This window comes from Phoxinus phoxinus, assembly GCF_949152265.1.
Source record: "Phoxinus phoxinus genome assembly, chromosome: 8".
NCBI classification, from domain to species: Eukaryota; Metazoa; Chordata; class Actinopteri; order Cypriniformes; family Leuciscidae; genus Phoxinus; species Phoxinus phoxinus.
Window position 1 is genome coordinate 8,755,908 of NC_136883.1, and position 72,089 is coordinate 8,827,996.

Consider the following 72,089-nt stretch of genomic DNA (forward strand, 5'->3'; position numbering starts at 1 on the left):
AAAATGCTTCCATAAAGTGTTCTACATAAGCATGCAACTCTGAAAGTGTGTGATGTCAACATGGAAGTCACATTATTTCCATGACGAAGCTTAAAGGATAATTCCGGTATTTAACACCTTGAGTCTATATTGTAGTTTGTTTTGGATGAACAAGAGTGGTGGACAACATTTTTTTGACAATGGTTCCTCTCTCGAGTTTTTGACTATAATAGAATTGGCCATGGACCCATTTAACATTGGAGTCAATGGGCATGTCCGAAAATGTCATTAAAACAACCTTTAACATTAGTTCCCTATCAGTCGGTCACTACTACGTAGGTCGTGACCGACCAATAGGAATCTCGCTAGAGAGCCGATCTACTTCGAGTGAAACTAAACGAGCCAATACACATTGGCGTGCAATCATTTGCATCAGCTGCGCAGCCTCGCAGCGCGGGTATATAACGAGCAGCTGGTGATTGCACTGTAGCTTTTTGCTTCGGAGCCAACCGATGCTGTTTAATCTATCTAATATTGAGTGATCAAACAACGAGCAAGCTCTTCAGGAAGATCTCTCGTGTCTGGTGCGGGCGATACAGCGCGGCAGCGGGGTCGACTTTATTTTCTCTTTTATTTTTGTGTTACTAAGCAAAAAAAAAAAAGCTGTTTTCACAGCTGGTAACGGTGTGCCAAGAGCGTTAAATAGCCGTTCTTACGGCTGGTAAGACCGCCGTGAAGAGAGACAGCGCACGACAGGTTGCACATTCCTGTCTGTGTCCGCTGCGACCGTTCCCCTGCGTGCTTCAGTACCAAGAAGAGCATTCACCTGAAAGAGCTTACATGGGTGTGAGTTGCGTCTTTCTAAAGATGACATTCCACCCGTGTGTTTCTGGTTGCGGTCGTTTCCTGTCCTCACTGACGGCCACGATCACTCTCTCGCATGCCTGGGAAACATGTGAGACTGTGTTCGTGGGTGGTTCATGTTTTCACGGGAACATGACCACGTCGGCACGCCGGTTGACTCTGCTTTCTCCGGAAAGCTTGAGTCCCCACTGTTGTTGGCCAGCCGCTGCTTGTGTGTGAAAGCACAGCTGCAGGTCTGCTCGACACTCTGGGACACCAGCGTGTCGTGTGCCGTCGAGCTGCCGGGCTGCAGCGCGGGTTGTCACGGCAACCCAGCGCTCGCTCGGCGCTCTAGGTGCGCGGTCCCCATGTCTATTCTCCGTTGTAGCGCCCTCCCTGGTGGCCACCAGGAGAGGTCTACTTCAGTAGAATAGCTTGGGTGATCCTGAGAGCTGAGGGCTTCTCCTTCGGGGAACCAACCCCCTAGGGCCCCTCCCTCTCTAGCGCATCACAAGCTGTGCAGCTTCTGGATGAGATTGCTGGTCCTTCAAAAAAAAAAAAAAAAAAGATGGAGGAACCTAGCGTTTCATTCAAGGCTCCAGCTGAGGGCAGATGTCGATTGCTACATCGGAGAGAGGGGCTGTTTCGTTCTGGAAATGAGGATGATGTTAAGTTCCCACTGTAATAGTGTGTGTGCTTATGCTGAATCAGATTCAGAGCGGACAGCCATGCTTTCCCGGGTCTTTCTCGGACGTGCATTGAAAACTTAGCAGTATGGAGCTATATTGGTGCCAAAAATATGGAACGCCAAAAGTGCCAAATTCTGCATAAAGTTTTCACCTCTCTCACTACCCTCGATGGTGGGGTGGTTGTGCCTCTGGCAGGCCACCTCTACCCTGCATGCGAGGCCAAGGCACTCTTATTGCACGAGGGTAGTTCTGAGCCGGGGTTGAGCTGCGCTTGTCGACTGACCGTGTTCAAGTCACAGTGCTGGCCCTCGATCAGACGATGTCCACCTTGGTGGTCCAGAAACCCCCCTGGCTGCCCTTGTAGAGGTGCGAGAGCTCGTCAAAGTACGCTTTCTCGATGCTCCATCTCATAAGGTGGCCTTTTCAGCGACACTGTTGAGAACTGGCCCAGCAGTTCTCCACAGTCAGCAGCAGACTGAAGCGGTTCCCCTGACGTACCACCAGAGTACCTCGTGGGCTGCCCCTCAGTCTACTCGTCGCCAAGGGTGTCATCCCCTGCAAAAAAGAGAAAACTCCGGCACAGCCTGCTCTACTGTGTCCGCTGCAGGAGGATGACACCACCCGTCTCAACCACTGTTTAAGTGGTCGGTGAAACAATCACTGGAGACGGGTGACCCGGAGATGGATGGAGCTGCTCTCTCCCAGTGCTGGGAAACTAATCTTTTGAGTTAAAATTCTGTTCCACCACTGGAGTCACAGTGGTTCCCAAATTCTCAAAAAAAAAAAAAAAAAAGAGCAGATCCTCTATCTCTGGGTCTGAAGAGGGTCTGGAGAGTAGTGGGAGGAGAAAATCCTCACCACCCTCATCCGCCTCTTCTGTCGCCAGCGGGCAGCGCAGTGTGTGGTTCGAGAACGCAACCAAGCCTCCTCCTGCACCTCCTGCCTCGTGGAACCAGGTAAGTGCTGCACAGCACACTTAGACCACGCTACGGACCGCCTCCCCAAGAGAGCCTCCCGGGCCGCGTCCCTGTGTTCCACCTCGCTGCCCCACTCCGGGTACGCCTACGGTCCCTTTGGTCCCGCTTGTACGGTCTCTGCGAGCCTGGTTAGCGCTCCCCAGTCCGTCTCGCTGGCTCATTCGGACCATCAGGCTCGGCTATGCGATTCAGTTCGCCCGGCATCCCCCCAAGTTTCGGGCCATCCACTCCACTACAGTGAGAGCAGCCGATGCCCATGTCTTGCGTGCGGAGATCGCAGTCCTACTGGCGAAGGACGCGATAGAGCCGGTCCCTCCAGCCGATATGAGGTCAGGACACTACAGTCCCTACTTCATTGTACCCAAGAAAGGTGGTGGGTTACGACCGATCTTGGATCTGCGAGTTTTGAATTGGAGCCTCCACAAGCTACCGTTTAAAATGCTCACGCAGAGACGCATTTTCGGATGCATCCGTCCCCAAGATTGGTTTGCAGCGATCGACCTGAAGGACGCGTACTTTCATGTCTCGATTCTTCCTCGACACAGGCCGTTTCTGCGCTTTGCGTTCGAGGGTCGAGCATATCAGTACAAGGTCCTGCCCTTCGGGCTGTCCCTGTCTCCCCGTGTCTTCACGAAAGTCACGGAGGGGGCCCTTGTTCCCATGAGAGAACAGGGCGTTCGCCTCCTCAACTATCTCGACGACTGGCTCATACTAGCACACTCTCGAGATCAGTTATGCGAACACAGGGACCTCGTGCTCAGGCACCTCAGCCAGTGGGCCTTCAGGTCAACTGGGAAAAGAGCAAACTCGCCCCCGTGCAGAGGATCTCTTTTCTCGGTATGGAGTTGGATTCGGTCGCACAGACAGCGCGCCTCACAGAGCAGCGCGCTCAGTCGGTGCTGAACTGCTTGAACACGTTCAAAGGCAGGACGGCGGTCCCACTGAAACTTTTTCAGAGGCTCCTGGGGCATATGGCAGCGGCAGCAGCGGTAACCCCGCTCGGGCTGCTTCATATGAGACCGCTTCAGCACTGGCTTCACGGCCGAGTCCCGAGATGGGCGTGGCATCACGGCACTCACCGGGTGGCAATCACACCGGCGTGCCGCCAGACCTTCAGCCCGTGGTCAGATCCCTCGTTCCTACGGGCAGGAGTGCCCTTGGAACAGGTGTCCAGGCATGCTGTGGTATTCACAGATGCCTCTGCCACCGGCTGGGGCGCCACGTACAACGGGCATGCAGTGTCAGGGGTGTGGACGGCTCCCCAACTGCATTGGCATATTAACTGCCTCGAGTTGCTAGCAGTACATCTCGCTCTGAGCCGCCTAAAGAGGCCGCTACAGGACAGAGACGTGCTGGTCCGTACGGACAACACAGCGACCGTTGCGTACATCAACCGACAAGGTGGTCTACGCTCCCGTCGCATGTCGCAACTCGCCCGCCATCTCCTCCTCTGGAGTCAGAAGCATCTGAGGTCGCTTCGAGCCATGTATGTCCCCGGAGTGCTCAACCGTGTGGCCGACGAGCTATCACGAGCTGTGCTCCCGGGAGAATGGCGACTCCACCCCCAGGCGGTTCAGCTGATTTGGAGAGAGTTCGGGGAGGCTCAGGTAGACCTGTTTGCCTCCTCAGAAACCACCCACTGCCAGCTGTTTTACTCCCTGACCGAGGGAACACTCGGCACGGACGCACTGGCACACAGCTGGCCCCGGGGCCCCCGCAAATATGCGTTTCCCCCAGTGAGCCTACTTGCACAGACTTTGTGCAAAGTCAGGGAGGACGAGGAGCAGGTCCTTCTGGTGGCTCCCTATTGGCCCACCCGGACTTGGTTCCCGGAACTCATGCTCCTCGTGACAGTCCCTCCCTGGCCCATTCCTCTGAGGAAGGATCTTCTGACTCAGAGACGGGGCACCCTGTGGCACCCGCGTCCAGACCTCTGGAAACTCCATGTCTGGTCCCTGGACGGGATGCGGAGGTTCTAGGTGACTTACCCCCAGAGGTACTTAACACCATCACTTCTGCAAGGGCGCCGTCCACGAGACGTGTGTACGCCCTGAAGTGGAACCTGTTCGTCGAGTGGTGCTCTTCTCGCCGAGAAGACCCCCGAAGATGTTCGATAGGGTCCGTGCTTTCCTTCTTGCAGCAAGGGTTGGAGCGAAGGCTGTCTCCCTCCACCCTCAAAGTACATGCTGCTGCTATTTCAGCTTATTACGACCACATAGATGGCAAAACAGTTGGAAGGCACGACCTGGTCGTCAGGTTCCTTAGGGGGGCGAGACGATTAAATCCTCCTCGACCCCCCTCCATACCCTCTTGGGACCTTTCCCTGGTGCTTCGAGCACTTCAGGATGCTCCCTTTGAGCCGTTGCAATCAGCAGACTTGAAGCTTCTCTCCATGAAGACTTTGCTGCTGGTTGCACTGGCTTCGGTCAAGAGGGTAGGGGACCTGCAGGCATTTTCGGTCGACGAATCGTGCCTAGAGTTCGGGCCGGGTGACAACCATGTTGTACTGAGACCCCGGCCTGGCTATGTGCCCAAGGTTCCTACCACTCCCTTCAGGGACCAGGTAGTGAACCTGCAAGCGCTGCCCCTGGAGGAGGCAGACCCAGCCCTGGCTTTGCTCTGTCCCGTTCGCGCTCTGCGTATGTACGTGGACAGAACTCAAAGCGTCAGGACCTCAGACCAGCTCTTTGTCTGTTACGGAGGCCAGCAGAAGGGAAAGGCTGTCTCCAAGCAGAGGATGGCCCACTGGATAGTGGATGCCATCGCCTTGGCTTACCAAGTTCAAGGCGTGCCCTGCCCGCTCGGGTTGCATGCACACTCTACGAGAGGCGTTGCATCCTCCTGGGCGCTGGCACGTGGCTCCTCGCTAACAGATGTCTGTAGAGCTGCGGGCTGGGCGACACCTAACACGTTCGCTAGATACTATAGCCTACGTGTAGAGCCGGTCTCCTCCCGTGTTCTCACCCTAGACGGGTAGAAGCACTGAGAGGCCCGGCTCTGTCGGCTTGCTGCACCCTACTGTGCACCCTTATTCTCCAGTGTGAAAAACCTGTGAGTCCTCCAAACACCCTCGGGCCGGACATGGCGGAGCGTCCGGTGCCAGGCCTGTATCCGCTGAATCCTTGAGAACCGGATATAGGCTGGGTCCCATATGTGTGACCCTACGGGGATCCCATATGTGTATATTCTCCACGGCTGCTCCTAAACGGAAGCCCGTGTCTTTCCCTTGGGCTAAGTCACCCATTACTCATATGCTGTACAACCCTCGGGTTAGTCCATATGTTATCTCCACTTAACTCCTTGAGAATGTGGCTTCCGCAGCGTTCCCTTCCTTCAGTTCGGGCACGCTTTCCCAGTGTTATCCAATAATATCACTGTATGGGTTATCACGGAACAACAGTGACAGGTTCACTCTGTGTAAGCCGCCTCCTATCGTCCTTCCAGGCAAGAAGGTGTAGAGGCTTGCACAGGGCGCTGGATGGGGTGCAGCAGCTGTGGCGCTTTGGTAGGGATTCCTATTGGTCGGTCACGACCTACGTAGTAGTGACCGACTGATAGGGAACGTCTCGGTTACGTATGTAACCCTCGTTCCCTGAAGGAGGGAACGGAGACGTAGGTCCCGTCGCCACATCTGCTGCCGCCCGCCGGGGCAGCCAGCTTATCGGCTTGGCTCCTCAGCAAAAAACTACAGTGCAATCACCAGCTGCTCGTTATATACCCGCGCTGCGAGGCTGCGCAGCTGATGCAAATGATTGCACGCCAATGTGTATTGGCTCGTTTAGTTTCACTCGAAGTAGATCGGCTCTCTAGCGAGATTCCTATTGGTCGGTCACGACCTACGTCTCCGTTCCCTCCTTCAGGGAACGAGGGTTACATACGTAACCGAGACGTTTTCAAAACTGTGCAACTCACCGAGTGATTAGTGATGAAAGTTGATGTTCCAGAAACAAAGAGTGTTGTGAAATACAGTTTCTGTCGTGTTTTATTCGTCATTTTGTAAAATCCCATTGAATTCTGTTGAAGGACTGAGTGCTCGTTAATATAAATGCGCTACCGGAAACGGAAAGGGGGCTGTTTACATTTGGTCGATGTAGTCTTTTTGCTCGCTTCCGTTTCTCATAAGGCTTAGCGAGCAGAGCAACTGTGCTCCGGGAGAGTAAGCGAAATAAACAAACAAAACCTTCATTAATTGTTACTTGTAATATGAAGTTGAACTCGACTGTGACCGTGAGTGTCCCGCGAGACATAAACATCAGTTATCGCCATCAAGTGGTCGGGAGTGTGCTAACGCTTCAGATTCAAATATCGAGCGGAAGTTACACAGTTGTGAAGTGTCTGAAAAAATAGTTCCACTATAGCAAAATAAACGGATTGGAATCATATATTGCGACGATATATTGTTTATAATCATCAACGAACACCACTAACCACTCGGTGAGTTTAACAGTTTTGTAAACGAACATTATTGGCTGTTTTAATGACATTTTCGGACATGCCCATTGACTCCAATGTTAAATGGGTCCATGGCCGATTCTATTATAGTCAAAAACTCGAGAGAGGAACCATTGTCAAAAAAATGTTGTCCACCACTCTTGTTCATCCAAAACAAACTACAATATAGACTCAAGGTGTTAAATACCGGAATTATCCTTTAATGGGTGCTGCCATATTAGTTTGCCCTGCAATTTAGAGAATTAGATCTGTTAGATTTAGATCACGTAAATTCAACCATTCCTCCCGAAATATATGAAAGTAAGTGGGCGGGGGAAATGGGAGAAGAATAGAGTAAACATTCTAGTTACCTACACAATGTGTATCTGATGAATAAAACGTCTATTCTATATATATCTGAAAGGATTGTTATTGCTGCTTCCATAGACATTAGTGTGTATTGTACAAACTATAAATGTATTGTTTTGCTAGTACTTGTGTGTATTTAAATGTCTGAAACCTAAAATAAACATTATGTGGTTGAAAACACTGAATAGTTGTGATATATGACAAGCGCTGAGCGTGTCCGTCACTGGCTCAGACGCAAGAAACCGTGAATTTAGCAGTTGATCATGTGATGCACTGCAAATTATAATCACACAGGTGTGATCTTACGCTCCAGGGACCAACCAAGACTGATCACACCGGTGTAATCGTACATCAAAGGGTTAATATAAATGTATATAATAAAAATGATATCTTAAACACTTTGACAGTCTCAATAGTTTATTTAATGTGTTGACTAAGTGAAGTACGGCAGCAGAAATTACTTTTTAAAAGCATATTTAAAAATCAAAAGATTGACTTCCTAATTCCTATGTCTAATTTTGCAGTTAGCATTGTATGTATCATTTAGCTTGACTTGATTTGAAGCACAATAAAAATATTGATCACAAGTGATATTTACCTTATTTTTTTCTTAATTTCTCCATACAACATGAATGTCATATTTCCTGTTAAGCATACTCTTCACTAATACTTATTTCACCTTAGCAAGCACACTTTTATTTAAAAAATAATTATAAGGGACAAAATTGTTTGTTGTGGTGAAAATTATGCCACAACTTGGAGACTAGTAGTTTTTAAAAAATCGATGTCACTTTCACACAATGATTGATTTTTATTTTACAGTTTGTTTACATTATCATACCTTTAAACATGTGCTCATTCAATTATGAATCATTAATTTTCATAGTTTAATAGATTGAATGTCTGGGTCAAGGGTAAAATGGCATTTGAAGATAAATTAGTAGCAAAATTAAATGATAAAGGGATGATCAAGGGATGATCAAAAGTTATAATGTGACCTTCATCTGACTTTTTTTTAAATAAAAATGTGAAGGTCATACAGAGGTAATTCTCTGGTAATTCAACAATGCAAAATACAAAGAAAATTTTGGTTTGGTCAAATCTAGAGATTCAGCTATGACCAACTATTGACATTCTGTATTCATTGTTGTCAATACAGAGCTCTGTTGCCCTCTGCTTTTATTTGCTGTTGTGTTGACTAATTGCTGAGTTTATTTGCCTCAGTAATCTCTCTCGTCTCTATAGAGTGAATCTTGCCTGTCTGTTCTCTAAAGGGGCCTGTGAACAGTTTTATATTTTCATGCAGCCACCTGGTTTTGCGCTTAGCTACAGACAGCACTGGCACAAATGTGGGCACTCTGACTTCCTGGACCTCATATGGCAGGCCAATCCTCATACACGCATCTTAAAAAAACCTCCATTCAGATATTAATTAAAGTGTCCTTGTGTGTTTGACTGTACTGGGCTTTCCAACACACCAGGAGGGCACTGGTCTCTTCTATCTGCATTCTGCACACATACGGGCACACACACTTGGTATGCTTGCAGCAGGCTCAACAGATGGAGTTTAGTGATTGTAAAGCAGAAGAATATGATAATAAAACCCACAGACAGACCGGATAATGCCGCGGCAACACAAGAGGAGAAAAATCATCTCCAAATATTAGAACAAGCATGTGGCGTGAGAAAGGGAAAGAAGAGCAGAAGAGAGTCTTGTGCTAGAGCCCAATGCATCTGCCCCATGTTCTTTATCTTATATTAAATGAGTCACAATGCCTAAATACTGTACTGTCCTGACCTCATAAAACAGTTCTGTTGTGTTTCCACAAGCTCTTGATCAGACTATTCTGTCCAAATAATTAGTGGTTAGATTCTGTCATGCCATGAACACATAATCAAACTGACCTGTACGACTAAATTGTTGATCATACTGTTATTTCATATCTTGGATATATGACCAGACTGTCTGTAACACATAATCAGACATGATTTGACTGTTTTGTCTGAATTAACTTGTGTTCAAACTTTTTGGTAAAACTTTATTTTGATGGTCCCTTTTTAATATTATGTTGACTGAGTAGCTTTGCAACTACATGCAACTAACTCTCATTATAATATTAGTAGACAGACTGCTTAACTCTTTATTGTGGTGGTCCTCCAACAGACATTCTACTGACTATAAGTATCTTTGCAACTACATATCAACTCATTCTAACACTAACCCTACCAGTCTACTAATACTCTATAACACTCCAATGAGAGTTAGTAGACATGTAGGTGCAACGTTACTTATAGTCAACAGAATGTGGGACCATCAAGATAAATGAAAACCAATTTTTTTTCAGAATTACCTCATTATTAGCTATTCTTTCACATCATAAACTCATGATCAGACTGTTCTGTCAACCACAAAATCGATTCATGATCAGATCTATGTATAAAAAACACTATCAAACTGGTGATCAGACTGTCCTGTTTGAATGAATTTATTTTCAGACTGTTTTGTCCGAATTAAAAATCAGACTGTTTCACAACATAAATCCATAATCAAACTGTTATGTCAAGTAACAACTTTAAGATATGTTCTGTCTGATTCATGTTGTCATACAGTTGTACTGTTCTTATGATTATAGTTTATTAGACCTTCAACTTGTTCTTTCATGGTAATGCACACACAATCTGACTGTTCTTTCTGAATGAACACATGATATCAGCTCAATAGAACAAAATTTTAAAATGATTGATGCCCATTAGTTGATATCCACGTTAAACTCTATATAGAAGCAAATTATTCAGATGTTTTTGCACTGCACAAAATACTTATTCTGCAGATTACTGTTTGGAGTCTGTCTTGCCAGGTGCATGCTCTCAAATGTCCAGAGCAAGCAAATTGTGACTACTATTTGCAAAGTTAATATTTATGCAGTAAAGACTCAGAGCAGATGTCAGATCTCACCCTTTATATTTCTTTTCAAAGTTATTTCTCTTCTGTCTGTAAGAGCAGAAGAATAATGAATGAATGCAGGGAACATTACTGCAGCGTGCAGCTGCGGCTGATTGATTACGGAAGTGTGGAGCTCTGCGTACAATCACTAATGACATTATAATGCCGCTTCCAGGAACAATAGAAGAGATGGAGAAATGTGACAATTATGCTGGATGAATGTGAAATATTTTTAGATATGCCGAACATTTGTAAAGCGGATATTGCATTAGCATTTTTATCTGTATGGACTTTTTGGTTGTACATTTAGGCTCATTTGCACAGACCCATCATGTGCTTAATGCAGTTCTGATTTTGCTCAAAAGGGTTTGAAGGTCAACAGAAAAGACAAAAGCAACACACTGATTGCATCTTACTCTTTTTCTTTCTAAAGTTCTGTCCCCCTAAAATCCAGTGATAACTCTTTGCCCACATCATGTGTGTTTTCCAAACTGTTTTCTTCACCTTAATTTGTGTAATAGAATAAAGCCTAAAGTATACTTAGGTCGTCCGTGTTCTACGGCGGTCCATGTGGCCTGATTTTTGTCATCAGGAGGTCCTACAGATGTGTCTGTGAACACCGTCCACGTGCAGCCCAATTTTTGTGTCCACGCGGGCGGTACGCGTAAACAACTGTGCATATATAAGTGACTTAAGCGCTTGAAAACAAAGTTTACTAGATAGTGAGCACACGCCGAACGCCTTTTAATGCGCTCACAGCCAAAGGAGTATTATTTGAAAGGAGACGGAGCAGAACACGGAAAATGAAGAATACCCGGGCCTTAATCCAATGCATCAAACTATTAGCATGCGGAGAGTTGTATCGATCAAAGCAAGAAGGCAGACAGCAAGGCCAATAGATGGGCAGGAGGAGAGATGCAGGAGGCAGGCAGACAGACAGACAGAGAGTGTGTGTGATTCTGTATGACTGTGGGCAGTCTACTCAGAGGGTTTATGGGAGTCTCTCTATATTGTCCGTCTCTTGCTTGGTTGGTTGTGTGATTCAGCAACTGTGGGAGAGAGAATAAAGCCTCCAGCACATCAAAGATGTCTCTCTGTCTCTCTCTCTCTCTCTCTCTCAGTCCGATCCGGTTATCTCTCTCTCTGACAGATATGTCAGATTGCCCTTCAGATTGGGTAATGAATCTACTTTATCAAAGCCCTTTATGGCCACTTGCCTCTTGCCAAATCTACTGCTGTAGAGAGAGAAAGATTTGGCTGCCAGTACTCCAAACTCCATCCTCCTGTTTACAGCATTTGTTTATTTTTCCATTTCTATGTCCTTTTCAATCATATACTGTACACCAACAAAAGACCAAAAGAAGAAAAGGTGTTGATATTGATTTTCGACATGTACAACAGCTAAAGTTTGGGAACAAGTATAAATTATTTCTTTATATACTTTGTTTAATTGTAAATACCATGGTGCATGGTTATAGCAATCGTTCGTCAAATAAAGTTGCAAATAAAGTATTTAGATACTTAAAGTAAATGTGAATTCCTGTTTGCAACCCATATTATGTACTTTAAAAAATGTAGGAAGGACGTATCCTTTGTGAATTGATTGAATTGTGAAAAGTGGCAGTTACAATACATACCAGAATAGATCCAGATTGAATTTGAGTTTGCTAAAACAATGTCCAAATAGTTATTTGTCTTCTTTACGGGCATTTTGTCCTGCACTGACACAGGGTGCACTTTTCAGCACGTCACTCTCCACTTCTTCCGATCCAAGAGGATCTACCCTGGGGGCAGTGTTGACTTGTTTCATATCTTCTTTGATCGGGCCATCCATCTCTTGAGGAGCAATGCTCGTTTGGCAACTGATTCTTCTTCGCTCCGTAACAAAGGAGATGCACTTCGCTCATCTTCTCTATGATTGGGGCTTTGCCCAGGACTTTCGCGTTCGCACGTCTCCTCGTTCATGCCCTGGTCCAATCGGATCAGCCCAAGCGACCATCGGAGCATACACATCTCCAAGAGTAGGGGGCCTGCTGGTGTTTGTTGGATGCAGGTTAACACTCCGATAGGTAGTGTGTGACTTGCAGCACAACTGTCTTGTAGATCTTTGCCCTGAGATGAGTGAGCATTCAACGATTGAATAGGACTCCTGTGACTTGGCCCCACTTTTTCAGGCAGCGTTGACATGGTATGACAAGGTATTTGAAGCAGTCCACTTTCTTCAGGTCCTGACCATCTACGATTATGGTGCCTACGGTTTGTGGACCGCATTCAATATACTCTGTGAGATTACTTGGCTACTACTTTGTGAGATTAAGCCTCAGTTGAGGGTTTGATTGAGGGTCTGGCACTCTTCGTTGGCAAGTAGAACATCGTCAGCTTACAAGAGCATCCATGGGTGTGGCAACTGGATGTTCGCAGTAGCCATGCATAGGATGAATAGAATTGGCGAGAAGGCCGACCCTTGGTGAACTCCAACGCTAAAGCTGAAAGCTGACGAAATTCCCACAGGGCAGCGCTGGTAGTATCCTGGTAGAGGAGTTGGGGCCCTCGGACTGGGAGTTGGGGCCTCAGGGACCTGGTGTGATCAAAGGGCACTCCAGATCAGTTCATGGGGGACCCGGTCAAACGCCTTCTCCAATCCAGGAATGGCATGTGGACTTTCTTGTTTTTCTCTCAATGTTTCTCCACGAGTAGCTGAGCAGCGTGTATAGCATCAGATTCTGCATCCCTTGGCAAAGCCGCATTGATTTAGGGAGGTGCTGGTGGTGGTGCCCGTCGAGAATCCTTTCAAAGATCTTCATTGTATGGCACAGGAGACGGAAGGGTCTGTAGTTGGTACATTCCCTCACATCACCCTTTCCCTTCCAGATTGGCACAGTGAAACTGGTCATCCAGGCTTGGGGTGGCTAAATAGTCTATTTGGTTAATATAAAATAGTCTGCTCATCTTGAGTGACAACAACATAAAAGGAAAGTATTTTTAGAGGAAGAGCAAGTTATAAAAATGAGAGTACATAATGTGAAAACAAAATACTTCTTTTGAAATATATTTTATAGGAATGTGTGATTCATTCTAGTGAACAAGTTAATTTGGGACAGTCGTTTAAATGCTCTCCAAATTATACAGTTCACTAGAATGAAAAAAATAAAAACTTTGTCTACTGTTTTATGAATGTATAATTTATATATGTATTCCCCCTATTTTGCTGTCTTAATGTGAGGAATATTTCACATATGTTTTGCCATATGGAGTTCTGGAGATAATCATCATTAGAATGGATGACAATCTCTGATCGTTTCTTTTATACGGTTTATATGTCTTTGAATTGAAATGTTCATGTCAGCAAGGTACCTTACAGTTCTCACAACGCAGATGACAGAAAAAAATACTCACAAAGGCAATGGTTTTCTTACATTTGGCACTAATTGAATGTTATTTTTGGTTACTTTTTACCTCAGGGTTCAGAACACATACATTTTTAAATACATTGACATAAATAAATGTTGCTTATTATCCACAACATCATTCATTTTCTTTCAGCTGTTTGAACACGGGTAGCTCAATACTGAACTATTAATTGTGACCAATGGGGAGTACTCAACCTCATGACTGACACCTGGGGGGAGGTGGGCCATATGGCCTCTGGGCACACGGTTAAGGCACACACTGGCAGAGCCAATGCAGAGCACAGCACTGGCATTGGCTGATCATGCCACAGACTGGCTTTGAGGAGAGGTCTTTACACACATACACAGGCATATTTTTTCTGCTAATTAACCTGCTGTATTCTCTCATTAAAGTGTGCGCTCTAACGGAGGGAGGGTTGAGAGGTTTTGTGACAACTGCTGTCCCTGCGAGAACAGATTTTTGAAACACTTCCTCATTCTGCACCCTCCCTCGATCCTCCTGTCACATTTCCCCCTACGCTCCTCCATTTCTATCTCTCTCACACCCTGAAGTTGTCAAGTAATTAATTTTCTCCATATACCATATTAGCGAAGACCTGCAAATAAGCTTTAATTAAGGTTAAAAGGAAGTGACAGGAAATGATAGATTGTAAAGTGGCTTAACCATATTGAGGCTTGCAAATAGTTTTCATTTCACGATTCCCAATATAGATACCACAGGAAAAATAATAGTTTACTATTAATAATAATTAAATAATTAAATGGCTGGGATGTTGGTTTCAATTATTTGCTTTCAACATTCAAGTAAACAGTCAGTAATAAAGAACATAGTCTCTGGTCTTCATTTTACCTTGTTGATATTGTTGCTTCATTAGTATTAAGGATATAGCAGTAAGTCTGTTAGGCTGCATTTATAACTATTAGCCTATAAGCCAGACAAAACTCGGGTAGGCCTCCTGAGTTGAGTCAGAACTGAAGAACTGGTACTTTTGACACCTCTCCTAAAAGTAGTGCATGAACGCTTGCTGACCTCACAGAGAATCATTTTGCTATGAGAGGTCTGTCTGATTGCTGAAATAATTCTATCTTCAGGGCCTCAGGGGGTCTAGAATGATGGACAACCAGACCAAAAGGGAAAGGAATTCCCATTAAAACACACTGCTATCCTGTTGTCTCTCATTGTCCATCTGACTAATACTGCCCCACAAAATCTTACATACCTGTATGGTAGCATAACTCAAATGAAATCTCAAGTGCCTAATTTAAAATGCTCTACGTGTCCTTTCACACAAAATATGTCGACATTAGCATATTGCTACGCTAAAAATACAATATAAGCATAAAATGTGCATAGCCGACAGAAATGTTTAGTAAAATCTAATCAATAATTCTATCTAAAAATATGTTGTGTATATGTGTATTTATATTCTACATTTCTTTGACTTTTTCCATCATCGTGGGTAGATTTGTTTTTTTGTTTTTGTTTTTTAGCTCATATAAATGCATTGGGCTTTTCCTACTCTGTGAAGCATACTTGATATTCTGACTTGGACTTAGGCCACGAATTGGCACCTTAAAAAATTAGATGACCAATAGTTATGCCACCTACCTTTTGAAACAGTCTTCACAATTGTTGTGTGCACGTGATGCCTTCAAATGCGCTCTAGTTAGGCAGCTAACTAGGTTTTGGAAGAGAGATTAAATTACCATTTAGAGACTTCAGACCCTTTCTATATACCATATTTTCCGGACTATAAGTCACACTTTTTTTCATTGTTTGACTGGTCCTGCGACTTATAGTCAGGTGCGACTTATATATAAAAATGTATTCATACTGACTGAGATGAACCAAGAGAAAACATTACCGTCTACAGCCGCGAGAGGGCGCTCTAGTTGGCGGAGTTGTTCAGAAGCGACACCGAGGAAGAATTCAGTGGATTCAGTGTTGTGGAATGAGATTGCGAAAGCTTGGTGAACTTGCTTACCGGTAACTTGTTGGACTCGCTGGCTTATGTTAATTTAGCCTATTCAGCCTCCCAGGTATATTTTCTTTATGCTATTGTGGAGCTGAATAACTGTTAATGTGTTACGTTAACATACCGGACACCTATTCAGCCTTTTGTTCTGTGTGCTATTGTGTAGTTGAATAATTTTGTGAAATACATTTCTAAATAAATGCGACTTATAGTCCAGTGCGACTTATATATGTTTTTTTCCTGTTCATGACGCATTTTTTGACTGATGCGACTTATACTCCAGAAAATACGGTAATAGGTGTGCTAGCAAGTGCCAACATTTTAGATCCACTTCATCTACTGTAGACAATCTATGCCAAAATATGACACTTCTCGCCAATCCTAAATGGAAACCCAATTGGGTAAATTCTCCTGTAAAACAAAGAACAATGGTAACACTATTTTGTTTGTCCACTTTAGACATTCAATTTACTATAAGTAACTTTGCAACTACATGCCAACTAACTCTCATTTAGAATAGTAGTACATTTTCTGCTTAATATTTGCTACCACTTTATTTTAAAAGACATTCAGCTGATTAAGGTACTCTGTAAGTAACTTATTCTACTTACCCGAACCTTAACACCTGCAAATCTACTACAGTCTACTAATACTCTAATGAGTGTAAGTAGTTGCAAAGTTAATTATAGAATGTCTATAGTGGCCATCAAAATAAAATGTAACCAGAATAATCAGTGGTTCTTTGTAACATCTACTGTACGGGGCGTCTGTACTTTTAGTCATTTATCCTAATCGGTTATGTTTAATTCATTGCTTGAACTGGTTCACAAACCAGTCTAAATAGTTAATAAGCAAATTAAAGAATAACTCTGAACCTTACTATGGCTAGCACCTATACCTGACATTCAGCAAACATAATTTAGAACTACTGGGCATTACATCATTTAATTAATATTCATAAGCTCCCCCCACATACACCTTTCAGACTTTTTCACACCTGATAGAAATGTTCTTAAAAATAACTATACCATTATTTTTAGTAGCATAGAGATATATGGCCTTTTTTTTTTAGAAGAATGAGGTGAAACACCCATTGAGGTTTGTTTTCACAACTATTCTGAATTTTCCATTGAGCCACACACCCCCGTATATCTAATTCTTCACTAGGGGAGCCGAAGCGGTACGGTATTGCTTTTATTATTTTTTTTAGAAGCACTTCCTGGTGGGAATGGCGCAATGTGGCGGTTGCTCATTTTGTTGTTCACCACACTGGGAGTTATGGATGAGGAAGCGCTCTCACAGCATATGCTAACGCCACTTTTCTTTCCATCGCATGTCAGATGCCTCAGAGACACACCAGCTTCGCTTTGCTTGGAGACGGTGCCGCTCTACCAGCTTCCTCTTTGTCTCAATGTTTCATCAAACAGACATGGTTCTGTCAGCCGAGGTTTCCATATTTCTCACCCTCTCAGATGTTTCCTTGGCTTTGGCAGAGGAGCAGACAGATTGCAGGGTATGATTTGTGTTGAAAATGGATACGGTGACGAGGAAGAGGAGGAGGGGAGCAGATGGTGATGATGAGGAAGAGTGATTCATGATAACATGGGCCTGCAGTGGGGTCTTCTCCTGCCACTGCCGGTGCCTGCAGCTCCTGCTGTCTCTGGGAACACTGGCAGGCTGGCTGGGGGCATCATCTATCATATATTTTCATCTTCCTTTCATTTTTTTCGGTACTTCACACATCCCCCATTCTCAAAGACTCCAGCCCTTGCCGTGATCCATGCCCCCTCATTCATCAGCATCTTCTCTGGCTGCTTCTCTGGGCTCTGACAGATCTCCATTAGTATAGTGAGACCTGGCAAAGAGCCGAACGGGCCCTACAGGCACTTCCTCTGTTCATGGAGTCCACTATCCCTCTGCACGGGGAGGGGTGGAAGTTTTCTTCCCCCTTTCTTCTGATTTCTTTTAGCCTTGTGTGTTTTCGTGTGTGTGTCTTGATGAAGTTTCTTTCCACCCTGTGGTAACAGTGAGGTTAGCGTTACATCACTCTGATCCCTCCTCGCAACGGGCTCTTTACAAATGCTTAAAGGAATAGTTCACCCAAAAATGAAAGTTCTGTCATGATTTAGTCACTTTTATGTTGTTCCAAACAGTATGTGAATTATTCAACGACTTTCAGGGAGGTCGACTTTTAAACCAGTTTCTGTCAGTAATTTTCAGGGCACAATCTGTTGAGGTTTGTCTTATGCAACCTTATTGTCTTTTGGCACCTCTAGCACAGTGAGCCAAACGCCTTTTTAAACAAGACAAATTTTTTTTTCTTTTTTTTTTCACAGGATATTCTACCATTTAATAGTTTTGGGGGCAATAAAATAAAGGTTTGAAAGCAGTCTCCTATACTCACCAGGGCTGCATTTGTTTGATCAAAAATGCAGTACAAAAACAGTATTATTGTGAAATATTATTACAATTTAAAATAACTGTTTTCTATTTGACTATATTTTTAAAACATTTTATTCACCAGCAGCCCTCCCTCCAGTTTTCAGTGTCACATGATCCTTTCTGAAGGATTGTGTGACACCGAAGCCTGGAGTAATTATGAAAGTAACTTTATATTCTAATATTACAGTTTTACTATATTTTTGGTCAAATAAATCAAGCCTTGGTGAGCATAAGATACTTCTTTCAAAACCATTCAATTATTCCAACATTTGAACAGTAGTGTACCAATTTGAAAAACTTTTTTAATCATGTCTAAGCAAGCATCTAACAGTCACTTGCAACAGCTTGATGCAGGTTTTCCCACTGAGGTTGCAGGCTGTTTTATTAATCTGAGTGTTGAATGGTGTTAAGACCCTCCACATCTGTGAGTGGCAGTTAATCAAACTAGCAGGGTTAGTGTTAGTGCTTCTATTCCGACCCCCCACCTCATACACCTGTGCTGCCTACAGCGAGGCAGCATCGGCCCAGTGAGCTGAGAAGCAGAGATAGAGAGAGTGATCTTATCGTATAGCAGAGATTTGTGCATCCTTAAAAAGTATTCAAATGTGTTACATTTTTCAAAAACGAAGAATGCAAGTCTTACATTTCTTACAAATTGTTGGCAGCAGTCTTGAATTTAACGGAAAAGCAAGAGACTCCCGGAATCTAAGATATAAACTAAGACAGTATCAACAAAAGTATGTCAATGGGGTTGAGGCAAATATTCTGTGCCGCATACAGTATATCCGAACGAAATGGCACATTGCACCAGAGCTAACCGGTTCCTAGTGTCAGGGTATCTTGTAAATTCTTGTATGATGTGATGTTTTCTTATTTAATGATGTAAAGATCCCACGGAATTGCTTGATGAGCACAGTTGTCCATTAATTATGGATTGTCCATCACTTCAGTCACTTGCAGTTCTACATGGAATCTTTGACTGCAGAAAACTGTATAGATTTCCTCACAATTGGAAAGTTCTGCACATCTCCCACCCCTTGTGCATATGCTTGGTAAAGTCAGTAAAGTGTGTTGCTTGATCTGAAATACTGTATTTTACTAGTGAAACATGATATTCACTGAGAAAAACAATTTTATTTTGAAAAGTGGCCATTATACACGAGGTTGGAACCAGAAAGAAAGTTAGTTTGCTAAAATAATGTCTAAACTAAACTATGTTTAAACTGGCTATTGTTTAACCAGCCCGATTCATGAAAGTGCATATCTATACCACAAATTATATTTCTCGTGCTATTTACACGGCAAAAAAAGTTTTTGCTTATGCAATTGCGTATTGCATATACGCAGGTTTTGCGTGCATATGATACAAACTTTATGGCGTGTAATATGCCCTCACTCCCCACCCCTAATTCTACCCAAGGGTTTTCAGTGTGTAGCATATGCACGCCAAAAAAAAAACATTTTTGGCGTATAAATGGCACGAGAAATAACATTTGTGGTATAGATATGCACTTTCATAAGATCGTGTTGGTTTAACATAGCCTGTGTGGGTGATGTCAGATAATATAGAAAATAATTTCAGAGGAAGAGTTGGTGTGTGCTGATTTTGAGAATCAAGCTACACTACAACGCTTTAAATGAACAAAAAATACATATGTTTTTGATTCACTAAAAAAAGAACCAGTTCATATGAGTCGTTTGTTCATGCATCAAGACTGGGCAGGCAGCCGCAGTATGTTTCCGATTCACTGAAAGAAGAGTCACTTGTTTCTGATTTTGAATTATTGCATAATTATGTTTAGTTTTACATGCAGCCTGTGAAAACAATTCAATATAGCACCGTATCTTGCCATTATTTACAAATTTAATTTCTTTATCTGTTGCACTGAGGATTCAGCATTGGTGGCATTCAGCAGTGGGGAGCACTGCTTTTGAAAAGCAGTTAAAGAAACACTTATACTGATATATATAATTCTTGAACTGCACATGTAATATACAGTACACTTCTCAGAATTTATGATTGTTCATAGGAAGAACATTTCTGTTGAAGTTTTATACAGGAAACATATGTTACAAAATCCCTGTTTCATAAATAAAATTGGGTCAATGTTGATTTCATGTTGACTGTAGATATTTTAGTCAATTTTAACCAATTACAGCATCATCTCAGCTCCACTTAAAACATTTTAACATGTTTATATAAATTCAGCAGAATTCCACAGATTATCCCCCAAACAGCAGTTCATTATGCATTACATAAAACTGTAGTAGTGAGTGAACTCTAACCTCACTCTGATAAACAACCCGGCAGTCAGCAAGCAGACAAATCCATTAGCTCACTCACTTCCATGGCCAGGACACAGGACGCTAATGGCTTATTACTGAAATAAATGTGGTTATTCCCTTTTCTATTAGTGCAGTACAAGCGTACCCTCTCTGACACACTAGATTAATGTGTGTGTTAAAGCAGCACAATTAGATAAAGGCTCCGTCCTCCAGCCTCCGCTACAGAGGCAGTCAGCTAATATCTGTGCTGTGTAGTGGCATGTTTTCCCCGTTTCCTGTAAAAAAGACATATCTGGTTCCTAAATAGATTTTACCCTGCCAAATGACTCTACCAGAAAGCAATTACTGCAGGTTTGCGTCGGTTGATTATCCATGAGTCACTTTGAGCATTTTAGCGTACTATATTTAACCTGTCTTTTCCACTGGTCTTTACAAGCCCACAGTTCGTTCGAAGAGGGGGCAGGCAGTATGAATGGGCACCCAATTACCTATTACTTACCTGGTCTTAAAGTGACATGAAAATTGCAGAGCCTGTCCAATGCTCTATTGTAGATTGAGTGGCCTAATCCAGATGTAGTCGCTCAGTCACCCTCAGGAGCTTTCAACCACACACGTCAAATCTGCCTTTTCTCCAAACATTTCCTCTTGTGTCGTTTTAACGATTTCCCTGCCATTGACAGATTTTACAACGCTTCTCCGACATTAGCTGTGTTTCCATCCAAAGTTCCATCCAAAATATATAAGTTGATGTAGTAGGAGAAGCCACTGTAAATAAAAATTTTCGTATATACTGCGCGCAGATTAAACGCAATGGTCATGTTAAAGGTGCTGTAGGACATCTGGGAAAATGCTAGCTTTAGCCTGATAGCAGTAAAAGCGTACGTCCCACCTTCCCTGAAAATCGCCGTCCAAAGCGACACCTCCTGAAAGCATGAACTCTCTAATCAAATTTGTTTAGCTAGCAAAATCTGTCAGTGTGTAATAATATTTCTTGCATGACAGGGTTTCCACGATGAGTGTCTGCTTGGCTCTGATGAAGATATATAGATCGTAGATGCTTTGCCAGTGCCACTTGTTGTCGGTTCAGAAGGAAAGTTAGGTTCTTGCTGCTTGCCTGCCATTCTCGCTCTGTCTGCACATCGTATGCGAGCCCGCTGATGACTTATGCAAACACACATTGACTGATAGGGAACACATGCTATAGGACCGTTCGGACCGAATGCAACGATTGAACGAACATTTTATGGTCCTACGTCTTCCACGGACAACATATATTAATAAAAATACATTTAGACCGCTTAACAGAGGTAATTATGCCAAACCACTTTGACGACAGACTTTCAGGCATTTAAGAATGATCGAAACAGCATTTTAGATGCATTTAGATGTCTTTTTTGATGCGCATTGAGGAATTTGGTAAATGTGTTTCCATCGTAGTTTATGTGCATGTTTTCTAGGCAATCTCAGTTTTAATCAGACTTAAATTTGTTTTTTATGCACATTTTTTTTTATTTATGCGCATCTTGCAATTTTCATCTAGCGATATTTTTTATGCAATATTCAAAATGCTCATAAAAATAGGTGGCCATTAGCTGCGTTTACATGGACCGTTATAATTGGATTGGACTAAAAAAAACATGTAAACACCTTAATCGATCTGATTGAGCTTGATCCGATTGGAATTTTGATCGGATTGAAAGGGGTGGTTTATTCCTTTTGTAATCCGATCGAGAGAACATACACTTGATCGGATTGAAAACCGAAACTGTGCATGTGGAATAACGTTGAAATAGCGTAATGGCGTATGAAGCTCGGAATGAGCTGTTCTTCCTGTTGAATAAAGTGTCATCTAAATGAGTGTCCCGTTATTCTAAAATTCTCATTTTATTCAGCGTCTGTGAAGTGGAGCAGGACATCGTCCCACCAGTCCTTGTTTCAGACTCTCATCCACATATACTGGTTTTGGGCACTGGGTTTTACTGCGTGATAAATATAAGCAAAAGGTTCATATGCTCATTGTTTCCAAATCATGACTAGAGACGGATATATGCTGTTTAAAACAAATAAAATAACCAATAGAGGAGAATAGTTATGAGCAGTTATGTTCGTGCAGTGTGCGCATGTCAAAAAACTATTCCGATTAGAAGCTTGTGACATATAAACGTGCACATCAACCGATTACTTTATTTATAGTTCATGTAAACACCGTGTTCGGATTCATCAATTGGATTAATTTCATTCAGATTGAACCAAAAGGTGTCCATGTAAACATAGCTACTGACGGAATTTTCCGGCTTTCCGTATTTTTACTGTTACGTGGTAGGGGGTGCTATTACACATCTTCTGAGAGAGTGGATAATCTCTGGATCAAAACACAGGCAAAAAAGGAGCAGAAACAAACGGCAAACGCATTGCTTATGCTTGTTGAGTCTTTGGGGGAAAGAAAAAAAAAATCTCAGCTTTTTTTCTTCAAAATGTCGAAACTTACCCAGATTCATGTGTTGATAAAAAAAGACTGCATGAAGCTAGAATAAAACAGTTTTTTTTTTTTTTTAAAGCAGAGGCTCTGTTCTTTCTTTTGATAGCCTATATTGCATGTTCAGATATTCATGCAACAAAATATTATGAGGGCCATTCAATTGTGGAAATTGGATAATAAGAGATAAGTTAATAAGATAATAATAAACGTTGTTGTTGAAACTACATCCCAAAACCTGATTCATGCATTAAGGCATCAACTTCTTTAAAGGGTAACTAAACCCCTGGTCAGAGCCTGACTCCACCCACTGGCAATATTTGAAAAATGCTGGAAAAGTGGGCAGACCCCAGCGGAGATACAGGGGACGAACCGAGGGCTGGGCTGAGCGGGGGGGCGTGCACCTGAGACCCGCAGTGACGGAGTGATTGACAGCTGCTGTCAGACTCGCTAAGATGCAGAGTGACTGGAGTGACGCAAGTAGCTTTGCAACAGAGCGGTCATTTGAAGTCGATGACTTTTCTTCCCCACCTTCACCTGAAGTGGAGGAATTGTCTGTGGACACAGGGCCATATCAATTGGAGCCGCTGGCTCAAACTGCCGTCTTAACTCCCGCATCGCGATCAGCATCCGACGATGCTAGCGAAGCAGCCGCGCAAGAGAGAATGGGGCCAGTATCTGAGTGGATTATTATTACTATTAACCTACGTTAAGTATATTTTGCCGCTATGTGAAAAAAATATCCAGCAAAATGCGTCGGCGCGTTTGTCGACACCAAATATAGGCTTATCACTCACATCAAGACCCTGTTGGTGGATTCCATGCAGGAAGAGCAGCGTTTGGCACACAAGTGCATGCAACCACTGGCGCCTGATTTCCAAGTCTGGTGGAAAGTTATGCAGTCCAGCAGTGCTGTTGCAACCAGCTACACTACACCTACGCACCAGCCTAACCACTGTACTAAACACGGATAAAGATAATGCTAAAAATCTACACTATCCTAAATGATGCAATACTATGCTAGTACTAGTACTAACTAACTATGCTTCTAACCATACTAACAACTATGCGAATTAACTACTTAGGATACACAAAATAAACAACTATATAAATGCTATGCTAACTAGATGATAATATACGCTACCCTGGTCGTTTTCAATACTCGTAATTCCAACTCCTGACTCGCTACAGTGGTTTTGACGGAACCAGATGCTTCTATACCAGGGGCTGCCAAGGGCGTGGTGAGCTCGCACCAAGGGCGTGACAGAGTACCGTCACAGAGTTCCCCTACTTCAGGAGATTCCGTTTAACCTGAAGAGGGCAACACTCGTTTTTTACATCATATATTTTAAAATGAAAACACTTTATACCCAAATGTAAAAAAATTTACTCGAATCAATGAACAGTGTAGGGAAGTGGGTTTTGACGGCCCACTTCCTGGATGTGGTATGGTCCAAGATGGAAAAAATAAAAATTATGGCCCAACTCGCAAATGCACTATGGTGCAATATGATGTTTTATTTATATAGAGGTGCACCTTATTTACAAGCGAGTCCCAAAACTGTACAAAATAATGAACTCTTTCACCGGCAAAAATATATTAAATAAACAAAAATAAGCAAAAATGTAAACGCGTATCCACAATACAAGGTTTCACAGAGTAAAAAATATTACTTTGATTTGTTCGTGGCACCACAACTGCACACTCACGCATCAGTCTACCGAGAGAGACCCTGAATGAACATTCAGTCACTCTTTTATACTGTTGGCTCCTCCCCTATTGGAGCCAACCATTTACACAACCAGGGGGAATATGGAATTTAACGGTGCTCAAGTACTACATATACTCACACCAATATTCAACATCAAACATAAATAAACCCATAAAATACATACCAACATCATGTAATATTCTTATATATAATGACATAGACTAACTATAAACACAACAACATTTCTCTTTACAAACAGCATTTATGAAGCCCCATTCTTACAGATCATTAACTAAAAAAAGTTGTTTTAGGGTTCAGTTACCCTTTAACAAGTAAAATAACATAAATCTCTTCCAATCATTATTACTTTCGGACATTTCATCTAAACTGATTTGAGTTTATTCTATATGAGATCTGATAAACCAACGCATTCTCATCCTAGGGCGTCATATACTGACACTTTTGACATTTCGTCTACATCCAACGCACATGGCACCCTTTAGCGTCAATATGACACGCACAGAGCTTTGTTCGGTTATGGTTGGGTTTAGGTCTGGGGCAGGGTTAGGGTTAGACCGCTAGGAGGCGACTTCTGGCCCATATCTATCTGCGTCTCATATTGACGCTAAAGGGTGCCATGTGCGTTGGATGTAGACGATATGTCAAAAGCGTCAGTATATGACGCCTTGGGATGAGATCGGGCTGGATAAACGGATAAGAAAATGACTGATTTTAAAAGTTAAGGACAATTAATACAGTAAAGTAAATAATGTGAGAGGGATTATCTGTTTGTGTGTCAAATGGCAGGGTTAATTTTTATTTTGCTTGGTGTGAAAAAAATGTACACACTTCACCTTTAAAAGTGTGTAAAACACTTCAACTAAATCAGTCATCGCACTTGGTAAATGGTCAACAAGCCACATGTTTTTGTTTTTAATTGTTGGTTGTATTAAAGTTAGTCACAGTGTTCTTGTCACGGGCTGGTTGTAGCAGAGATGAAACTGGATCTAAATGCAGTAGTCTTTATTGATACCAAACTCTAACAGAAGTATTCAGGTTTCTCTGGAATTAAAAAACTAGAACAGAGCAACCTTTAAATAGTGACGACGACAGGCAACTGAACAGGATTAAACACAGGGCTTAAATACTCTGAAAACTAAGGGAGAAACTAACTAGACAACCTGAACCAAGGACTCGAATCAAATCTGTAAGCAACTAAACTAATTAACAAACTGAAAGTAAATCACAATGAAAACTCAATGAAAAACAGACACGCCATAAATCCACAAGGTTGGGAGGGTGGGCGCCCTGGAGGCTGACGAGGGGGTGACTTAGGCCCCATTTACACTTACATGGTTATTTTGAAAAACTGAGACATGTCCCTTCGTTTGTGCCCATCGTTTACTCGCAAATGGAAAATTCGCCTCTGAAAACAATTATTTCTAAAAACTCCGGCCAGGGTGGAGATTTTGGGAAACTTCGTTTGCACGTTTGCATGTAAACTGAGAAAAACTGAGTTTTAGGCAGCCGACGTCACAGTATGTGACTATTTTCGCGATTCTGATAACGTGGGCTTGAAATTCTCATTACACTGCCACCTACAGGTATGGCATGCTCTTGACGACATATACACGGGTTTGTGTAAACGAACACTTTTCTGAAAACTGACAGGTGTGCACAATGTTATTTTTGAAAACGGAGAGGGGTGAAATGTCCGTTTATGAAAATAGCAGTCCACGTGTAAATGTAGCCTTAGTAGAACAGGAAGCCTCCGGGGAGGCGCCGGCAGCTCAGGGATGGCCTCCATGGGAGAGTCTCAAATACGCAGTTTGAAATAGCTGGTGTTTCTGACGTCACAAGCTACCAATCACTTCATTGTGTGATCGTCAACGAGTGGATCTCTGAAATGGTTTGAGTGAGTGGAGGTGGGGCTAATTAGCATATTTATAGAACCGTGTATTATATTTAAATATAGTTATATTTAAGCTAGTTTAAGGCATGAATAAATTATTTTAAGGAAAACATGTTTAAAGATGTTTTTAGTAATCAAATATGATTTTTTAGGGATAAAATGATTGAATACAGCTGCTTTAATGCAGCATAAAGAAATGCACATACAGTATTCACTTCTCAGAAGTTATGATTGTTCATACTTTTGCAAGGAAGAATATTTCTGTTGAAGTTTTATACAGTGAACATATGTTACAAAATACATGTTTCATAAAAAAAAGACTGTTCCACAGTTTCCCTGTGAAGTGTGGGAGTTTTGATTGAGGAAGAATAAAAACGTGGTTCTCCACATTCGCACCTATTTTGAAAAAAAAAAACAGTACTTTACAACACTGCATACTAATTAGTTCTCTCAACCTTTCTCTGATTCAGCTGTTTTCTAGAAACGAGGGCACGTTTAATTAGCTAGAAAGCAGACAGGTTTGTGTGGGTGTAATATTGTTAGAACATTCTGATTGTTCATATTTCTAATTTTAATTCACTTTTATTTTTTTCTGATGGTTTCTGTGATTTATGAGTATATTTAACTGGTCCTTTAATTATAACTGCAGCCCAGGTTTTTTTGCAATGCAGGGGTTGTGATGAATTAATTAAATTCACATTCAATGAAATTCATTATAACTTAAGGAGCATGTTTCAGTTAGCCCCTGCAGGTATCACAATTGTTCTCAATTGACACTAACAGAAAAGTTGCTGATTATTTTGGGTTATTATTTAAGGTGAATGACACCCCCCAAAGCAAATGACAATGAGATTAATAGGAATAGACAAACATGTTGGGAATGTAATCAAGCAGTTTGATTGGGTATTAGTAGGGTATTTCACACTATATGCAAGAATTGTACCTTAATATAACAGCTTCAAAATCATTTCGATGGTAAAACAACTCGTAGTAGGGCGAATTATCCCGATAGCAAAGCCTGGGGGGACTCCGCAGGAAAAAACAGCAATGCAAGTTTGAGAGGTGGCGCCCCGACAAATCTCGTGAGAATCACGACTTGAAACAAAAATAGGATAAGAATGAGCATCAAACTGAAATAACCCGCATACATGGGGTGTTCGAGGCGTACATACAATACAGACTGCCCACAGTTCAACAGGGCGCACGCAGCTCTTAAAGGGACCACGACTTATGTCCACTCGTTACAGCTTCCATCCTACTGAACAGGTACCAGTATACAGGGGGAGTGAATCAGGCCGTGAGTGCAGAGACTGCTCTGCGCGAGTGGTATTTACGACAGTAGCGTTTTTATTCACGACACACCGACTCTAGGGATCGCTGTTTGACAAAAACGGAAAAAATGCATAGTGTGCTTTTAAGAGGCAGAATCCACAAATACCTTAAGTGGTTGAAGTGCAATATAGAACGCTCAATGCTATCGATCCTGTGTGACACGTTTGCATATTCAGGCAGACGACATAAAGCCTTGTTTGCATGTGCTAGTGGTAAGAGTGACAGCGCCACAAAACGCTAATCCAGGCCTGTTAGCACTTAAAGATTTCTCTATCAATTTCCCTCCCTGTGACCTTGTGGATTAGGTTTCAAGGTCACAGCAATATTGATCTGGGCTCAGGTCAGCTCAATGGGCAGGTAGAGCTTAGGTTAGCAGAGAGGTCTCTGATGGAGCGGATTTGTCCCTCATGCAGATCGATAGGACGTGGTTGACGGTGGGCAATCACAGGATAATCATTGTGTTTAGCATTAGCACAGCATTAGAGACATGTTTACCTTTCTGTATAGGGGTCATGAAATGAGAAAACTAATTGTCCTTGATATTTTGACATATTTGACTCTTTAAAAACATCCTGCAAGTTACATAGCTTAAACGTCCTATTCAGAGGATTTCTTTAACCATGCTGCAAAAATGAGTCATTTGTATATTGTAGAATTTGTTTACACAAGTAAATACATTTGCATTTGACCACCTCGAGAGTGAGACATCAATGAATACTTTCACATCATCGCATTAGTTTCTTCCCACTGGTGTTCAGCCTATGGATAAATGTTTTCAAAACACTTATGTGCAGTAGCAAGGGTGTGTTGATACTTTTTCCTATGCAATGACGTTATCCAATCATAACAGTGGCAATTTACTGACAAGGGTTAAAGGAGCCATCCCAATTCAACAATTCATCTGTGTTCATCTGTGTTCCCTTCCCCTCAGGTTAAGAGTCTGGGTCATCCTGGGGTGCGTTTCCCGTACAACTATATAGCTCACTGCTTAACTACCATAGTACGATGCATCGTTGGAGAAATCAACTAGCTAGTCACGAGTGTTTCCCGAAACCGAATGTCGTAAAGTATCGTTCAACCACGTTGGTTTATGACGTCTCGCACGTGGTGGACTAATAACTTTTTTTAATTAATCTGTTTGAGATCGAATTAACGCTAGATTTCGTCATATAAGTTACAGACATGGCATCTGAAGACCATTTCAAATTTTTATCAGTTACTTTGCTTTATTACCAGACTCAATATTTGGCTCGTTCTTACATAGTTGAACACGTTCGCACATGCGCAGTCTTCAAAAACGGTGCTTTAAATCTCTTGACAAACTAAAAGACGTAAATTACATTTGTATGTATTCTAAATAAAAAATACGGGTTGTACTGAATGTCAGCTTGCTTATTTTGCTAAAGATAAGGATTTATTCAGTCTACATCTCATGTAAACTAGAAACTATGCTTCTAACCCGTTGCAACCACACAAGTTTGCGATGCTGTTTGCGAACGTTCGTTGGAACGATGGTTTCGGGAAACACCAAATCGTTGAACTATGCTGATAACGGCGGAACTTGCGATCATAGTTGGCTAACGATGCTTTCGGGAAACGCACCCCTGGATAGCACTCTGTCATTTCAGTCCCACATTAATAACATCACTCGGTCAGCATATTTCCACTTACGTAATATTTCTCGTTTACGTCCATCTCTCTCCCCCAACAGTGCTGAAATTCTGGTTCACACCCTGGTCACCTCCCGCTTAGATTATTGCAACTCTCTTCTTTATGGTCTACCTGACAAATCCATCCATAAACTACAACTGGTCCAAAATTCTGCTGCCCGTATTATTACCAGAACCCCATCCATCAGTCACATAACACCTGTCCTGCAGCAACTTCATTGGCTTCCTTTCAAATACCTCACATTTAAAGCTATTAATAATCTTGCCCCTGAGTATCTCATTGAGCTTCTCCATATCAAGATTCCCGCCCGTTCGCTCAGGTCCTCCTCCTCCATTCAGCTCATCCTCCCTCATGCCCGTCTGGTTACCATGGGGTTTAGGGCTTTCAGTCATTCAGCCCCACATCTCTGGAACTCTCTGCCCCAGTACATTCAACACTCCACGTCCATAACCATTTTCAAAACTCAATTAAAAACTCATCTTTTTAGACAAGCATATTCTCTTTAGTTTTTAATTTTTAATTCTTTTTTGCTGTTGTTGTTGTTTTACTATGTTATGATCATGTTTGTTCTCGCTGATTCAATGTTCAATGCATTGAGTGTTTTATTGTTGATTTTGTAAGGTGACCTTGAGTGTTGAGAAAGGCGCCTATAAATAAAATGCATTATTATTATTATTATTATCCCTTAAAAACGTATCAGGCTTTGTCAAGTTTGCCAAAAAAGAAAGTCATTTTAGAAGAGGAGCAATACATTTCCACTGTAATAATATGATATGTAAATTAAATGATCAATGCGTTATGACAACATATGTTTTATCATTACTTTAACTCATCAAAATAATGTAACCAATTTCAACTTCATTTTTAAATTATACAAGATTCAAGGCAGGATTTAAAAATAAAATTAGTTGAAATGACTTGTACAGCGAGTTTGATTATACTTAAAAATGTAAGGCAGCAACTGAACTTGTTTTTAAATTGAATTAGGGGAAATATTTTTACATTATTGATGAATAATTATTATTATTATTTATTTATTTTTAATGTGCAACAATGAATTGTCCACAATAAGACCAGAAATGTATAGTCAGTTATGAGTTCATGCTGACTTTGTTGACTGTTGACATCTTGACTATACATTTTGATTTGCTTATCATCTTAAAATCATTTAAACATTGATCATGTTAAATGTGGCATAGTCAGAAAAATGTGTGTGTGTGTGCGTGTTAGCCATGCATCCGGAGTGTTTCCCTGCCTTGCGGAAAAGTGGTTTGGAAAATGGATGGATGGATGGATTAATTTTTACCGAATTCTGATGCCAAATGGCCTACGTACCAAATGTTCTTGTGGTAAAGTGTCCTAAGTAAAGAACTTTGATGTCAAATGTCTCTTCAGATTTCATTCAGTCAGTTTGAAATCAGACTAAGCTCTGCTCTTGAGCCTTTGTGCAGGTCAGCCAAAGCTCAGGCCTTTGTAGAGAGTGAGCAAACTTGCTGCATCAACTGAACCTCGGACTATTAAAGGGTGGGAAACAAGTATAGCTAGAGGGCTTAAGGCACAAGTTCATTGTCAGTTCTGTTTTTTTTTTTATGTGTATCATCTCTGTGTTTTATCCTGGTCCTGGGTTTAGGCCAGAGCACCTGTACATAAAAATATGTTTTATTGCAGTAATTTTTCTAAATTAAGGTTTGGATTCTGCAACACTGTTAATTTAAAAAGGGTTTACTGTCCTTTATTTCCTTTTGTAATTCACATTTACTATTTCATGTTTAAAAAGGTTTTAAATTGATATGAAAAAAAAAAAAAAAAAAAAAAGTTTTTTTCAAGTCATTTCTTTCATTTCGTTTGATTCAGCAGAATATTGGTAACACTTTACAATAAGGGTGCACTAATAAGCTTAACTAAAGCACAGATAATACTGAATTAATGTCTTACTAATGATTATCTAAGCTATTAATGATTGCCTCATTAGCAACTAATGAAGAGTCTGTCTGGTTAATATATTAGTTAATATATGAATTGTTATTAATTAAATATGTAAGTGTGTATTAATTCTATACTACCTTATTTTATTAACTAATAGTGTTCATTAATTTGTTAATTACCACAATGAGCCAAAGCCTTATATTTCAACTTCCAGATAATACAGGTAAACTAATATGCATTAATACATTATTAATTACAGCATTAGTAAGTGTGTCAATTACTACAATGTTTTTGGAAACCAGTGTTTAATAAACAGCTTTTATAAACTCTAGTGATGGTCATTACTGATTAATTAATCATTAGCTAGCAATCATTATGTTGTGACTTTACTTGTTGAGGCACATCATTATTAACTCATCATCTAGTAATTGTAGTAATTGACACACTACTAATGTTGTAATTAATAATGTATTAATGCATATTAGGCTCATTGTGGTAATTAACAAATTAATGAACACTATTAGTTAACAAAATAAGTGATTATGGAATTAATCCACAATTACATATTTAATTAATAACCATCCATATATTAATTAATATATTAACCAGACAGACTCTTCATTAGTTGCTAATGAGGCAATCATTAATGAATAGCTTAGATAATCATTAGTAATACATTAATTCAGTATTATCTCTGCATTAGTTAAGCATGAATTAATGCTTATTAGTGCACCCTTATTGTAAAGTTTTACCATATAATTAAAATGTTACATGTTAATAGCCAAATTTCCCAACACATCTAAGCGACATTGTAACTGACCCTTGGTTTCCAAAAGACGTGACAGAAAGTTTCTGCATGGCGGGTGCATTCTCTTTTTCATGAGCGTCATAAGCATCACTTTATACTTTAAGTCGTTGAAGCACTGTGAAACTACACAAATAAATAACAAAAATAATGAATACAATGAATACACAGGCTACAAAAATACATGAAATAAATACATACTTACGAATATGTACACAAAAAAGAATATGTTCATGAAATGAATAAGAAAACCTGAATCAATCAACAAACAGAGCTCAATGACCGACAACACCATGCAATTAACAAACACATCTCACTCAGCAAAGAACACACACAAATATTAACACTGCACACCTTCTCCACTTGCCAAAGGGGTTCAAATCAAAATTAAAGCGTAGCTAAGCCATAAAACAACTTTTTTAAGTTAATGATCTGTAAGACTGGGGCTCATGCTGATCATTGATTCACGTATTATTATTTTTTTACATTTGGGTATAAAGTGTTTTAATTCTACAATGTATGGTGTAAAAACATCTGAGTGCTGCCCTCTTCAGGTTGAACGGTGGCTACTGCAGTTGAAATTTCCTATTGGATGTTGTGGTACTGCTTGATGTAAGCAGGCACCAGCTTACATCAACTACCATACGCGACTCCCACTTTTAAAGTAGGTACGCAACATTGTGTGAAAAAATGTAAAGTGACCCACATAAATTTAGGCGGTCATTTACAGACATTGATCACATTTCGAATAAGAAAAAAATTACAATGCAAGACCAAATTATGAGAAACAGATACGATTAATTCATTGCTAGCTGGGTCTTCAGGCTATGCAGTCTGTTACATTACCCCACCTCCAGATCTGAGTTGTATGTTCATTTGTCACATCACATCCCCATAAGCTGAGCTATGAAGTCTGTACTGAAACAGAAATGATTAGTTCTCGAGTCTTCGGGTCTTTTGTTCATCAAGTGACCGCCCCATATGGTATATGCAGTCTGTACCAGATACAGAAATTATTAGATCACCTCTCAAGTCTTCAGGATTGAGTCTTTAGTTATCAAAGTGATTTTTCCCCATCATACGGATACAGTTTAAAAAATGACCAACTATTTATTACCACATTCAATGTTATGGAAAGGAACCATCATGACAGAAATAAAAAAAATATATATTGTAATTTACGTAACTGTAAGAGTTAAAGATATGACTATGTGCGTGTTTGTAAAATTTTGGGAATTATTAACTAATTTCTGTTTACAATAATGGCTACGACCCAGACCCGAAAGAATCGGGAGGTGAACTTATCATTTCTCTTACCGGTACAGACTGCATAGCTTAGCCTATTGGCCTAAACGAACGATACGATTATAGTGTCTCCTAAATTGCTTTACAAAAAACATCTCTGTAACTCTGTCATATGATGTTTTAGAGAGAGACAGAAAAAAATTGCAGAGATAGATCATTAAAATAGGCTGAATTTGATGTGCCTGAGGTGTTGGAACATTTTTGACATTCAACTAAGAAAAGATAAACCAGCATAAGAGAAATATCAGACATCAGCTGTCCACCCTGCAGATGTGTGAATTAATGCAAAACCCCCAGAGAGTTAGTTTTAGTTTGATCCCTGTACCATTAGTTAGCAAGTCTCAAGTCTAAGAAAGAATGTAGGTAAAGCTGCAGAATCCTCATTGAAAAACTCATCTTGATTCATGAGTATATTTGTCCATGTGTTGTGGTACTCGCTTTCCTTCTGCATATATTGCCTGGTTTATGCTGTGTTTGTTTTTGTGAACTGAATACATATGTCATATGATGATCTGTTTGTATCCTCATATGGTAGACATCAAGGCACCTCAAAAAATTATGCGATACGATTCGATTCAATTCAGGGCTATATCGATCGATTTATCAATATTTAGATATTATGTGCCAAGTGTACACAACCAGTTACGTTTATTAACTCACAAATGCATCCAAAAATATATAACATGAAAGTTTAATTAAACTCTTTGTCCCAATTGGGACAATTCCAAGTTGTTTGTTACAAGTTAAAAACAAACAAGATATATGAAAATGAACAAGAACGGAGTTATCTGTTTTTGCAAATGAACTCTATAAAAGAAGAACTCTATAACTCCGTTCTTGTTCATTTTCATATATAATATTATTTGATTTATTGTCCATTGGAATACCAATCAAACTGCAGCTGGATTGTTTTGATTAATTAATAATAACTACAAAAATACAGGTAACTAACTTGTTAATCTTTGTAACGTTAATCTCCTCAGCTGACATAGATGCCTGTAAAACTTTGTTGTTGTGATTAACGTAGACGCAATTCAGGGAGCTTTTCCCTCACCACTAATGTGCTGTTTTAGCAAGATTCCGTGAAAAAGTTTCAGCTTTTATTTACCTTTTATTTCTTTTTAATAAGAAGATATAACGGGTTCATCAAGTTCGTTGAAACCCATCCTCGATCACTTTTAGTCAGCTTTGACGAAACTCCTCTCAGCTAGCGCATCTTTTCAAAGTGACTAGCAGCCTTGTCACCTGACCTGAATACTGCGCACTGATTCGCTAAAACAGACTTTTCGGGTTGTGTTCACAAACAACAAGGGTACTTGTCGTTTCTGCTGTAAAACATGAACTCGCGATGCCTTGACAGTGGAAAATATCGGCTATTGTGATAAAGGGTTCATTCAATCTTGTCTGGCGTCTATTTCAGCTGAGAAAAGTTACGTGAGGATGTGGAGAGTGTCAAAATAAAGGTATTTTATGTATTGTTACACTAAAGCATAGCGTCAGTTCTGGCAGGTCACGTTAGTCAAGCTCGCATCAGCTGACTCTCAGCTGACTACCTATAGGAATACGACGCCTATCACTGTATACATATTTCAGCTCCTTCAGTATTATCAGCAGCTTTCACGTTTCTCAGGATCTAATTACCCTCCTCCATCCCCAATTCCTCCTCTTATCCAGTCAGGATTTGGGATTCTGATTCCCCTTGAATCAGAATAAATTCTCAAATTATGTTGTACTTAACAATCTTGAATTAATGATATCTGCAATACATTCATGTTGGTTCTGTTCGGTTTACCCTAAGGGGGGTTATTGTTTTTCTCCCTGCTCTTATCCATGCTAGGCTGCAAGGATGCGCAGGGAGTTCTCGCCCAGAACAGAAGCAAGCCTTAATCCAAACTATATGCTGATTGTCAATCGTATTTGACGATAGTGGTCCTGACAGTACTACTACATCCGGCCATATTCTGGAGTGTGCATGTATTGTTGTTCGTCTACTTTTTTTTTTAATGTTAATTGTACAATCTTTTTATGTACCACTCCTTCTTGCAATAAAAAAGATCACACATACTTGTAGACAGATAAAGACTGTCACTCAAGTATGCAAAAAACCTGTCGACTATAACTGCGCATATAAACTTACCGTAAAGATACTTACAAGTTTTTGAAGTTTGAAAGCTCTAGTCCGCTATTACTGTTATTGCATGGAAAAGAACAACCGGCATAGTCTTCAGAATCTCTCCTTTTGTCTTCCACAGAAGAAAGGGGGAAAAAAGTAATACAGGTTTGGAATGACATGAGGGTGAGTAAATTACTTTTTTTCTATAGCATTTAGTCAAAACTGAAGCAGAGGTTTTCTGAGCACATCTGAGAGGATGAAAGCAGCAGGAGGGTCCTGAAATGACAGAGCAGAGCATCCCAGCAGAGAGACACATCTCTGCTCATTTGACCAGTGATTTACTCACACACAACACAGAACTAATGCTCTTCAACATCAGTGGAGGAGATGAAAGACAGCGAACTTTAGACACACAGAGAGATATCAGACTGTGAATGAAAAGAGATTGCTCTCAGAGTTTCAGTACTCTCTCTCTCTCTCTCTCTCTCTCTCTCTCTCTCTGTCACACACACACAATTTTATATGTGGTGCATGGGGACTCTCCATAGACGTAATGATTTGTATAATGTACAAACTGTATATTGTATCCCCTTACACGAACCCTACCCCTAAACCTATTAGCCTGGTTCTACCAGACTCTCGTACATTTTATTTGTACAGAGAGTCTGGCCTCTCTCCATTGACAAGCGTTAACTTCCTTGAAGGCGGTACTCTGTTGTTGTTTAAGTGTAAAACTTTTGGATCTGCCCAGAGCCACTCTGGATCTACCATAACCAATCGCTAACGTTTGGTGTTCACGTATGACGACTCAAACTAGCGCACAACCACTCAACGTCATCGTTCTCAGCCACTTCCTCTGTTCGCTGATTGTAAAAAATTGGTAAAAAATTGACTTGGAGAAAACCCAAGAATACACCACAATCCCAGACGTAGTACTGAAGGAAAATGAAAATTGAGCGGAAGCACGTAGGAGGGCGGTGTCACAGTGTCTGGTGGTTGCCTGGGTTAAACAATAGAGGTCCTCAGTTTTCACGGTGTCTAGGCATTCTCACTACAATTCCCATCATCCTGTCTGTCACTGATTGTTCATTGTGTTCAGCTGTTTCTCGTCACCTCGTTTAGCACTTGTGTATATATACCCTGTCAGTTTCAGTGTTTGTCACGGAGTCCTTGTTATATGTCCCACCCCTTCTGGATGTCTGTTTCTTGCCCGGTCTTGTTTCGTTTTCGTTTATGGATTGCTTATATGGTTTTGACCCCTACCTGGACTGGTTGTGAGTACGGATTACCCATTAAAGAATACTGCATTTGGATCTTCGTGTCTTGTGTGTGTGTCGTGACAGGCGGAACCTATACCCATCACAGAAAACTCATATTAATAAACTATTCATTAGTTTTTCCAGTACTTTCTAGTTTTAAATCATTATGTTTTAATAAGCTTTTGTTTTAACTAACATACACTTACATGTAAAGAGCTTGATAATAGTTTTAACAGTAGTATTTTATGTGATACTAAAGTTAATATATTTTAAATACTAAATAGCTTTATCATTACAAATGTGTAATAACAAATATTTGAATACATGTCATACAAGTTTCAATAGAAATTACATTTACAAGTATATTAGTTTATCATAAATGCTTAGCAGTACATTCAGCTGTACACTTTAACCATATTTTAAAGACAACAGAAGTAGCCAATTATGAAATTACATATAAAGATGTGCTTGAATCCTGCTTAAAGGGTTAGTTCACCCCAAAATAAAAATGATATAATTAATTACTCACCCTAATGTCATTCCAAACCCGTAAGAATTTTGTTCATCTTCGGAACACAAATGAAGATATTTTTTATGAAATCTGAGAGGTTTTTTTTGTCCCTCCATTGACCGCCTACGCAACCACTTTCAAGCCCCAGAAAGGAAGCAAAGACATCATAAATGTAATCCATGTGACTCCAATGGTTTTACCTCAATTTTATGAAGCGACACGAGGGCTTTGTATGCGCAAAAACAAACTATTTACTTTATTTAAAAAAAAATAATCTCCAACGCATGTTCACAAGAGCTCCGCGACGCATGCATGTTGTGTTGACCTGAGGACAGACGTTGCATGAACGTGCTTTGGAGATTAATATTTTGTAAATAAAGTGGTAAATTATTATTATTTGTATTTTGTGCAAACCAAGATGAATGAATGTGTCTTACAGTTTTGGAACAATATGAGGGTGAGAAATAAATGATAACATTTTCTTTTTAAGAAAAGAAAATGTTTTCCCCGAAATTATTTCCATTATAAGACTTTTTTATGTTAATGTGTGCTTCTTTTTCTCACTATGGGTATTTATTAAAACTTTTATTCAAAACATTCTGACATCAGAACACATGAACACGTGACCATTCAATATTTCCAATTTGCTATTAAGAACATGGCCCATTCACAGGACGTAGGAGAAGAGGATTTAATTCCAAAGAGTAAAAATTATAAAGGAAAATATCAGCCATGCTGTCTGTTTCTACTTCAGACAAAAAATAAATAAAAAAAGGTAAAATAAAAAGGTAATTGGGATTTAAAATCTCCCAAAATTTATATCACAATGTGACTTTTTTTCCTCATAATTGCACCTCTCAGCTGCAACTTTATTTCTCACAGTGTGACATTTTAAACGTCAAACTTTAATCTCACATTTACCTTTTTTTGAGGCGGAAATGGGTTTTCATAGTTTTTAGCTGTGAATAGCTTTTGAAAAACCTTAACAACTTGAGTGGCACACTTCACCACAGATTTTATTTTTATTTTTTTATCTATCTTATGTAATTCAGGCTTTGCAAAGATGCCGTTATGAAAGGATGAGGCCATTATACTATATTTGACTTGACAGTAAAGCTGCTGCTTGTTTGTAAGTCTCATTCAGATGTGAAGAGGCACATAAAAGGCACAGAAGCAATAAAAAAAAACCTTACCAATAATATTAATGGAACTTGATTTGGTCCCTTTAAATATCTTTAATGTGTCATTAGTCTCTCAATTTCCGAGTAGACACTGTATTTAAACTCTCCCCTCTTTGAATGAGCTGTGAATTACAGATTTTTATGATGGTCATTATGTTTGTTTCAGCTACATTAACAGTGTGCTATATTGCTAAAGCAGCATGCTACTATGAGCAGTCATTACCAGCTGAACATATGGCTGGTAATATGATTAATCTTTGCTTCAAGAGAAAGGGGATTGTTACATGTTTCTGAGATTAAAACATAGAGAAACATATGCATTTATTTAAAAGTGGTGCCATATGGACATTTCTTTTTTAAGCCATTTCAGAGTAGATGCATAAATATTAATATCAGGGGGTTAAAGTTGAGCACAAAGGGTATCGTCAAAAGGCTGAGCATATCAATGTAGTGGTTTTAACTAATCAAATTTTAATACTATACGTTTGAAATAACCAACCAAGATGGCGGCGTGTTCCGATGCAGCGACTCAGTGATCAGCAAAAAGACGTATACTTACTTTACACTTACTTTAATTTGATTTATTTTTAGTAGGCTATATTGTGCTTTTACTCACAATAATGCAGAGCTAGTCAGACAACCTGAGGCTCCGCGGATCATTATACCGACCGGAAGGAGACGCGGGCGGCGCCATGAGAGAAAGCAAAAGTGTGGATGACGGCCCGGCCCGAGTGTTCCATGTAGACCAACGTTTTCCTGGCCAATGTCCGCTCATTAACAAAAAAAAAATGTATGAAGTAATGCTGTGGATAAACACACAGAGGACAATGAGGGACTATTGTGCTTTGATTCTTACTGAGATGTGGCTGAATGCGCAAATCCCCGATGAACTAGCCGGATGCTGTACCGCACCGATTTTAACGTATTTTTGTAAACATAAAGATTTATTTTGGATTCGATTAATCGCGATTAATCGTTTACAGCCCTATCGCTGAAGAAATCAACTAGCTAGTCACGACTGTTTCCTGAAACCGCATTGTCGCAAATTGGTCGTTCAACCACGTTGGTTAATGATGTCACGCACGCGGTGGAAATATAACTTATTTTAATTAATCTATTTGAGATCTAATTAATGCTAGATGTTTTGCTATAAATTAGGACACGGCATCGGATAACTATTTCTCATTTTTCTCAGTTATTTTGATTTATTTCCAGATTCAATCTCGTTCTTAAGTTCTAGACCACATTCGCACATGAGCACTCTTCAAAAACGGTGCTTTAAATCTCTTGACAAACTAAACGACATAAATTACATTTGTATGTATTCCAAAGAAAAGATACAGATTGTACTGCATGTCAGCTTGCTTATTTTTGCTCAAGATAAGGATTTGTTGAGTCCACATGTCATGCAAACAAGAAACTATGCTTTTAACCACAGGTCGAGAGCTGTTGTTCCAACTACACAACTTTACGATGCTGTTTCCGAATGTTCGTTAGAATTATGGTTTCGGGAAACACTGACTCGTTGAACTATGCTGATAATGATGGAACCTGAAACGCACCCCTGGATGAATGGCCAATCACATAACAATTCATTAAAAGTCTGAAATTCATGCACCAATATCATGACCACCTTAAAATTACAAGATAATTTTCTGCATTTCACACAGTTTGCATTTAAAAAATCATACTTGCAAATCACAAAAGCATGCAAAACATGTTCCAAACCGGGTTCTCATTTACATTTTTGACCACATCCATAGCTTGAGCTTGAAGGAAGGTGGTCAGAGACTTCTAAATATGTAGATATGCGAACAGGTAAGTAACCTCTGATCCCCTTCACTTACTGTACTGTAATACTAATATTGGTGACAACAAAACAGACCATAGCTAGTTTACATTAATGCCACTGCGACAACACTTATTTGCATTGGGTTTTGAATTGCATTCTGACTAAGGGTGTGAATCTGAACAGCAAATTGATTGAATTTGCGATTCAATGGTTTTCGATTAGATTCAAAACCGATTTCAATTATTTTGAAAGAACACCTGAAAGAATAAAAGAACAATGCTATGAATATGTTCAAGTGTGCTATACTTATCAGTATGTATTTAACTGTAACACACTCTATAGTGCTACATTTTCTCTTGGTCTTCTGCAGATACAGTATTGTTATTTTCTGTTTCGGTCTTGAGCAAGAGACTGCATCAGTTCACAATAAATTCATTTTTACAGAATATTTCACATTCACTGTTTAAAAAACCAGAGGTCATTATTGGTCTCTGTACTATTGTGAATGTCCCTGGGTTGTTTTCATTAAGAACAATGTGACGCTCCTCTGGGCCTGCAACTTATTAATGGACCACATGCAATTTATGTTCTATTATATGTGGTGACAGATCTCTTTTATTTGTATTCCATTCATTCTCGTTTTATTTCTGTGGCCTATTGTACTGTGGTAGATGTGCAACTGCAGTGTTTCGAAGAAGAAAATAAGATGTTTTGTTCAGGCATTACAGTACATTTGCAAGCTCGTTTATTTTTGAATATCGTCAGTGTAACAATGTTTCAGATCAACTCATGACTTGTAAGGAATTGTAATAATTTAAGCAAAACGTCTACACTGTAAAGACCTTTTCTAAAAGATCTGAAGCAGGATTTTTGCGTCTTCATATTACAATGAATAGACGGTCTTTTGTTTTTTTTTAACCTATTTTTGATCTTTTATTTGTTAATGTTACGATACGTGTGTGTATGTGTGTTATGTGTGTGACCATAATGAACAGTCAGCTATCTGTACGATTCTTTTGTGCTATCAGACTTTGCACCTCTCTGTGGGATCGATTCTGAGCCGCGTAGGTCAGAAGCCATGAATGGGACGTGTAGAAGATGCTATCGGTGTAAAGTGGATCTCTGACAGGCTCTTTAATCACGACCCAGGAAAAAAAGCAGCCAAGCACGATTCTCTCATATACGAACCCTTGACCCTTGTGTTACATTGCTGTCCTGCTGTACATGCAAGCACAACTCTATTTTATTGGCTAAATTGGATTCTCTGAGGGTAATGAAGACAAAAGTGTCTGTCATCAGCTTGAACTGCTGACTAATTAATATATGTGTGCTTGGGGTGGTGGTAAATTAAAATTGTATAATTGTTGCTTTTATACATTGAAGTATTTCATGATTAATTTCATAAATCAGAAAGAATGTGAGCATGGACACTATTAAATAGCAGGAGTTAATGGAAGAAACAAATGATGCTTGTGTCAGAGAAACATCTCAAATATAAACAGGAGGGCTGGTCGAGCAGGCTTGGTTGTGCAGTGTCCTATCTAACACGTCCATCCTGGCAGAGTCTGAGACCCATCTGTTTTAATGAAAAGCACACACATGTGAACACACAGATACACACACTTTTGTAAACGGCAAAGGTCAGATGAGTTTCCAGTGTGAAATATTTGCTCTCCGTTGTGAGAAAATAGAGCTAATATTTGCCTGTCAGTTTTCACCTGTCAACTCAGAGTGTGAACACAACCAAAGCCCAAAAATAAATATTTGCTGTTAATTGAAAACATGACCATAGATGTAAAAATCTTTTTACCAGCTGATTAGTAGTCTTAAGTGTTTGCAGAAGTTTGTGTCCGATCCCACTTCTAACTAAAGATGTGAAACGTAAGGAATTTGATTATTCAAATTCTTTAACAATAGTTCAACCAAAAATTTACATTTATTTACTCACCACATGTTTCAAAACATTTGATCAGTGGTTCCCAAACATTTTCTGTCGGGCCCCCCATTTGTAGAGATTCACCCACATAAAGACATGACCTTATTGCAAAATATTTGAAATATTGTAATTAATACAGTACTACAACTTTTCAAGTTTAACAGGCTTCTCTGTGTTTGGGATGTGAAGTCTCTAAGTGGTGTCAGAAATAGCATGAGGCATCAATTTACTGTTGAAATTTGTCATGCTGCATCCAGTGTAGACAGCATAACTGAATGGGTTGTATTTGCTTTTGTCGTGCCACTCTTCTCTGGTGTAGACTCGTTGTTTTGGTAGTTGAGGTTTTGAAGTAGATACATCGTTTGCTTTATGTTTCCTTTCACAAACTTGTCCATGCTTATATTGAAGAACCATGCATCATTCATTTATATTTTTACACTTCTTCTGCAATACTCAATTCTGATTATTCAATTGTGCCATCTAGTAGTCTGTTATTCCATGACTACAACTGATAAGGTATGTAAAATTAATATTTTGCGTTCAATGGACCCTTCGCAGGGATCTTGATTGACAGGTGATCTGACCAATCATACTTCGCCATCCGCCATTTTATCCGACAAAGCAGTCAGGAGAGTTAGTAGATTAACAATGGAGGATTTGAACTTGAAAAACAGAGTGTACTGACGCCTTTCCACGGTTAAAACAACATTCCTTCTTATGTTCATTCATGTTTATTTGATGCTATAAATTAACTAGAAGAGATGATCGGCTCACGAGCAACTTTAACTGATGCTCTACAGCGATCTGTCAGACACATTAAAGAGCCACACAACTGTATTTATTGTTTAAATTTCTTTTAAAAAAATGACCAAATTTGTAAGGGGAGACTTTGTTTAATATGTTTAATACCAAAAGTAACTGAAAAGTAACCTGGTCTGTCCTGTCTGTCAGCGTGTTCTCAGTGTCCTCTCTGCTCCGCGATGTATTTTTCACTGCGTGAGAACATGGTGTGGCGTGAGAGCGGCGTAGCTTGTCGGACATAGCGACAGTAACTAAGGGGGGCGGGTCTTTGCGAACGGTCAATTAGTTACTGATATGGCAAATAGTCACACAATAAGCAGGATAATTTTGCAGTGGGGGTTTTACTTCCCTGAAGAGGATTATTTTGCAAAACAGTCTACCGGTTGTACACTTTCCCGTGCCCGCCTTTTTATAACCTCCCAGTTTGGGAAACATTGATCCAGATAGTAATGTCAAAAAATGTAGGCTTACTGCCTAACTGACTGAATCGTTGCTAGAAAAGTTCAAGGAAAAAGTAAAAGGATTAATATTGCATGGGCAAAAGAATCATTCCTAAAAATACTGTTAAATGGCGACTTGCAGGTAAGTATAGAATTACTTTCAAGACTACCACGGGTACAAATGGAAGCAAATTCTGAACCGGAAAGGTCATTATCAGTGCATGAATTGTACTCAGTACAGTACAAGTCATTGCTAATGGTCTTGCCCCAGGAATTGATGGGATCCCTATGGACTTTTATAAATCAGTTTGAAGTGCAATAGGGGCTAACCTGCTGGCAGTACCCAATGAAAGCCTTGCTGAAGGGCAGCTACCAATGAACTGCAGGACGGCTGTTTTTACATTATTGGCAAAAGGGGGATCTAAGTAAATCATGGAGACCTGTTGCTGTGCTCTGAGCTGATTTCAACGCCTTCTACAAAAGCTAAAAAGATGGTGAAGAAGATAGCATCTTCAAATGGATATTTTATGCACATCTCTGGTCGTCTTGGCACCAAGAATAGGATGCATGTGGTCCACAGACAAAAGAAAGTCACGCCGGTTTAGAACAACTTTTTTGTTTTTTTTGTACTATTTAATGTGGCTTAAAATTATAGATGAGTTTCATCCAGACCACATCAGCATGCATTTTGGGTTAAAGTTAAAGAAGATGAAGATGGTCACAGTAATTGAAGTAATGGAACATTTTCATCAGTGAGAGTAAATTGGGGAAAAGGAGAAAGCTTTGGGTTACTGATAGATGAATTGAACATTAGAGTTGTTTAAATTGGGAAAGCAGTGTTGGTACATTTAGGTAATGATTCTAGTGGTAAAACTAACTGAGAAGGAATATTAGAGATGGATGTCAGGGTAGGACATTGGTAGTGGCTTCTACCTCGTTTGTCTTCTAAAAACACTCATTAAACAGATTGATTGGTTCAGCCCTATGGTGCAAATGGCAGTACTAGAACCTCCTGTGGATATTTCAGGGAAAGTACAAACAGCGATTGTTGATTTTTGGGGGGATCAATACATTGGTTACCACTGTAGGGATTAGTTAGGAGATCTTTTGAAAGTTATGTTTTAGACATAGGGGCACCATATAATGTAATACAAAAAATATATATATATATATTTTTTCATTGTATTAGCTATTGTCGTGTGTTTTAGAACAGCCAATTAAAATATTTTTTGTTTGGATGGACCGACCAATGAGGTTTATTTTTATGTTTTATTACCAATGAGAGATAAGTAGCGCATTTTTTTGTTTTCCGGATTTCGCACGTGGTTGGAGCTCACGCTCTCTTTAATCGGCAGATTCAGATATCTCCAGAATTTTTTAGTATTTATTTTATCTAATTGGAAAACATTTTTTATTAGAATTAAACACATATGTGTCCAGAGACGAGGAGAAGTTAAGTTGATGTGAAAGAGACTAAAACAGTTAAATTGATTTATAATGTGTGACAGTTGCCGAGAAGCAGCCTTGTTAATGCATAGCGTGTTCACATATCAAATATGTTGTTTATTGAAGAAACGGAGATCTATAATTAGAATTCATTTTTGCAAGAGGGCAAAATGCCAATCTCTAGCCTATTACTAGCCAATACTACGGTGGCTGAGAGAGCTCAACGCGCTGCAACTGAAGAAAACACATGCACATAGAAAAAACACCCGCAAATTAAGAAAATATCTTCCTCAGTTTCACAACACGTGTGCTCCAAATACTCACAAAACAACCAAATACAGAAACACGCTGCAAAAGTTCACAACACAACCCAGCCGGGTCCGTCACTTATTGGGTTCCCCGGAAACATTTCCGTTGTGTTCTGTTCTATTTGCAGCACTTTTCTGTATTTGTTTGTGTTGTGAGTATTTGGAGCACACATGTTTTGTGAAACTGATGAAGATGTTTTCTTAATTTGCAGGTGTTTTTCTATTTGCATGTGTTTTCTTCAGTTGCAGTGCGTTGAGCTCTCGCGGCCACCGTACTATACCAATCTCCAAACAAGCAGCCTTTTAAAGAGTGAATCGCCCTTAACGTTATCTCTTCAATATAGTCACAATGCAAAGGGAATAATAATAGGAACATGAAACATAAATTGAGTAAAGAAAAATCTCATTATAGCTAAAAGAAAATAGTATTAACAGAAAAACTTGATTTAAAAGAACACAAACAAGCAGCCACTTAAAGAGTGAATCGCCCTTACCATCGATCGCCCCCACCTGCTCAGACTCGACGCTCACACGGGTTGCCAGATTGAGGACACGCAACAGGAACGAGCGTAATTGACAATGGAAGGCGAGAAGACTTACACACAGCAAGTTGATTTATGATGAGTTGATATCATGTTTTAATATGCTCCCGTTCCCATATAGATTTTAAGATGGGTGCTGAAGCTTTTTAGGTCGAGTAGAATCTGCGATCTCTGACTCCGTATAATATGCTGTGTTTTCCACCAACTGGCAACCTGTGGTGCCATTAATAAAGATTACCAGGAGCCAAGTGATACCCTGCCTCTTCAATGCAGTCACAATGCAAAGGGACAGACCAGGAAATTATGTTGACTCATGATGACATCACAACAATTAAAGGCATATGAAAATGAACAATTTTGTGTTCATTCTACTTCACAATAAATACATGTAACAGTAGCCTATACTTTCTGTACCTGTTACATAAACACTCATTACATCTAAAAAGACTACTAATAATGATGTGACTATGTTCAGCATCCTCAGCAGTAAGTCATGAGGACACAAATGACACCTTGTCCTGAGAAGAACCCAGCTATATCTTTCTCTTTGGGATTTTAAGTATTTGGATTGTCATATTGACGACACATTATATAAATATGTAAGATATTCTGTAGTGATATAAACTGCAGTATTAGGAGTTCAGTTAAGGTTGTGTGCAGCCGCACACACGCACTCACACACAGACACACACACAATCCTCTCAGTGAGTGAGGTTTAATGCAAATGAATAATGACCTTACTGTTGGGTTACAGAAAATGTGCAGATGTGAAACTGCATCAATAAATCCAGTATAGCTGACATCAGCTTTATTTCATGTGTTTTTTTCTGTTTCTCTAATTCCAAATACTGAAAGGTTGTTGTGTAGCCTATACATTTTTAATGCTTTGCACTCATTGTTTTTTTCTCTTTCTGTCTTTCCGTTGATCGGTCATGTACGTGGCTGCCATGTGCTCCAGAGATGCTGTCGCCATGACGACATAATCAAACTATCTGCTGATTGAATCTGACTCTCTCCCGGATGATTAAATCTGCTCCGAGGGACGTGTGTCAGCAGAACAACTGACTGTAGGCTTCATAAAGACTGCCATCTCTGGGTCTGTCACAACACCACATCCTTCAGAAAAGTCTCCCTTTTTCTCAATAAATATATTAAAAATATATATTAAAAAAAATAAAATTTCACTATTTAAATACATTTACAATTACTTAAAGTCGGCATGAAACAGAAGTTGTAATAACCTTTTCTTCGCTATTGTGACGTATATCTGAGTGAAACATATACGTCACTTTTCCTTTTTTTTGGGAGGGGGGGGACTTGATTTTGTACAATGGGAATTGTTGGATCAATGTGGTTTGCTACGGCTGTGATCTCATGTGAGTGACCAAAAAAAATATGTATGTGCACTGATAAATAATTTATAATAAATACTTAAATATTCAACACACACACACACACACACACACACACACCTCCTTTGAGGTCAGACGTCTGTAAGTGAAAATATGGACACATTGGAGAGATGCTTTATAGTAGAAAAGGAATTTGTACTTCTGATGAAACGCTTTTTTCATGCTTAACACAGCAAAGTTGCTTGCTTAAGCAATCAATCGTATAAGTGCTACTGTATATAAATAAACGTGACATGACTTTACTAGAGTGCCGAACTGCAGAGATCCTGCAAACATATACACGATGTTATGATGTCATATGCTTTTTCTCAATTTTGTTATCGAGAGAGGAAAGCGTGCAGCACATATTTACATATTCATCTAAACGCAGCTCTCAGAAGTGTGGGCGGCATTAGATGTTCGATAACAGTATATCACTGATCATGTATTTTTGAACTTCGTTTTACCCCTAATGCCTGGCTCACACTACAGGACTTTTAAAATCCTAACCGATTGTAAAATCTGGTTGCAGCACACTTAAGGAGAATCTTGCAGATTTTCTTCCCTCAAATATTAAACATAAACGCACTACAAGATTTGAAAATCGTGGCACATCACACAGTTCAACATGTTATTAAGATTATCATGCCAGAGGAAGCGCCTCACGTGATCTCGCGCAGCAGATCGGAAGAGGAAAAGCGGATGTAAACAGACTTATTCATAAAGGCAGATACTTGTTGCCACCTACTGGCATGTTGATGTAAACTGCAGAAAGAATAACTGAAAATCCCTGACATTTCCAAGAACATTTTAAACTGGATTTGCCTTTTAATCATCTTGAATATTTGTATTTTTGATTGATTTTGTAATCCTATTTGCCATACTGCAATATCACATGGCATATAAACACACTTTAAATAAATAAAAAAAATTCAATGGAGAAATATGCAATGATGGTAAAAAAACGAAGTGATGCTTTTAAATATTAAATTAAAACTGCCAGTAGGTGGCGGCAAGTCACTGTCTTTATTAGTGAGTCATCTAGTCATTCATTCATTCATTCATTCAGTAACAAAGCAAGTGGCTGTATTAATCATTAAATCATTGACTCTCACAATTTGTTCACAAACCACAGTTCACAAACCCTGCTGTGTGCTGCAGTTCTGCTGTGGCTTTAGTTAGAACTATTATTTTGTTGCAAAATACTGACAATACTTTGTTAAATGAACATCACTTAATATTACTACCTTTTGTTTGTTGAACTGTTGTATAAAATCAATGTCACATTTGCAATTGTATGGATATTTGTATAATATGACCAACATTAAACACAGGAACTCACACACAGGGTATTTTTGTTTTTGTATCGAAGAGAGTTTAAATCTTAAATCAATTTCTATGCACACTCTGTGTCTATATTTGTTCTCCGTGCTAGTAAGTGCTAAATCCTCACTTATACAAAGGTACATTGTTGAGAACGGCAGTATAGCGCGAAACCTGTGACGCCTTTTACAGTTCCTCCTGAACCAAAACAACCGAAACCTGTGACGTTATACTCAAGAGTGGTTCATGACTCGAATTTATGCGTTTCAATGGCAACACTATCAACGCCGAAATTAATCTGCAGCAGTCAGGTTGTACAGGTCGGTACTTTTTAAGTTGTTTATGTTCATTAACCCTCTGGGGTCGGCAAGCGTGCGGGCGCGTTTTGCTGGGTTTTTTTTACATAGCAGCAACATAGACTTAAAATACTCCGTCATGTATGGTCATACAGACTTAAAGGTGCCCTAGAATGTGTTGAAATAATATTTTAATTTTGTCCCTGATATCTACATAGAGGGTTTGTGGCTTAAAAGGCCATTTAAAATGTCCAGAAAAGGTTTTACAGGTCAATTTCCAACCCTATAAATTGGCCCTAGAATGAAATGGTCTGTTTTTACCTTATTTGGAAGGGTCATGAATAGTAATGAGGAGTTCTGCTCTGATTGGCTCTTTCACTGCAAGCGTCAATGGCAGAGGAGAAAACCCGCGTAATATCAAAATACTACTGTTATCGTGTCACGAAATGTAATTTTAAGAGTGTTTCAGTCGAGAATGTAGTTGTTTAAAGGTCAAATCTGTGGTTTATTTATAAAGATAGCGCCTATTTGAAAAATATATCTGACGTTTTCGGAGTTGTGAGATCCAGGCGATCACCGGGCGTTCAGCGCTCAATAACCCCGACTGGAACAACTTTTCCTCGGCTAGTGCTTCTGATGTTTGCCGCTGGCTCTGGTGTCTCTAGTCTAGTGGTTAAACATGAGATATTATTTGTCTTGTGTATATCTAACGGGCGATCTTTGGTCTCATTAATCTATAATTTGTTCCATGGCAACTCGTTTTGGCTGAGGGCAAAGTGAAGTTTCATAATTGTATATATTTAGGCTATTTAACTTGACTTGAGCTATAGGCTATTTTAAGCTGACTTATGTTTGACTAAATTGTTTGCTTTATTTATTTTTATTTACTTATACTTTTATACTGGATATCAGATCATTAAAACTGACATTTAACAAAAAGAGTCAATTGTGTAATTTTATTTTAGGCTGACAGTTATATATTTTAAAATATATATAATATTTTTTATATTTATTTTATTATACATTCTCTTCACTGTACATGTATAATAAAATAAAATGACACAACCCCGTCTCTGTTTTTTAAATGTCAGTTTTAATGTTCAATAATGTTTCATAAAAGAAGCAGGGTTGCGTTTTATATTTCGTGTTGTTATAAATATATGCAGTGAAGATAATCAATGTACACGTTGCCTGAACCACATTTGTGTGGCCATTTAATGTGTTTAAGAATTTTTTTTTTTTTAAATGAAAAGAGGCAGAGTGTTGTTTTATACCATATTTCGTTTTTGTTGCCTAAAATATACATAAAGAGATAACCGGAGTAGCCAGAGCGTGCTGAGTGACGCGATCAAGAACGCCGCTGTCCCATTTGCAGAATAACCGGACTTGCGTCCTCTCGTCCTCGGGAGTTCGTTCTCCTAAGTCGAACTTGGCAAGTCTGAACTACCAAGGACGCAAGTCCGAAGTTTGCGTACTTTGTATTGAGAAACGGCCTCGGTGTACAACCGTATATGTTTGAGCCGGTTTCAGACGACGATGCAGAGTTTGAGGAACAAGCGGTTGTTTGTAGAATGCAAATGGACGTTTCGGAGTGGTAAGTTTATTCATTATTTTCAGTACGAACTTAACAGTCACGTGTGTGCGTGTGTGTGTGTATGTGCGTTCGTTCGTTCGTGCGTGCGTGTGTGTGTGTGTGTCTGTGTGCGTGTGCGTGTGTGTGTGTGCTTCACCTGCGCAGCGCAGTTCTGTGTATCTCTGTATCTCTGAAAGGGCTTGGCTTATGCAAATTTTGGAGGCGTACATATTAATGATCCCATCAGTTACGTCACAGTAGGTGTTATGTGGAGATTCGCCCGTTTTTCAGGGGTGTTTTTCAAAAACGAGATTTAAACAAGAAGGAGAAAACAATGGTGTTTGAAACTCACTGTATGTCATGTCCATGTACTAAACTATTGTTATTTAACTATGGCAAGTTAAATTCAATTTCACATTCTAGGGCACCTTTAAGAAATATGAAAAAATAATCTGTGAGATGTCTACTTTTGTATGTGTCCACTTACAATCTAAACAAAACGTTGTGCTTTTGTAAAATAAAGAAAATAAACAGGGTGTGCTTTCTGCCTCTCCGTCTCGTGAACTTTTTTTTCTTGAGCACGTCTCTAAACATAAACAAAACTCAGCGAATACTTATCATACATTTATGAGCTCTATATATTTATACACATTTAAGTGTGTAGTTATGACCTGATTCAAAAAGAAAACAAATATTCTCTGTTTAAGTCATTTGTATAAAACCAACAAGATATCCAGTTTCTCAAACCCTTGCTCATTATTTTTAATGTGACCACACCCACACGCGCAAAATATATAGAGATGCAAATCGCGCTCATTACCTCAAAAACAATGCACCTAACCTCATCAGTCCTCTGCTGTATGCCGAGTTTGGAAGACGCGCACGAGCTCATTGGATTTACATCCGAAGAAGAAGAACGCGATTTGAAGACAAATATTTTAAGGTAAGAAATAATTCTGAATTATATTAGTTAGTGTTATTGTTGCATAAACTTCACATTCAGCGGCTCCATCGCTTCAGTAAATGTTCTCTTGCACGCGCTGTCTGTTTGAGTCAGTCGCGCTGTCTGGTTGAAAAGCAAAACGCATGTTTTTACTCCAATCTAATTTCATAACGTCATAACAATTGTAAACATTTGAAGTAACATATGATAATCAATTATATTTTTACTCTAGTGTAGTGTTACTGAAGTGTTTAACGATTTATAGGCTGCCTAGCTGCTATAGGCTTGTTATTATTATTGTAAGCAGCACTGCACGTATATGCCTACAAGACACAACAAGGTGTTCATTACATAGGCTATTTTTTTTTTAAATCGCAATTTTTACCCAATTTAAAAAATCTAAAAATGGATTCCCACTGTGGTATCTTCAGTGATATAAGAACGGAATCACTCACTATAACAGTATTAGCACTTTATTGACTGTCAAGCTTACAGAGCTTCCATGTGACTGCATCACTTCACATACACATGTCTTACTTTGCCCCCCAGAACCCCACATGATCCTGAAGGTCAACTGCACCTCTTGTGGTGCGGAGAGGAACTGCCGATAACTATAACATAAATCTCAGGATACTTCACCCACAATCGTGCAGCCCTATAGTTTATCTTGATATCACCATGTTCACAGTTGTTTCGTTTTTTTTTTTACAGGGACCAGATGAGAGACCACTGATGGAGTCCTGCTGACTTAAACATGGTTCTCTGTACATGTAGGCCTACATGGTAAAATGAAAAATCAAACAACATGGAAATGACAGGTATGTATGACACCTATGTTTCAGGAATGGCACAAAGGTGTGATCAGTGTGTTCAATAATGTGATTTTTTTTGTCCTTTTTTGTGTATCTTTGGATTATGTTGTGTTGTAAATAAATCCAAAAAAGCCATTATTTTTTAAATGCAGTCATTCTTCGTGCCTCATAATGATAGTGCCTGAGAGCTCCTAATAGGGCCATTATGGGAGGCTCTTTGTCTTTCTCAGGTGTGAAACACTCAATATGCATGGGTTGTTAACGCATCCTCGCATACAGCTTTCTTACACAAGACATGTCTTACAAATTTTAAATCAATATATTGTCTTATCTGAATGAGTATGCAGGATGATTTTCACATAGTTTTGAAGCAAATATTCTAGGCTACATGATACAATTTTCAAAAGTCTTGTGAAGAAATAGTCAGTATGGGTATTATCACCTTATTTCAGTGACAACTTTTTTTTTCTTCACAAACCACGCATAAACATCATTATCTCAAAACGACACACTTTTACATACATGCTGCTGATATACTATTGTAGCAGAGTTTGTGCTGAATGCAGTGTAATAAGACTTTAGCCATGAAAATGTCACAAGTAACAGAAATAAGCGCAAATGTCAGAGCATGTCAGAACACCTCCAGGACCCAGAAAACACCTCAGACCCCAGAGGGTTAATGGTATGTGCTTTGAGACATGAGGTAGTTTAACGCTGTCTCTCGTGAAGCTTGTGTTTGCTCCTTGCTAAACTCGTTCATGTGTTTTGGAGAGGGCGTGGCTTTGAAGAGTGCTTGGAATGGAGGGATCTTATGGTTTCAAAGCTAGCTTGCTATTGCTAGCCTGTCCAAAAATAAACCAAACCTACCTTTAATTCAAATGTTTTGTGTGAGGTTTTGGTTTAAGGGGTTGAGGATAAAAAACATCACTCGCCCTGTCACTAGCTGCATTTACATGGACCCTTATAATCAGATTGACAGCTCAATCGGACTGAAAAGCTTCATGTAAACACCTTAATCGATCCGATTGGAATTTCTATCCCATGGAAAAATAGGATTGGTTTATCCCTTTTGTAATTTGATCGAGAGAACATTTAGAAACGGCGTAATGACATATGACGCACGGTAAGCATAATTGGTCTGTAGCAGAAACCACGTTGTTACTGAATATTTTGAAGGAAGAAAAAGTAGTTGAAAGACTAGATGGTCGTAAGTCACGCAATAATGACTAGTTCAAGCAGGTTTTTGAGTGCGCATCTTGGAATGGCGGGAATCGTCTATCAAATTCAATTCAAAGCTTGTGACGTAACCCAATGAAATCAACCCAATGACTTTACTGTATCGTTACATGAACGATAAATAATCTATCGTTCACGTGTTCGGATTCATCAATCGGATTGATTTAATTCCGATTGAACCAAGAGGTGTCCGTGTAAACGTATCGGTAAATCCCTACAGAAACAGGAGAAAGACATTTGGTATAAATGTGTGTGTGTGAATTTCTTTATGAAGTTTTATGTAAGTGTGAGGGTGTATGTAAGTGTGTGTGTGAATATAATAGTGAGTATTGGTGCAGCAGATGGGGCAGCAGCAGGTGGTGTGGTGTGCTGGGACCTCTGCAGTCTTTGTGAGCGCTCTGCTGTGATGCTGCCTGACAGCAGCGGGAATTCATGTGTCTGACAAAGACTTTCAATCCATTAGCAAACTCCCTCACAACACACACAATTACCCTTCATTAAAACAGAGGCTCAAGACCTGCACAACCACAGCAAGACAAACACTCCCTCACACTGACCGCTCTTCCAGATTAGATTCCTTCTTTTTGGATTATTGGCGTGCAGATGTTTGGTGTCTGTCAGGGTAAGCACATTATCCAGGGGGTATTAGATTGATGAATAGAAATTCCTCATTCAAATTAGTGCAGACAAACAGGCGTGAGGTGTGTGTCTGTGCTGATAATTTGAGCAGGATTTGGGCCAAAGATGAGCAGCCTCACTTGAGCTCACAGACAGGAAACCTGACTAATCTTTCTATAAGCTCATCTCAACGCTGGTGCCAAAGGTTCATTTAGTCCAGTACGGTCTGTCCGCAGCTGACTGACTGCAATAACATGGGCCGTCCTGGCTTGAAAAAAATGTAGGGTGGGACTTTTGTCCATCAGAATTGATTGGATGGTTGTGGTTTGCTTTTGCTGTGATGTCATGTGATTGACAGCTTGCCCCACCCTCACGCTGTAAAACACGACATCAAAGAACAGAAGGGATGTCGCTGCAAGAGGTAGAGGAAGTTATTTTGATAAAAGATTATGAGGGTACATGAATTAAAAATAATAATAATAATGTGCACGGATAAATAATTGTTAATAAATACTGCAATATTTAAAAAGAAGAATTGTCCATTTTGATTTCAATGTGACTTTAAGATACTTTGTGGGGACAAGAGCACACATCATTCCTTAAAAAAAAGAACATGTTCTGGTGACCAACAGTGTTAATATTGTCTATGAAATTACTGAGAAAACAATGGGGGATTCATTTTTGTTTTTTTATTCAGCATAACAAATACTTATTCTCTGTTGTGAAAATGGTCTTGACAATAATGACTGTTTTTACCGCGACGAGATCCTGAGGCCCATTGTTGTGCAATTCATCCATCACCTCATGTTGCCTCATGATAATGCACGGCCCCATGTTGCAAGGATCTGTACACAATTCCTGGAAGCTGAAAGCATCCCAGTTTTTGTATGGCCAGCATTCTCACCGGACATGTCACCCACTGAGCATGTTTGGGATGCTCTGGATCGGCGTATACGACAGCGTGTTCCAGGTCCTGCCAATATCCAGCAACTTCGCACAGCCGTTGAAGAGGAGTGGACCAACATTCCACAGGAATCAACAACCTGATCAACTCTATGCGTATGAGATGTGTTGCACTGCATGAGGCAAATGGTGGTCAAAGCAGATACTGACTGGTTTTCGGACAAAAATTGTTGCGTGTATAATTTTGTTCAGTGTATATGTAGAAGGAAAATAAGACTTGTTTTCAGAAAATATGTGTAATTAAAATGTATTTTAATTGCCAATTTGTTTTAAGCATTTTAAACCTCATTATCTTAGTTGAATTTAGTTTATTTTTGCTTACAAACTTGCCAACGGCCCGGTGTAAACATTTTTATCTGAAAACAAGTCTGTTTGAAATCTTTCAATATTGAAATCTTTTTCAATATTGCTCCTAAAGTAAATTTAAGGTGTTTTGAAGTGCTTAGATGCTTTTACTAGGAATGAACAAGGCTATCAAAAGGCAAAATTCATTCTTAATGAATTCCCCCTTCTCGGGTGAATTTCTCAGAGACAGTGTGAGTATCACATCAGCTCAGCTCCTTGTGAATTATAGAGAAATCAGAAGTCAGTTTGGCTGCATGACTGACCACTGTGTGACACGATCCAGCTCTCTTATTTAACACCCTGCCTGCTTTATTTAATAAACTGGATTGCTGGACTGTGTCCATCATTAATAAGCTCTTATAATCCACACACACACACACACACACACACACACACACACACACACACACCTACACACACACACACACACACACACACACACACAATGTGATATCTCATGACCCCATATGGAGATGTTTACAATAGACAGTATTGAGTTAAATGACAAACCCATTAAAATGAGCAGGTTTTGGGAAATAACTCATGGAGTGAGGTGAAGCTTGAGATTGCTGCGATTTGTGGGACTGTATCGAATATTATTATTAAACAAAAATAAGCCTATATATCAGTGAATGGATTTAAAAGATTTGGGATGAGAAGAATATATTTTCTTATTTTTTTGCAGCTTAAATATTATTTAAATTTTTAAAATTATATTAATAATAACAAATGTATTCGTACAACGTCTGATTTCGCCCCACTGAGAGGTATGTTTAGGGTGGGGTTAGGGATAGAGCTTCATACATACTTTGTTCACACAAATAGTACATTTTCCAAATTAGGCTCATTGGAAGAATGAGAACAAAAACACCAATACATTCAAATTACTGCAGTTTCCAGCTGAAATGAACACTAGAGGCAGTAAAACAGCAAGCCCTTTTAATCCTTTTCATACAAAGCTATGATGAAAAAGGCAGATTATTTATAATAAAAAATTATTTTTGCACGTTTTTTTTGCATAATATTATCACCTCAAAACACTTTCACCATAGTACATGACTTGTAAACAAATAGATTTTGATGTTTGCATCTGATAACCAGCTCCATATGTTTGGCTTTTCTTATGTACTTGCACTCACGATGTGGAGTGCATGGTTACAAGTTACGATATAAGAGCTCAAAGACTTTTCCTTTGCTTTTTTTTTTTGCATACAGACGACAGCGTTATCAAAAAGATACAGATTCACAAAGATCTGTGAAAATGACTAAAATGCTGTGTTATGCATGCCAGGCCAGTAGTTGGCGATATCACTTTGTAAAGAAACACTATGCACCTATAGACCGAATGCTTGACGTCACTGTTTTCACAAATTTGCGTAATATGCATGCACTTGACGTCACTGTTTTCACAAATTTGCGTAATATGCATGCACTTGACGTGACTGTTTTCACAAATATGCGTAATATGCATGCACTTGACGTGACTGTTTTCACAAATATGCGTAATATGCATGCTCTTGACGTCACTGTTTTCACAAATTTACGTAATATGCATGCCCTTGACGTCACTGTTTTCACAAATTTACGTAATATACATGCCCTTGACGTCACTGTTTTCACAAATTTGCGTTTTTGTAATTTACACGGAGACAATAACGGTATCATTTTCAAAAACTTGCAATATGAAACACAATTTCAAAAGCTTGCATTTTCAGGCCCCCAAATGCCATTGTCGTGTAAATGAATGGCCAAAATGCAGAAAGTTTTTAGTTGAAAACGGTATAATAGGCATGCAACGTAATATCATTTTGCAGAAAATATCACCACAGGTACATTTTTCCAATGAGCCTGGGTTTTGTTATTTTGATTTGTTGCAAATTTAAATGAATTCATACAGCATCATTTTTACGTTTTCATCTGATTTTGCCCTACTGAAGGGAATGTTGGGATGGAGCTCCATACTTTTTGTTTATACAAAAAGGTTTTGTAATAAACAAAATGACAGATGTCTTCTATTACTAATTGTAAATCAAACCAATAAATAAATAAATACAATTATTAAATACAATTTCAAGGATGGTAACATTTAAATGTACTTGTGTGAGATTTCAATTAAATTGCCAGAAGTTCTTGAGTTATTCAGAGAGAGCAACGAGAGTGACATGATCTCTAGCCATGTACATTATTTTTACTTTATCAAGAAAGATAACACAAAATGAAGCTAATTAGAGAACTGATGAGGGCAGAGAAAAAGGCCTTGCCCCAGGAGAGGGAATTCTCTATCTCTCTCTTACTAATTCACAGATAGATGCCACGTTCCACCCCTTTCAAATTAAAAACCTTCAAAAACTTAATAGCTATGCCTTGAGCAGTCATCCAGTCAGAGAGATAGCCGAGTGCATTAGGGCAGGCTAATTATTTTGCTGTCACACTGGCCTTGTAATGAGAGAGGGGGATGGGGGCTCACAATTCAGCTTGGTGTAACAGTTAATGTGACCCATGCATGATGTTAAGTATGGATCAGGGAATGAATATTTTTAATGTGACGCGTGTGCATACGTGTGTAGCAGCAACACAGTATGAATGACAGTGAGTCATCTACCCTATTACAAAACTTATGCTAATTTCAATTTTGCTGATTGGTGTACTAAAATAAACACACACAAAAATAATAAAAAAAAACATTCAATATTTGAAATAAAATAAATGTTAAAATTAAATAAAATATATATAACTAAACTTAAGCTTATTTTATTTCAGCTAGTTACCAACATTTCTCATTTAAATTTAATAAAACTAAAAGTGATTTTTTTTTTTATCAGACATGAAAAAAGCAAAAACTTTTAAAAATAAACTATTTATTTATATCGATGGGACTTGATGGGATGTAAACTATTTGTTGTTTATTTTATTTATAATTATATATTGATGGGATATGATTGGATGTGTGTGGGGAAAAAAAAAACATGTTGTTTTGGTCAAAACTATATACACTGAGACATTTTTCGGTTCAGGCTTACTACATCCGCGCATGCTGACATATGTCCTTGTTTGCCATACAGCCCCCCTCTGACATATCTTCCTCCAACTCGTACTTTATATGCATCTTGGTGCTCAGCAAAATCAATCAGAACTTTAATGAGTTTCATATTTAGAGAGAGCAGAGAAAGAGAGAGGGAAATGGGCTAAATGACACTTATGTTGTGTTGTGAGAGTGAAGAATTAGGGGACCAGAACGCCCACTTCTGCATGCTCTCACACACACAGAGACTGTGTGAGCAGTGGCGTGTTGTGCTTGATTGATTCTGTCACCTTGCATTGTTGTTCTATAGGACACTTTCATTACAAAACTCTACAGATTGAATGTGGAATGATGGGATAGACAGATGTGCAGATGTCAAAGGAATAAGGAAAGTGTGTAAATGGTTGGAAATATGGAGCAGAAAATGATGAAGGATAAATGACTAGTGTACATCTGCCATGTGCTCTCCCTCTCTCCGTTTAATATATTCTGTGTTCTCTGAGCCTGTGCTGTATATTAGATCTGATGAATCTTGATAAAACAATACATACACTGTTAATACTTGAATTAAATACTAAAATATACTATACAGAAAAATATTATGCCTTAAGGTTGTCAAGTATTATAGTGAGTTTAAATGATGAGCATGAGCTGAAGTGACCCATAGTAATAGTTCTTGCCTTGAATGTGTGAGGTGTGAGGACAATATGTGTTTGTTTGTTCCTTTATTATTGCAAAAATGGTCTTTTCCAGGGAAGTGCCGGAAGCTGAGGGAGCCAGGGAGGATTAGGGACTCTGGAACAGACTCTGGAGCTGGTGCGGACCGTGCTATACCAAGGTCCGTGCTGATTGAAACAGCTTTCCTTGCTCGAGGAAAAACTGGAGCATTTGCCGTGATGGTATTAAAGGCCACTGCTGCAGAGTCAGCGGTAGTAGGGCTGGCATTGGTCTCATCCGCAACAACAGTGAGGGACGAACCACTTAGACACAGCACATAATCAATATAGCTCTCCAGGGAACAAGTGGTAGCTGATGCCTCTATATAATTTTAGAGTTGTAAATTCTCAATAAAATCCAAATGGGTCACATATTTTATATTTTATAATTGGCATCACGATAGGAACAGTTAGCACAATTAAAGAATGACCGAATGAGCCCAGCCAGCTAATGACCAGCAAATCTTGTGGCTACAGTTTGGAAAATAAGCCCCAGTACCCTACCTGCCTGCTCTATGGTGGTGAAGCAACAATGCTGTAAAACTGGACACTTGGCACTACTAATTTTCCCTCTCCATTGCCCCTTTCAACACCAGAATGGTATCTAGGGAGATAGACCTGTTAACGATCATAGAGGGAAAGAGCAAAATCAAAGGCAACATCATTGGCCTCTGTGAAAAACAGTGCTGGAAAGAACTATACGGAGAGTGGAAGGAAGGATCAACAGTTGCATTCGGAATTGGGGAAGGACTAAGGAGTGCAGGAGGAACTAGAAGAATTATGTTGAAAGAATGGGCAAAGCACATCGACCACTTAGATGTGTCCAAGCCCACATATTGGCATCCTGACCCTCACCTTGTCCCAACAGAGAACCCTCTGCACCATACAAGTTTATGTCCCTAGATCAGCAGCATTTTTATAGTTGAGTTTGGCATTGCTCCTCTTGGAATGGATTTTAATGAATGGACTACATCTCCGCTTTGAAGGTTCTTTTGTTCTGTCAAAATCTGCTCCAAAATCAGCACCTGCAATGCACCTTTCTGCTTCAATGCCTGTTGCTATGCTGGGATGTGCAAAAGGTTTCCTGCATAAGGTAAATATCTCTTCTAATGTTTAACCTGTATGCCAGAAACTTAGACGCTTACCTTTGTTTTCTCAAAAAGCTGTTAAAAAATGTCTTGAGTGTCATTTAGAAAGTGGTTGCATCACCTTGGGTTTCACCAATTGTAGTGATACAGAAAGAAATCAGGTGGCATTTGCATGTGCATAGATGTATGACAACCAAACAAAGCTGTTATTACAGACAGGTATCCTGTCACACATTGATGAATTGTTGTCTAAGCTATGTGGAGCAACCGTCTTCTCTACAATTGACTTGGAGAGTGCTAACTTTCAGCTCCATTACATGAAGAATGCCATGACATCACTCATGAAGGCTGATTTAGGTTTTGTCGAGTATCTTTTGGCATAACTTTAGCACCTTCTGTATTCAAGAAAATGTGATCAACTGTGCTGCAGGGATTGCCAAATGCAATGGTTTTTATACACCAATTCCTACTGATACACATCAGCTTCGTACCTTTCTTGGATTTGTATCATGGTACAGCAAGTTTATTGCTAATTTTACTACTGTGCTATAGTCATTGCGTGCTTGTATAAGGAAAGGAGTTGATTTCAGCTGGTCGGAAGAGGCTCTGAAAAGTTGAATCACTGTTTAAAGTTCTGCCTTGGCATTATTTGCCTATTGCGGTTTTAACTGATGTCTCAAACTGTAGGGCTAGGTGCTGTACTGAGTGAAATTCATGAAAAAAAAACTGAAAGCATTGTTGCATTTGCTTCAAGAACTTTGTCATCTGCTGAACACAAGTATTCAACAATTGAAAGGGAAGGCTTGGCATGTGTCTGGGCTGTTGATAATTTGAGAATTAATTGATTTTGTAATTTTTTGTAAATCACTGATTAACAATGATGTTTTTTTGTTTGTTTTTTTACAGTGATTTACAGTTCTGGTTCCCAAAACTTAACTGTTGATGGTTTGTCTCAATTACTTTTGCCAGCTTTTCCAAGAGGATCTTTCTGATGTAGAACCTAAATTGTGTTCCTTTCTAGACTTCTGAGATGTCTGCAGTATCTCCAATTGAGTTTGCTTCTGCCTCTGCATCATGTTCAGAATTTACTTCAGTATGTGTATAGATTTATTGTGGATGGCCTTCCTAATCAATCACCTTTGGACAAAGATTTACATCCGTATTTTCAAGTAAGGAATGACCTGAGAGATGTATTTAGAGGATCACGTCTTCTTGTTCCTGTTTCACTGAGGCACATCTTGAATCTGGCCCACAAAGGCCAGCAAATAATTGTGCATACAAAGCAGAGATAAATCAATTCTGAGAATATAGTTCCCAGTATGTATACGGTTATAAGATGGCTGTCTCATGTGATATTGTTATTTGTACACGCTGTGACTATACAAATCACAACATGTAAATAGGAAAATGTTGGCGTTATTTTGTCACTTATTGGGAGCAGAATGCTAGCTGGAGCTGTTTACCTCCAGTCTTTGTGCTAAGCTAGGCTAGCGGTGGGCGTGTCAGACAGAATTACAGCACACACGGAGATGAAAAGGGTATGTATGGACTTATCTAACTCTGGGGGATACGGTGAATAAGCTACGATGAATAAGCTAAAGTCCCCAAAGTTGCTTCATCCAACCCTGCTTAGCCTCAGTCATCCCATATGAGCTGTCTAGCTAAGTACAACATGCAGTTGAACAAGCAGAGAACGACAAGGCCACTGGCAAAGATGGAATAGAGATGGAACCCAGTAACCAGACTCTGTGGACAGCAGTCAAAAAAAATTACCCTATTCAAAAAAAGGCAACAAAGAGCTGCTCAAGAACCTCAAAGCAATCTGTCTTCTCTCATCCATATACAAGATTTTCTCCAGAGTCATCAGCTATCTATCGAGGCAGTTCCAGTGGATCAAGAAAAGTGGATGAAACTGCTCCATTCAGATCGTTCTGAAAAGATTAAAGAAGCCAATAGTTACACCTGCCTAGGTCAAGAAATTACAATGGAACAGTGCTCAGCCATATGCAATGGGTTACAAACGCCAGTAAAGATCCCTTGATCGGCCACCAGTGGTCTCACTCTCCTGAGTATTAACCATGGACTACAAATCCCAAGATCCCACATACCTGGACTGATTTTGCACCGGCTGCAATTCTGAAAGTTCTTTTCCTGAGACTGTCTTTCCATGTATCGACCTTGTTTGGATTACTGATCATTGTTTCTTTTTGCCTGCCTGTGACCCTATCATTTGCCTGGACTTTTACTTGGTTTGTTTACCCTAATCATTTGCCCAGTTATGACCTTGATTATCGTGCTGCCTCTGACACTGTTGTTTATACTGGTGACAAGACTCATGCCTGCCTGTACTGTGAACTTTCTGTTTTTCAATAAACCACATATGGATTAACCACTCAACCCGAGTCGTCGTCACACAAAGAAACCACATATGGATTAACCACTCAACCCGAGTCGTCGTCACACAAAGCAGCATGGCAGAGTTTTTTCGTTAGCAGCAAAGCGATCACTGCCACCAAGAACCCAATCCTTCGAGCCCCTCTCTTCAATACCACGTACTACTATACGGTCGTGAGATGTTGTCTCTATCCAAATCAGATGAACAGAAACTCGCTGTAACCCAAAGAACAATTGAGCAAAGAATGCTCAAAGTCACGTGAAGAGACAAGATCTTAAATAAACCTCTGCAGGGTATAAAAAGGTTGAAAGTAGGGCTGCAACAACGAATCGATCAGATTCGATTATTAAAAGAGTTGGCAACAAATTTCATTATCGATTCGTTGTGTCACACGACTATTCCGAGGAGATGTTTGAGTAGCTATAAATAAAAAAAAGTTGAAAAATAAGAGTTGAGCGCGGACTGGAGCAGAGCTGTGAGGCGCCGGACTGTCTTTTGTGTGCATGTGCTTGTCAAATAATGTAATTTTGTTAAAATTATAACATCTTTGACAAAATAAAAACATCTTTGACAAAAAAAACATAACTAAACAAGTTTGTGAGTGTGTGCGTCTGTGAATGTAGTGTAGAGAACACGTTCTGGCATTCAAACAAATCCTGTTAAGTTTTCTGATTTGTATTTTTCTTTATTTTTTATAAATTATTCATTGTTCTGACAGCTCAGGTCCCTTTAAACAAAAATATACATCTTTTTGTGCACTTTATTTAAAAAAAAGCCTATATATTTGGCAGATGTAAAGCATAAATGTGTATGTTTTTTGTGTTAGTCCATTTAAAAAAAAGTATTATTACTTTAAAGGGCACCTATTATGGAATTTTGAAATGTACCTTTCATGCAGTGTGTAACATAGATCTAAGTGAACAAAACCATCCTGCAAAGTTTGAAATATGAAAGTGCACCGTATATAAAGTTATTGTCTTTCAAAAGTAAGAGTCGACTCTGAGTCATTTTTATGAATCGTTAGAAGACCGAAGCTTTTTCTCTGACTAGATGACGTCAACTTGTCAAGTTATTTGAATACGATACGCCCACTTATTGCGCTCCAAGGCCAGGGAAAACTTGAAAACATCAGGGCGACGAGACGCTGTGTTCTGAAGTGCGACTCAAAAGCAAACTTTTTTCATCTGCCCAAGGAGGAGCATTTGAAGCCTAAGTGGCTACAATTCATATATACAACTTTACCACAGAAGTATAGTCCGAGCCTTATGCTTTGTTCGCGCCATTTTGAAGACGATTGCTTTACCAACTTAAATGCAATCAAACTTTGATTCGCGAGCCGGCTGATATTGAAGGAAGGTTCAGTTCCAAGTGTATTTGCATCAGCTTCCTCCTCCGTATCACAACCTGTAAGTGTTATTAATAATTGTTGCTTTTATGTTTTATGTAACATGCTTTATATTTATTTAGTTTGTTGTGTAAGCACCGTTTAGCTTCTAGGTCTTCAATGACAATTGTATTGAGATATGTGAAGTGTTTGTCGTTGTTTTCGGAGTTGTCTTAAAGAATAGATTAATACCTCGTATAACGTAACGTAACTGCATTTTGTTTTTTTTGTTTTTTTACGTTATGTTTATGCATCGGGCTAATGCAAACAAAGACTGATTGTGCTTTTACAATTTGAACTCTGGGCTATGCTCGCTAACATAACATTAAATTATTTATCTTATTTTTAGTTTTTTACTACAAACTACAAAGCAGTGGACTATAATCATTATTATAACACGATTTAATTGATAAAAGCATCATTGTACTCCGTGTTAAACAATAAGTATTATCTTTGTAAACACTGCTGGGTCATCTGACCAATCAACGCAGATTAGCGTCGCGCAAAGGAGGGGTTTGGAAAAATGAGTCGTTGAACGAATCATTTGGGAGTCGGTGAGCAAATCAGGTAAAAATAAATGCATATTATACGAAAACAAAAGTGTTTTTTGTCATTGCATGCACGTAAAACTGTTGTTGGGGACTCCCAAAACAACATTAGGAACATTTTAAATGTCATAATAGGTGCCCTTTAACAGCTCAGAGATGTTCAAGGAGCAGTCTGTTTGTGCACTTTCTGAAGATTTTTTGCACAGTGAATTTGCACTGTCAGTTCTGTTTTTGAATAAAGGGTTGGAAAATAATGCTTTTTTGTTTTTTATCCGATTCATCAATTAATCTGAAAAAATAATCAACAGATTAAAATAATCGGAAGTTGCAGCCCTAGTTGAAAGATATGATCACTGAGGCAGCAAAAAAAATGTGTCTGGTCATTTAGCTCGAATAGAGGATGAATGATTGACACTGGAATGCGAAAACCTGGTATCCTATGAGGTGAAGCAAACACTCGGACACCAGCCAACTTGATGGTCAGATTCCCCAAAGAAGAGACAGAGACAGACGCAGATGGGGGGCAATGCTTTGACCTGCATCATCTGCTGGGATGACCAAGTACAGGCCAAATAATAATAAAAAATGATATACCCTGTATGGCACTCCTTTGTTTGGAAGCTCTGCTCTTAAAGGGATGTCAGGGCCTGTCATCACCAAATAGAAAATGTTTTCACGTCAATTAACTGCATGAGAATCATCAACAAAATATATTGGCATAACATAATTTAATCACGGTACATTGCATGTGTGATATACAAGATATTGTAATGATTAACGAAAACACAGACACTGATTATTCTGGAAGTAGCCTGCTGTTTTGATTTGTAAAACAGAAAATGGATAAAGTCCTTATTGGAGCAAGTCTTTTCACTTAGCGGCCATTTGATTTAGACCTGACATTGACTTACAGTAGCTCCAGATATTATTTTCTGATTTGTCTTTTTCTTTCTCTCTTTTCATGTATACAATTTATATTGCATTGGCAATATTTACATAATATGAAATGGCAGTAACATAACATCCCATGCACACTGAAAGAAAATGAAAAACAAATTTCATTGTATTGGGAACTGCAGGCTCAAAATGTCATGTGAAGGGCCATGGTGGAGTCTGGCTCACAGGATAATTTGAGGAACACATTTGTATTATGTATTGAAAATTATTGCCTTTTAATGAGTGTCAATTTACACAAAGTTTGCTTGCACTAATTCTGACCACTGTCTGTTTGAGCCAGACAATATTACTAAAGATATTCTGCTGATAACAGGAGCAGTGATATGAAGAGTAAGGGAGTGGCGTTTGACTTTGGTGCTACCAACTTGTGATCAAATCCACCTTTTTCCCTAGCTCATTGCATATCAGCATTATTTATTCAAAACAAAAATTAAAAAAGTGAAAATAAAGTGACTAATGGACATTTAATTGAGCAAATAAACTGTTTAACGGTTAGGATTAGGAGTAGATTCACACTAATGTTGCTGCAGGCGCAGTAGTACTAAGGAGTCACAAATTAGCTCAAAAGGGATATATAATTAATTATAAATATTTGGATCAGCTAATAGAATTAACTTGATGAGGCAGAATTAATACCACAATCAACTAACGCTCAGTATTAATTATTCATCAATTCTAAGAAATGTTAATTTTCGGGGTGAGGGAAATAACTTTCTTACTGTACAGTACTACTTCAGAGCATGTAGCGAAAATTTGCATGATTAGGGACTCCAGTATAAGCTGTCGGGAAGGAATTTGCCTTGCGGTCATTTTGAGTGGCTCAATAGCGCGATATGCGGTATTATCGCCATTTCTTTATTTTTATTTATTTATTGCTATACAAATAAGTGTTACGATGTGATCAGCATGCACAAAAACGAGGACATTTTCAGTAACCAATGTAACTGAAACCGCGTCGCGCATTGAAAGGCTGTCACTCAGCGCACAGTTACATTGTAACGGCAACAGACTGTCTTTGAGTGAGTCATTAAACCGTTCATTCAACAACACGTTCAAAAATTTTGATTAATTAAAAGATAGATGTAATGAAACAAGGTGTTAATTATTTAAAAAATTTGAGCTCCACTTTTCAAGGCTGTTCCAGCAATTCGTTGCATGGTTGACGCTGAAGCTGATGCTTCACTTAATAGAGACATATGGCATTGATTCAATGCGTGACTCGCTGATTTTTCCCCCCGTGGCTTCCTCGCGCTGTGGAATATTGACCAGCGCTGACGCCATTCATGGTAAATACCCGTAAACGTTAAAATGATAATACGACAAATGTTTCGCTTTCCTGGACATGGCAACCTTTTCACGAATATGACTTAACCTCAAAGACAGACGCTGGTAATCGCATGCGCTCAGTCGATCTCTCATTCACTGTCTGTTTAGGCTTAAAGGAGGACTCCGGTCAATTTTAATATTCAGCTAATTTTTTTATAAATTTGGAGTGCTGTCAATACAGAGAAAAACGACAAAAATCGGTGTTGCCTACACCGTGTTATCCTCTTTTTAAAACTTTCACCCTGTTGACTTCAATGGGGCAAGTTTTAAACCTGCTTTTAGTCTCTTAACATCCTTGATGTGTCATATAAGTGCCCAGCCATGTGAGTGATTCTTTTAGAGTGAACACAGTGAATCTGACTGCAGTAGATGTGAACGATATGAATAAAAATTATGTTATTTCAGCCAGCGCAAATACCTGTATTTACATCCTGTTTTCGGTCGAAGTCCAAAGTAGTTGATTGTCGAGTTCACGCGCGTGATAGGATTTTTTTCTTGAGAGAGAAATTGCCGGATTACACTTTCAATCTTAAGTATTGGGTTTCAACTTACTCCAATACCTAATGATACAAATGCAAAAATAATAATAAAAAAAACTTTAAAGCGGTTCAAATGTTGGCATATTGTATCTTACTAAAATGCTATTATATATAGTTCATGCACTTTATTATATATAGAAATGGACTATGGTGACCATATTTACACAGTTTGTGAACCCTGTTTTGTTTTCAGAAGGTTTAATAACTTTCAAAAAAGTCCAGTACGAACGTTACTGTCACTCATCATCGGCAGCGGTCACAGTTGCTAGGCAACAAGAACAATCCTCGGCAGGCTAGATCGTCCCTTTTAACAACGCTCAGTCTGGCCTTCGAAGGTGTGTCCTTTCGAATTGGAACGCAGCTCTTGTTTATAATGCTGGTTATGTTCTGCGTTATGAGTTCATGCACTACAAGTACATACAGTATATACATTTATTTCTTTATTAGTATGTTGTCCCTATGATTGGTAATTTTCGATGTTTATATTATTGCCGTAATTTGCCAAACTAATCTGCTAAATCATAACCATTCACACTGGCGTTTTGTTCCGATACAGCAGGGGTGTTTGTTTAAACAATTGCTTACAGCAACATACTATCCAGTGTACTACTTTGTTTTTGGTACCTTCATGGTGATTATTAATACTGTCAAATATATTCATTGTATTATGTTTGTATTATGTTATGTCATATTTGTCTGCCTCAACCAACTGAAATATTGATTGTAGTGGGACTTTGCTACACACAGTGTTTCTCCAGCTAAAACTTGGGCTCAGCCCCTGCTGTTGGCAGTCAACTCAGACTCCTCGTATCAGCTTTGTGAATCCAAATACATTTTCAGCATTAAGTATGTGTGATGATGCTTTATTATGTCCTGTTGTTTTCTCTGGTGACCACCAACATGAGGACTTTTCTTGTTTTTTGTTTCTTTTTTTCTGTTAAGTGCCTCATTGAAATGTATAACACGAGTTAGATTGTCTTATTTGCATTCACCAAACATATTCCTTTTTCTTGCAACCGTGACATGTGTGACAGAGTTCATTATATATTTTACTATGTGTGAAAGCTTAGATTCATTGTTCTCAAGAGGCTGTTAAAAAAAAACCTGTCTCTATTACTACAATATATTACACTGACCTTTTCCAGTATAGAACATTCACCATTAACTTATGAGATATTTCATATAGGTCAGAATGTAACTGTTTTTAAAAGTCATCTAAATATTTCAAAATCAAGCTCATGGCGGGTCAGTATGAATTGCATGCGTGTAAATGTGTGTACACATGGCATTTTTTACCACACACAGCAGTTGGGGCCAATGATTCTTGTAAATTAGGACAACAAAAAGAGAATGCCAAACCTCTTAGGGAACATTTGCACACACAAACAAACCAATTTCATAGATTTTCATATACTCTAGAGACATACATTTCAGACTGTCATCAAACACAATTAGATAATTGCATTAGCAGCTCACCAAATCAAATCAATCATGCTCAGAGACCGAGACAAAGCAAGTCAGACAAAGACAAGTGCTCTCTTACCAAACTCTAGTGAGCTGCCTCATTGTCTTCGGTCCACACAGGCAGCTACCTTCTTAGGCACCATGCTAACGAAAATGGAACCTCATTAGTAACTGATTTAAAACACTAGCCAGTAACTCCATTAGGACTCACTTACCAACACCATGATCCTCACAGAGACTCGACAAACAATCACAGTTGATTCCAATATACTGTTATTTATGTTGCTAGGCTAACCACACACTAATATAATTAGCGTAAACACATGGAGCACACAAATACTTAGTTCTGTTCCAAAATATATTTCTAAAATATCCTGTTCTGGTTAAATGCTAAGGCAACAGCTTATGCATCCATCACAGAAAAGGTAGTCCCACACTGCAATTCAACATGGTTGACGGATCTGCGAGGATTATTTGATTAAATCCTAAACGTATTGTTTAAAAGGATTCAATCTAAATAAAATCAAACATTTTAGTTTGTGTGTGTGTAGTATTGTGACAATAGCATTATGCTAACATCAAACTCTAATGGAATAAATTGTGAGTTGCGTCTTCAGTGCACTTTATGCGTGGAATTATATATGTATGATGCTTACAGTTGCTTCTTAAGAACACTCCAGATTAGTCACTTATACGTTTCCATTTCAGTTACAATGTCCCCTTTGAAAGGTAGCTGGCTATGTACCTAGCTAACAAAAATGTGTTCTATCGTTTTGATAAGATTTCCATTAATTTGTTTAAATGTTATTTCTGAATGCTATTTGAACCTTCAAAACTTGTTTTAATGTTTAATTTTTTTCTTTGTTATGCTAACATTAGGGGAACATATCATATTACAAACATAATGGGAACCAGTGGGATAGCCAGGATTGTATTTTGGGGGGTTATTATAATGAGGGGGCCACATTATACACAATATACCAACTGGTGCCCCCTTAAAAATAATAAGTGCATGACGACCCTGTAGACAACAAAACAGAAGGATACCATATATTCACATCACGTACCTACAGCACAGTCTCCTCGTGGAAAGTTGAAGTAGGCTCAGAAGTAGATGACAATTTTTCTCCATCTCGCTCATCTTTCCGGGATTTCTTGAAAAGGTGCAATATTGAACTTTGTGCATCTGCCATTGTCACTGCATGTTAATGTATTCTCACGTGCAGATAAAATTACAGTCTAGGCTACTAAAACGTTAATCAAACCAATACGCCCATGCTGAAGGAATGTTGTTAAGTACCTCTTGGGGTAAGTCACCTAGAACATCCGTGTCCCGTCCAGGGACCAGATATGGAGTTTCCAGCGGTCCAGACGCGGGTGTTATAGGGTGCCCCGTCTCTGAGTCAGAAGATCCTTCCTCAGAGTAATGTGCCAGGGAGGGACTATCACGAGGAGGATGAGTTCTGATGTTCGACCTCAAATGCTTCTGACTCCAGAGGAGGAAATGGCGGGCAAGTTGCGACATACGAAGGGAGCATAGACCACCTTGTCGGTTGATGTACGCAATGGTCGCAGTGTTGTCCGTACGGACCAGTACGTCCCTGCCCTGTAGCGGCAGGTCTGAATGTCTGAATGAGTACCTCGTCTGTTGTGGATATTTTTGTTTTGTTTTTCTGGATCTTTGTTTTTATTCATTACAAGTTACAAATCTCTGCCCACATAGAGTTCACCAAGAAGCTTCCTATTGGTTGGTGCTGCGAATTTGTGTCAATGTTTACCTAACTTGTACCTGATGCAAATTTCATGAAGGGAAAAATTCCATCTGACCAAATTCTTCATTGCATTGATTCCCTTTGAAACTAATGGATTTCATCCATAAACCAAACTTTAAAATATTAACTTTTTTATAAGGCCACATATTTTTGTTGCGTACTTCTTGGAAAAGTAGATTAATGTGTTTAACGTCCTAAACCTGCCTGTTGTGGCTAAAACGCAGCCCATGCGGGCAGCTCAAGGGTTTCGTAGAGAGCAAAGGTGTGTGAGGCTGGAAATGTCAGCCCCAGTGAGTCATAGACGGAAACAGGAAATATGGATAATTTGAACAGAGGAGGAATGGAGAGACAAACAGAGAGCTAATGAGTATGTCAGAGATGAGGTCGAGCTGGAATCGATACAGAACATTTCATATTCTCACCATTTGGAGTGCGCAGTGTGTGTGCAGGTGGACGTCCCCTCTTGACCTTAAAGTAATGCTATTCCGTCCCACTAAATGTCATCTTACTGATGGGGGTCAGTTGGGCATTACGAGCAAAGGACAGAGTGTGTGTGTCTGTCTCTTTGCGGAGTGAATGTTCCATTATGGTTGATTATTCAGAATGTATCTCCTGGCAAACAGGAAGTTGGAGTCCGCCCATAACCCAGCGGCAAAACACTCCTTCACACAGCTCAATCAAATACAGTCCCCAGGGAACATAGAGAATCTGTGTGGGTTCGTGCGTGCATGTGAGTTCCAGCATTCACATTGTATTGTATTCTTTTCTGTTTGACGCCAACAGTGAAAGTAAACTGGGATCTCTGTAATTTGTGAACATTTTATTGACCGCTTATGACTTACAGGAATAACAACCAACATGTCCATTCATGAGAACATTAAATGCATTATATAGATTAGGTCTAAAATCTAGAATGACACAAGTAAAAAAGAGGGCCAATTATTGGAAATCAATTGCTTTTCTTTCTCTCTGGAGAAGAGCATGATGGGTAATGCATTAATGGACTATGATCATCAGATAGAGGCCATGACGTCACCCACACTGATGTCATTCATTGAAGTTGGCACGCTGGATTTCTCCAAACACAGACGTCAGAGATAGAGTTGAATGGTGTCTCCAAACTTGGGTCTCTTGCACTCAGTGATTCGAAATTCCAGAGCTGACAATCATTTTTTATTAAAGTGTAAAATGTATACAACAACCAGATTAATGATTGCTTACAGTAATTGTTCCTGTATTCTATTACTTAAGAAAGAGCAGTGATTTTGTGAGCTGCCCATATCACTATGAACGAGAGCGAGATGGAGAAGCAGGAATTTAAAGTTTATTAGATATCTAATTCACACATATTTGCATAATGAATTAGTTGTGGCTGTTGTATAAAATGGCTCTTTGTGAAAATACTGTGTGTGTGTGTGTGTGTGTGTGTTTTATTAATAATAAAATATTATCTTGACTAAAAAAAACAATGACAAAAAAAAGTATTATTAAAAATGTGTTTGACATAGTAGGTGTTTTTATTAATTTAATATGTATGAAAAAAAGGAACCAAAAAATTTGCCAT